Below are 72,089 nucleotides of genomic sequence, written 5' to 3' on the forward strand. Positions count from 1 at the left end.
CTCCGAGCGGCAATCGATATGTGATGCATCTGATCGATGATCACAGCAGGTTCACGGTAACGTATTTACTGAAAAGCAAATCGGAGGCTGCGGCTAATATTAAAGATTATGTGCGGTGGGTGGAAAACAATTTCGGACGAAAGCCACGAGTGATCCGTTCTGATGGTGGCGGAGAGTTCGATAACTCAGAGCTACGAACCTTCTACAAGAAGGAGGGTATAGTGCCACAATACACAACGCCGTATTCACCCCAATCAAATGGAGTTGCAGAGCGGAAAAACCGCTCCATCACAGAGATGGCAACATGCATGTTGCTAGACGCAGGTCTGGAGAAGCGTTTTTGGGGAGAGGCTGTGCTGACAGCAACCTACCTTCAGAATCGTCTGCCGTCGAGATCTATCGAACGCACTCCGTTCGAGATGTGGTGGGGACGAAAACCGGACCTGAGCCACGTGAGAATATTCGGGAGTGAGGCCTTCGTTCATATACCATCGGTTAAGCGGGTTAAAATGGAGAGTAAAGCTCGTAAGCTGACGCTGGTAGGGTACTCAATGAAGAATAAGGGGTACCGGCTCGTCGATCGTAAGACCAACCAGATTATAGTGAGCAGAGATGTGCGATTCATCGAACTTGGCAACGGATCATCGGTGGAATTCCCAGTCGTTCCTGAGGAGGAGCGACGTGCATCTGTGGAAAATGTGAAGATGATGCCGTTCATGGAGAATAATGAAGAATCCGTTAGTGTTAATACACCGCAAAGTGTGCGCGAAGATCCTCTCTGTGTACGACAACGTGAAAACGAACTAAATGCTGACGACAGTGAAATCAGTGTGTACGACTCGTTGAGCGATGATGAAGAGCCACGAGATCGTGAAGAAAGAAGATCTGCAAGGAAGAACCGCGGTGTAAAGCCTCAGTATTTAAACGATTTTGTGCTCGATATGGCAGCAGGAAGTGCGGAATGTGTGCTTGAAGAACCTAACAGTGTAGAAGAGGCAATCAAGAAGCGAGTATGGCGGGATGCAATGACGGACGAACTTGAGTCGCATCGCCGAAACGGAACCTGGGAACTGGTGCCGCATCAGAAAGGCCGCAAAGTGATCGGTTCGAAGTGGGTTTTCAAAGTGAAAAAGAACGAGTTGGGTGAGGTTGTGAAGTGCAAGGCCCGCATTGTAGCGCAAGGCTATGCGCAAAAGTACGGGGTTGATTTCGATCAAGTGTACGCTCCAGTGACGCAATTGGCCACATTTCGCACCTTCCTCGCTGTCGCCGTGAAGAATGGACTCGCCGTTAAGCATCTCGATGTCAAGACGGCTTACTTGAACGCCGAGCTTGAAGAAGAAGTGTTTATGAAGCAGCCCCCCGGATATGCAGTACCTGGTCAGGAGGAGCTGGTTTGTCGACTGAAACGCAGCATTTACGGGCTGCGACAGTCTGCGAGATGTTGGAACAAAAAGCTGCAGGAAGTCCTTGGTCGGTTCGGTTTCCAGCAATCCACCGCAGACCAGTGTCTGTTCATCAGAAAGGTAGGTGACAAGACTGTTTTGGTATTGGTATATGTCGACGATATCCTCGTTGCTTCAGCTGATGAAGAGGAGATCAAAGACACGATTGAAGCTCTTAAAAGAGAATTCGACCTGACCTGTTTGGAAGACGTAAGCCATTTCCTGGGCATAGAGGTCAAACGTGACGTAGGATGTTTCAAGCTACGCTTGCAGACATACATTACACAGCTGATCGACAAATTCGGAATGAGTCAGGCCAAGGCAGCGAAAAGTCCCATGGATCCAGACTATCTCAAAACCGTTGATACCAGTGAAGAGTTTGAGGACGCGAGGCAGTACAGAAGCTTAGTGGGAGGTTTACTATATCTTTCGGTATGTGTGCGACCAGATATCGCCGTAAGCGCAGCAGTTCTAGGACGGAAGTTTTCTAAGCCGACGCAACGCGATTGGGTAGCAGCCAAGCGAGTACTGCGCTATCTGCAAGGTACTAAGGAGTATTATCTTCACCTGAAAGCAAGCCATGATAGTGTATTGTCTGGATACAGCGATTCGGACTGGGCAGATGATGTTGAAACGCGTCGGTCAACGTCGGGTTTTGTCTTCAAATTTGGTGAAGGGGCAATAGTTTGGGCAAGCAGACGCCAAAACAGTGTTACTCTTAGCTCGATGGAAGCTGAGTATGTTGCCCTTTGCGAAGCCAGTCAAGATGCAATCTGGCTGAGGAGACTCCTGTGCGACCTGGGCGAAGAGCAGTCAAGACCAACGATCCTTAAAGAGGATAATCAGAGCTGCATAACCTTCGTGAAGACCGGAAGATCGAGTAGAAAGTCGAAGCATATCGACACAAAGGAACGTTTCTTGGAGGAGCTCTGTAACAGTGGGCAGTTAGTCCTGGAGTACTGTCCAACCGATATTATGACTGCCGATGTGCTCACGAAGCCACTAGGGCCGATAAAACTTGAGCGTTTCCGGGAAATGCTTGGAGTGTCACAATAGAATGACTGCACATTGAGGAGGAGTGTCGGAAGGCAATGTTTAGTCCCTTTTTATTTGTATGCCTACAAACTATCCGTGCACCCCTCGTCTGCCGTGCCAATTTTTATAACAACAAAGTTAAGCCTCGTGTGTAGAACCGAATATCAATCGCTCTTCAAATAAAGTTATTATTTCAAACCGTAGTTTGTTTCCTCGCGAGTTATTAGTGCCTCAATCCGATTGCCCGTTTGTCCGCCGGTGTCTGAGTGTTGTCCGCTGCGTGTGAGTTGTCTGCTGGTGGTCTAGCAGATCCGGATAAACCTTTCACTCTGCTGTCGATAGTTCCGACAAATGAGACTTGTTTATCCCAAATGCCCAGGACTTCCTGGTAGAAACAAACTTTTTGCTTCTTCCAGTTGTCGTTTTTGATCATCGTTTAGTTCACTAATCTCTTCTAATGGCAGCATCATCAATCGCATCAATGGGCTGAGATATCGTAGGGCGAATTCCGAAGGCTTGCCAGAAATCGTAGCCCAGAATGCAACGACGACTCAGACTTGGAGCTAACAGAACTGATAAGAGTTTGGTTTCTCCGTTAAAGGTTATTGGAATCTCTGTTGTCCCTATCACGTCTAAACTCTGTCCTCCGGCTGTTTTGAGATCTATTCTCGTGGGTCTTAATTGCAACTTGAGGGTACTAAACAGCTTTTTCTACCTATGCCCAATACTGTTTTAGCTGCTCCACTATCTAAAAGTCCAATAATAGAAATTCCCAGCATTTCCACTCTAACGAATGGCCTGGAATCGTCGCTGAAAGTCACGAGCATGGTTGTCAACTCTGCCTCTTCAGCTATGTCTCCACTGACCCGCGAGTAACCAAGCTGTTTGAGAGAATCTGGTACTTCTGGTTCTGTGTGAGGTCTTGTGGAGTGACTTGCAAGACTGTCTTGCCTCATTAGGCAGTCTTGTACAAGTTTTTTGATGGGCAGTATGGACAATCTTCTGTTTGAAACCAGGGAACCCACAGATTCTCTGGAGGGCGTTTGTTCCGCTAGTACTCGGAACTGGATTATTTTGCCGCTGTGCAGTTTCAGGATTTGGATTTGGTTTGCATACTTCTTTTTGAAATTTGTCGGTTTTCTGGACACTGAGCTGCTGTTGTTTCCAAGGTCGTTTTTGAAATTGTTGATTGTCTTGTCTGAACTGCTGCTTTCCATTTGAGCTTCCCCGATCCTGGTTCCTATTCGGAAACCTATCCTGGTTTGCTCGGTATGGTTGCTGAGCTCTGACCTCGTCAATCTACACTACCTCTTTTCGCGAAAACCTACTCTCTCTCTCTTTTGATACATATGCCAGTTTATCGAATCGAATCTTTTACCAAAATCTTTCATTTTAGGTATGGAATTCTCATTCGTTGCCAGCATTGCAATTCTGCAATCTTCCCTAGTATTACGGAAGAGGACGTCAAACTTTCTTTTTTCGTCCCACGGGCTCGACATGCTGCGGAAGATCCGGACCATGTCCAAGTAAAAGTCCTGGAACTTCTCTCTGGGACCCTGCTTTCGATTGTTAGCCTGCCGCTCACAGATGTAATCTATATCGACTGGTAAGAACTCTTTTTTCAGTTCAGTCACTAATTCTTTCCATGTCCCTATATCGCTACTAACCTCCATAAACCAGGATCTCGCCTTCTGAGTGAACAGATGGTGAGCTCCCTGCAACAGCTCTGCCTCAGAAAATCCTTCTGACCTGGCGTTGAAATCGACTTCTTTTAAGAATTCGTTCAACCGTCTGCCATTATCAATTCCGTCGTATTTCAGCGACCACTTATGGATCGGGAACTTACTTCCGCTATTCAATGGTCTACTGTTATCCTTCCTTACCTCCTTCTTCTCATTGCTACTGTTTTCTACCACCTTTTCTTCTTCTGAATTTTTGAGCGTGTCCAACGACTCATTTCTTTGTTTTAACCAGCCTAAGAAATCTACCGATTTCGTCTGAACCTCCTCTACTTCTTTTTCCTCCGTCAAACGCTCTTCGATCTGAGTACTGTTTGATGTGCATGTATGAAGTTCCTGTTGCTGACCTCCGGGCTGGACAGACTCGAGCACAGTGATGCGTTGTAGCAATTGAGTCATAATCGCTTTCAATTATTTTATTTCGTCTGCGAATCCTTGTCCCTAGCACACTATTCTGTCAACCGTATTGCTATCTTTAGGATCGGTTTCCTTGCTATTCACAGACCTCTAACTCGTTTATTCATTCACGTTGTTTTCTTGCTCTACCTCATCGGTTTGGTTTTCTCCCCTAAGGGTGTTCAAGCTCTCGTTTATGATTGCTAATTCTGCCTCTCGCACCTCTAACAGAAGGGATGTGGCCGAATAGCATACATTGAGTAACTTGATACACTCCCCAGCTATCACTGCAAGGCTGTTCAATTCGTCGTCCTTCTTAGTGTTAGTTCTCAAACGCTGCATTCGGAAGAGAATGTGAATTAACCAAGTCTTAAACAATTGATCTGGAGCCTTTTTCATCGCACGCTTTTCCAAATGATTTTTGATTCCATTCAACGTATCGTCGCAAACCTCTAATTCATGAACTACCGATTCACCAACAAACAATGTTCTCAAGTCTGATTTTCCTTTTTCCTCTTTCAGGCGGCTACGCAGATTTCGTTCGGCAACGCTACGTGTACCTTCTATCGGCATGCTACAGATCTTCAACTCGTACTCTAGCTCATCTATTGTCAGATGGCCAGGATTCATCGCGTGGTACCACGATACGAAATGGAACATAGCCATCTCTTCAACAGGCATTCAACTAAAAAAATCAAATATTGAATTAAAAAAGAAACTACGGAATTCTTCCAATTGAAATTGATTTTTGATGATTGAAAATTTTATAGAAAAGGAATTCTTCTGGTCAAAGATTTTTTTTTTGTCTTTGTTTAGGAGACTTGCAGCCCGAGGCTGGCTCGTCTCCGGTTCTGGTCAAAGAAGCTGTAAATTAAAAAATCCTAAAATTTGTTCAAGCTCCCTAATGAAGCAAATAATTTGAAAATCCTAGTTTTAGTTTGTCTATCTTTGATTAACTTTAGTTTTTATTTGGTGTTTTACTCAACATTCTGAAAGAATACAACACTGATCAAATACCGGAATTCTCCGACTAATTCATATGCTTTTAGTAAGTTTTGCTCAATGATGGGTAGCTATTCAGACCGTTCGCTTACTTCCAAGACCCCTCTTAATGAAAAAAAAAAATTATATTGACCCTCATTCATCAATTGGTTGCCTGTTTTGTGTGCTTTGGTCAAGTTCGTTAGCGAAGTCTGGACGTTTTCCCAGAGATTTCTGCAAAGACACGAAATTGGCATTCAAGTGTACCCGGGCACTGATAATCTACGCAAATTTCAGTTTGGCGCTAAGTGTAACTAATGGGGCGATCCCTGCCCAGCACTAATGAGACCCCCCTTATTCAATTGCCTCAGGGTCGGCGTAAGCGCTTGATTATCGCGGCCAAGAAAATACAAGAAACTTCCACTTGAACACCAAAACCGAATTCTTCAAATTACACACACAGGTACCTTTATTGCTCCTTCGTATTCCCACTTTCTTAGATTACCTCCTACCTCACTTTCTCTAACTTATCTTCGGTGGGGGCCCTTCACGTTCCGCTACTCCAACCGCTTCCTCTACCGTCGCTGGGTAGCTCCAATTATAGCCCGTATTGGACTGTCTCGTAGGGCACACTTCCTCGAGGTTTCGATGCTGGCTTGTTTCCTCGAACTTGGTTAATGGTTCCAAGAATACTCCACGGCCGAGTTCACGTTAGCTGATATGGGTGCAGTAAAGTCCAGCCAAAAAGGGGTCCTATTGGAGGGGGCGTTGGGTTAATTTGTGGCGGTTAGTGATGAGGGACAATCGATGGTCAAGTTTAAACCATACCTGGATATTTCCTCCTATGTCGCACAATTCACTTTTCCACAGATCTTCGACTTTAACTTCTTGGTTTAAATTTTCCGGATAGCTAATCGACTCACGTCTTTCTCTAGCAAAAGTTGCAAGCTAATTGCCATTTAGCGATGGTGGTCGTTCGCGCGAAAAGGCTTGGCCTTGGGCTTGGCCGTTACCCTTGTCCCTCATCACATTTTCGCCCCATTGCTGTACCCATTACACCACCCACCATGGAATCCCATGTCCTTGCGTACACCTGGTGTTGAGTAGCGAATCTATCCTATGCTGCTGATGTCGGCACAGTGAGTGTTGATTGGGTCATGTTTCAATGTATTAATAACATTCAAGGCATATATTGTATATCCAGTTGAAAACCGAACTTAGCTCTCGCGACAATCGCATTTTCTCCCATTTCCGGATGTCGCAACTACATCGCGAGTAGTGCGCATCTATGTCATAGCCGTGCGCCACCATGCGCAGCACTCACGATGCAGTTGCGACATCCGGAAATGGGACAAAATGCGATTTTTGCGAGAGCTCAGTTCGGTTTTCTACTGGACCTACAATACAACAAAAACCGAATACAAAAACCACGAAAATCTCAGCAATCAGATCAACACTCCACTGGTTACAAAGTGCAAGTCCAAGCTTGACATTCCGTTGACAGGTTGAAATCTGTTAAGATATTTGCTGTTTTAAGCAAATAAGGAAATGCTGGTACGCATTCAGGAATTGTATTTGCTGATTTTTAGTGATTAGGTGGATTGTCAAATAAATTACTGATAACCAGCATAAAATAATTTTCTGGTTAGCTTTCAGCAAACTATTATGCTGTGTTATTGTACGTTTACTTGCTAGGTGGACACGGTCGGTTGGAGTAGCCGTTCTACCAAGTGTTCGTTGAAGTAGTTGCTAGAGTATACGCTGTTGGTTTGAGCGAGACAAAGCAAACGTCAAAAAAATTCCAACCAGCAATCTGAGTGAAAGAGCGAATATTTTGTTTACCGGAAACCACGTGCTTTTTGGCATTTGCATTTTTGGCGGACAAAAGAATGAGCACGTGTCCCAGTAGGTGAGGGGTAGTTAGATGTATATGATATTTATTACCTGATCGTGAGATATAAAATGTTTAATACTTGCCCCAAAAAACCGCGAAAAAAATACCTACATTATTTCATAAAGTTCTGCGACTGTAATATTGAAGAATTGATTTCATTTGACTAAATATTTGTAATCAAGTTTTATAACACATTTACATTGCCGCTTACTCTGAGTAGCCTTAAAAGTATTGCGCATAAGCCCCAAAATTTTATTCCCACTTTTGGGTTTCCGCGCCGAGCACTCAGCGCCAGACTTGGCGACAAGGAGATAGTGGTCAAGTTGGTACTCCTGATTTTTTGACAACTGATGTCGATTGGTTGTGTGAGTGCACCGGTGTCAAAAAATAGAGCTTTTATCTGAAAATTTAGTTGTCAAATGCAAATTTTGACACAAATATAGATGTATGAGTGAATGAAATGTGCAAATGCTCTATCGCGGAAGCAGTCGCTGAAGACAAGTGTCAATGGTTTCAGTGACGAAACGAAAAGTTTCAATGCAAAAAGCAATAATCGGGAAAATCTTGATAGCGAGTAAATCCACAATACAGCAAACTTGCATGACAATATCTGTTTAACAGCAAAATAATGATACACACTTAGAAAGAGCTCAAGAGTTCGGAAATATTGGGAAAACCACAGATAAATCGGTAATTTCCCTGATGTTTATATCAGGCTACTGTTATGCTATTGTTTAGCCCATCGCCAAATCGTAGCCAGGATGTCCCGGGCACAATTTTTTTTTCATACTAATTTTCAATGATGACAGCGGTCTACGTCTATTGATGATGATGACACCGCGCTTGTCACAGGCTCGGTTGACATTGAATATTACTGAACTTCAGTGATTGGGATGAAACGTCACCATTTTTACAGAAAAAAACTGAAATTTCGGTAAAATTCTACCTCGAGTCAGACTTCAAACCTACGCGGCATCAGTTTTTGCCTTTCTCGTACAACAAAGTTGTACCAGAAGGCTATAATTTCACTCCAAAAGCCAAAATTTGATAGGAGGCTCGGAGACCCATAGTGTTATATACCAATCGACTCAGCTCGAAAAACTGAGTAAATGTCCGTCTGTGTGTGTGTGTGTGTGTGTGTGTGTGTGTGTGTGTGTGTGTGTGTGTGTGTGTGTGTGTGTGTGTGTGTGTGTGTGTGTGTGTGTGTGTGTGTGTGTGTGTGTGTGTGGATGTGTGTACCCGGATGAAAATATACAGTAACTTGTATGACATAACCCATTGAAATACAATAGATTGTGTGGCAAACAATACAAACTATTGTATGCTTATTGTAAAATGTTCACGGTTGTAAAAGATCTTTATTGTACGTACATTAAAATAACAATATATTTAAATGTTTCCTATATATTCTATTATATTTTTATTGTTCGCTTATGTTTAGTATTTCTCATCCAGAAACTACACAAATTTTAAAAGTATTCGGTTTGGATGATCTGAAAATTCGTCTAATGTTATTGAATTAATATAATTTTGGAATATTTCATGGATTTATTATATTGATGAAATAACAATTGAAAACAATAAAATTACAATAGCTTTGTTTGTTAAATAAATAAAAATGTTATACCGATTCTCAAGTATATATTTCCATATTGAAGGTCTTGTTGCAGGTCTAGAAATGTTATGCAATACAAATTTGATTTCAAAAAATTAAAGGGAACAAAAACTTTTGCCTATCATTTTACTCGGAGAATGGCTGGATTCATTTGAGCGTGTACAGTTTTGTTTATAATTAGTGAAGGGATGAAAATAATGAAACTGTATGTTGCAAAAAGTGTATTTTTCATTACAGTTTCTGCTGCTGGGCAAGCGGTAGATCACTATGGCTTCTGTACCGTGGTAAGTATCTGAAGTGTTGAAGCGCGTTAGAGCATTATTACTGGGCGCGAGTATTTTGATCACCCTCACTCACCCATTTTCGGTTATCATTTTGGTGGCTGCATTCCGTATCGACGTTCGACGTTTGATAGTTCATCAAATAGTAGCGCTGTTATTTGGTCAATTTGGTCACCTGTCAGCTGCGCTACTGTTTTAGCAGCGCGTTTAGTAGCGACCGATAAAGTGCCAAGTAATGATACTGCGCTGACAAACGGTTTATACTCACCACCGGTAATCGTAATGTTATTGTTCTACAAAAGTTCAATGAACATAATGAACGCAGTGGTTCATCCCGAACAAAAAATAAATGAAAATTTTATCATCATAATACCTGATGACATGCCTGGTAACATGTATCCTTGTTCCTTTACAGAAATGAAGCTTATGATAAATAAAATACTGCTGCTTGCTGGTCACTGATTCAAGATCGTTCAGTGGCTACCATTGGCCAATCTCACCAACGGAATATAATTAGAACTAATGCAGATATTTTTTTCTTTTCTTCTCGACGTATTTTTTCTAACTGACATTCTTTTATAATTTACATTTTTCACAGGTTTATATTGTCTATTCGGAACAAAGTTAGTACGCTTTTTAAACCGATGTTGGATTTTTCTCCAGATACAGGCAACCCACTTAATTTTGGAAGTAGTGCGCTGGATTCGTCTAAAGTTATGCTAAACAACCGAAGGAAAATAAAATAATTTGTAAAACAATTAATTGTATTGTATTTTTATTGTAATATTGGAGTAGAATGTATTCTAAATCCTGTTGGATTTCTATTGTAAAACAATAGAAACAGTAATTGTAAACATTTAAAACACAATGTTTTCTATTGTTTTGTCGCTCGAAATCATCCCATTGAAGAACCGTAAAATCAATTGTTTTGCTCCAAATTTTGTATGGAAAATTTTTGATTTTTTTATTGTAAAGATACATAACAACCCCCCTTTTTAATTGTAAAAGTCCCATTTACCATTCATTTTATCGTGGAAAAGCATTATTTCTCATGTGATTTTATTGTCAAAATTCCATTATATTCAATGGTAAAAATTATGTTTTAAATGGTGTTGTAACAACAAAATTTATGATATTTTAATGATATTTTTTATCCGGGTAGCCACGGGAATTTTTTTTTGTTAAACACGTTTCATACACAGAAAAAAATTCCGTGGTTAAAACTACTATTTTGTAGACTACGCTCTGTTTTTAAAACTACCATGAAATTTCAGTAAACTTTACCATGGTTCCAGAGAAATTCACCACTGTTTCAGTTTATGTGACAACATTCCGCATGGGCCACAGTATATTTTTACTGCGCGCATGGTAAAATCAAACGGGTTTGTTATCTGCTGAAAATCGTCGGTGCGTATTCTTAAAATAACCCTCGGAATGGTAGTTTCGACTGCAATATTTTTTTGCGTGTATAGAAGGACTTGACCGATTCGAGTGCAACTAGTTTCATTCGACGGAGAAACTTTCCTAGTTGGACACTATTGTTTTGTTTGCTAATAACGCATTCGGTTTGAATAATATTTCTATTTTCTTTTAACAAATACGCTGTTTACATGCACACTTTAAGTCATTAATCAATTTAGCCGTGACGCAATCCATTACTCTCATAGTTGAGTAATTCTTAAGTATCGTGATATAATCGCATCAAAGCTTTTAACCGCCAAAATGTAGGCAACTTACGTTGCATTTACCATACTAATTCGAATTCAACACATTGAATCGAGAAAGGCATAATCACCACTGGTGGATAAATTTGTTTTTTTTTTGTTTCGTGTCGCACTGCAGCGGCAAATTTGTGTCTAAGAGCACTCCAAAATAAGGACGCTGTTAAAATTAACAAAGGTGAGTATATAAAAAAACAATAGAATATTTTTCATACTAACAGTAATAATTTTCAGTTCTCATGAAACAAATTTTCATCGGGAAGTTTCCTAACGACGTAAGCACGCCACAACTAAATCAGACTCGGTCAACTGCGAAAAAAAATTGTGGTTGTATACAAGAATCGGCCGCTTGACATAAACTACGTAAAATCAAATATAGTAAACTGAATCAATTTTCCGCTCTATATAGAAGAGTAGGATCTATCCCGTCGACACTACTACACCAGAGTCTATTATATATAGAGTTGCGCAAAGAGTGAAGCCAAATCTACCTATTGAACTGTCAAACCGTCTACCTATCGAGCAAAGTAAACAAATGCTTGTTGGTAAGGCGGAAGTATTGTTATCGCTTAATGATTATTAGGGCGAATTAAAACGCATGAATTGAAATGTATTAGATTTGTTCTAGAAACAGCTTCAAAAAACTTCAATACACCCCCCAATAAAGTAGCAACAAGAAACTCGCGTGTTTGCACTCTGTGGGTGACTTGGTTATCGTATTAAAAAGATTTAGCAGTGAACACTCCCGTGAAGTCACTTTAAGGGTTGAACAAAATGAAAGTTGCAAACAGAATAACAAGAAGATCATTCAGAATAAGTGTAAGAAGATCCTCTTCGCGCAACTCTATATAATAGACTCTGTACTACACAGCTTTAGCAGCTTCTCCCGCTCTGTGAGGGAGTAGGGACCCCATTGTCTAGCAGCTGGACCACCCCATTCATACACTCCTGTTCAACAATTGATAATACCCTGAAAGTAGGCAATTGCCAAGGATTGGAACGCGCTTCATAGGAGATGCATGATGCATGAAAGAATTAAATTGTCAATAGCTTAGCGTTGACACTCAAAAGTTTCGATACTGGAAAATTGGTGGAGAGTTTGCGAATCGACTGATATATAAATCTTTAAAATCCATTGGAAGATAAAGGACTTATTAATGTTACAAATCTCACATGATTTCGTGACGGTCCCCAATTTTGAAATTTTCATTTTACACCCTGTATCCGAGTCTTCTCCTTAGACGTAGTTTACGTCAAAACGAGGCACTAATTCTGGAGAAAATCCGCAGTTGTAGATCTCAAACGATCAGGAGACGCCGATTTACGATAATACTATACTCGAGATGATACTTATTATTTTTCGTTTTTTTCGTGGAAAAAACTAATAAAGTTTCGTGAACAATTTCAACCTTGAAATCTGAGGTGAACCGGTCAAGGGCCGAAAACCTCATTAATAAAGACAATAAAAAAAAACCTTGAAATCAACATGATTTTGTCGTAGCCGAACAATACCATCAGCGGAATCCACTCGCGTATGACGTAGAAACCAAATCTATGTGTTTTCGATCTAAGAAACGGACAATGAATGACGATCATAAGGGTCGATTCAAATATGATGTCCATTATTTTTTGGGATTTCTAGACCCCCTCCCCCCCTCTGTCACGCTTGTATAAAATAACCCTCGGAATGGTAGTTTCGACTGCAATATTTTTTTGCGTGTATAGAAGGACTTGACCGATTCGAGTGCAACTAGTTTCATTCGACGGAGAAACTTTCCTAGTTGGACACTATTGTTTTTGTTTGCTAATAACGCATTCGGTTTGAATAATATTTCTATTTTTCTTTTAACAAATACGCTGTTTACATGCACACTTTAAGTCATTAATCAATTTAGCCGTGACGCAATCCATTACTCTCATAGTTGAGTAATTCTTAAGTATCGTGATATAATCGCATCAAAGCTTTTAACCGCCAAAATGTAGGCAACTTACGTTGCATTTACCATACTAATTCGAATTCAACACATTGAATCGAGAAAGGCATAATCACCACTGGTGGATAAATTTGTTTTTTTTTTGTTTCGTGTCGCACTGCAGCGGCAAATTTGTGTCTAAGAGCACTCCAAAATAAGGACGCTGTTAAAATTAACAAAGGTGAGTATATAAAAAAACAATAGAATATTTTTCATACTAACAGTAATAATTTTCAGTTCTCATGAAACAAATTTTCATCGGGAAGTTTCCTAACGACGTAAGCACGCCACAACTAAATCAGACTCGGTCAACTGCGAAAAAAAATTGTGGTTGTATACAAGAATCGGCCGCTTGACATAAACTACGTAAAATCAAATATAGTAAACTGAATCAATTTTCCGCTCTATATAGAAGAGTAGGATCTATCCCGTCGACACTACTACACCAGAGTCTATTATATATAGAGTTGCGCAAAGAGTGAAGCCAAATCTACCTATTGAACTGTCAAACCGTCTACCTATCGAGCAAAGTAAACAAATGCTTGTTGGTAAGGCGGAAGTATTGTTATCGCTTAATGATTATTAGGGCGAATTAAAACGCATGAATTGAAATGTATTAGATTTGTTCTAGAAACAGCTTCAAAAAACTTCAATACACCCCCCAATAAAGTAGCAACAAGAAACTCGCGTGTTTGCACTCTGTGGGTGACTTGGTTATCGTATTAAAAAGATTTAGCAGTGAACACTCCCGTGAAGTCACTTTAAGGGTTGAACAAAAATGAAAGTTGCAAACAGAATAACAAGAAGATCATTCAGAATAAGTGTAAGAAGATCCTCTTCGCGCAACTCTATATAATAGACTCTGTACTACACAGCTTTAGCAGCTTCTCCCGCTCTGTGAGGGAGTAGGGACCCCATTGTCTAGCAGCTGGACCACCCCATTCATACACTCCTGTTCAACAATTGATAATACCCTGAAAGTAGGCAATTGCCAAGGATTGGAACGCGCTTCATAGGAGATGCATGAAAGAATTAAATTGTCAATAGCTTAGCGTTGACACTCAAAAGTTTCGATACTGGAAAATTGGTGGAGAGTTTGCGAATCGACTGATATATAAATCTTTAAAATCCATTGGAAGATAAAGGACTTATTAATGTTACAAATCTCACATGATTTCGTGACGGTCCCCAATTTTGAAATTTTCATTTTACACCCTGTATCCGAGTCTTCTCCTTAGACGTAGTTTACGTCAAAACGAGGCACTAATTCTGGAGAAAATCCGCAGTTGTAGATCTCAAACGATCAGGAGACGCCGATTTACGATAATACTATACTCGAGATGATACTTATTATTTTTCGTTTTTTTCGTGGAAAAAACTAATAAAGTTTCGTGAACAATTTCAACCTTGAAATCTGAGGTGAACCGGTCAAGGGCCGAAAACCTCATTAATAAAGACAATAAAAAAAACCCTGATTAATCCACCTAGCGGTGATGGTGCCTTTCTCGTGCATTATAAAAATAGTATTTTGGCCATTACTCTTGAGCCCATAGTCCGATCTGGCCTGTTTTCAATAGGAAACAATGAGAGAGTATACTGCGTTGAATGCAACTTGTTGCGAGTAAATCGGTTAAGGATAAGTGCCTGAAAAATGAGTGACATTTTTTTACTCAATTTTTCTATAAAAAAAAGTGGTATTTTGGCCATAACTTCCGAGCCCATAGTCCGATCTGACCTATTTTCAATAGGAAACAATGGTAGAGTATCCTGCGTCGAATGCAACTTGTTGCGAGTAAATCGGTTAAGGATAAGTGCCTGAAAAATGAGTGACATTTTTTTACTCAATTTTTCTATAAACGGTGTTTTGGCCATAACTTCCAAGCCCATAGTCCGATTTGACCAATTTTCAATAGGAAACAATGGTAGAGTATCCTGCTTCGAATGCAACTTGTTGCGAGTAAATCGGTTAAGGATAAGTACCTGAAAAATGAGTGACATTTTTTTTTGGGCGGGTGCGCACAGACACACACACATACACACACACACACACACACACACACACACATACACACAGACATCACCTCAATTCGTCGAGCTGAGTCGATCGGTATATAACACTATGGGTCTCCGGGCCTTCTATAAAAAGTTTGTTTTTGAAGCGATCATATAGCCTTTACCGTATACTTAGTATACGAGAAAGGCAAAACCTTGAAATCAACATGATTTTGTCGTAGCCGAACAATACCATCAGCGGAATCCACTCGCGTATGACGTAGAAACCAAATCTATGTGTTTTCGATCTAAGAAACGGACAATGAATGACGATCATAAGGGTCGATTCAAATATGATGTCCATTATTTTTTGGGATTTCTAGACCCCCTCCCCCCCTCTGTCACGCTTTTTTGTATACCTAGCACATGTACTTGTCGTATTCCAGCCGAAAACGGCTGATTGGAATCCGCCGTTGAAGAGCGGTGCGACTGTTCGTTTTAAAATTCGACAACAAACTGCCGGTGCAATCTTCGTCGTTGCTACTCAACCCGATGGCGCTACCAACACCATCTCACACTGCGGTGGCAGCAATGCGCTAGCATTGCCACACCCCGCCGCGCAACCTCTCCCAGCCCCTCACAAGCTGCCGATTCATTGGCACACGCTTAAATGAAGCAAAGTTCGTCAGAAAATTCAATATGTTGCTCTCCATACTCTCAAATACTCAATCATGCACAGATTCTTCCACGATAGAGATCAGTATTAGCGCATATGCAAAATTGAGAATTCGAATCAAGCCTAATGTAAAACTTTCCACATTGTACTGTAAATTGGGGCACGCGAAATATGTGATTTCACGATTGGTATATTTGATTGCTGATGTTTAATGTACTATCCGCAATAGCAAAATCAATTCATAGTCTACAATCACTTAAACAAACTAAAATCATTAGCCGCTTGCTCTGAATACTACATCTTTCTCCTTCCCTACTCTTTCAACTTTGTAAGAATATGATTTCAATTTTATAAATATTTCATTATAAAGAAAAATCATGCCTAAATTGCTTCAAAATAAATTAAAACAATTCATAATATTGTAATACCATCAACATCTAATGCAAATAAGAACAAACTCGATATGTTAAGTACCGTCATATTTTTGCTAAAAACTTATAATGATTGTGGGTCACATTTTAATTTTTTTTTCGGAATTCTACTTGTGCAGGAGCAATTCGAAATACACGAAAAATGCCTCGGAGTCCTGCTCGGTACTCGCAAACAGCAATCCTCTATAGAACTTGCAAACGTAGTCCTACGTCAACATTCTTTGGAGTTCTACTCACTCTGGAATAAATAAAAAAACGCCTCGGAGTCCATTTGCAAAATGTATTCCTTCATAGAAGCCACAGACGTAATCCTACGTCAACATGTCTCGGAGTTCTACTCGCTCCGGAACGAACAAAATTGTCTCGGAGTCCTGCTCTGTATTCGTGTGGTCTTCTATAGAATACCCAGACGAACATGTCTTGGAATTGCATCGGAGTCCTGCTCTGCATTCGCAAAGTATACTCTTCTATAGAATACATAGAATACATGCTGTGGAGTCCTTCACATTCGCAAAGTGTATTCTTCCATAGAATACACAGACGTATTCCTACGTCAAAATGCCTCGGATTTTTACTCGCTCCGGAATGAACAGAAAATGGAATAAACAAAAATTTTCTCGGTGTCGTGCTCTGTATTCGCAGAGTGTGGTCCTCTATAGAATACTCAGACGTAGTCCTACGTCAACATGCCTCGGAGTTCTGCTCGCTCCAGAAAAAACAAAAAAATGCCTCGTACTCTTGTGTACTCTTGTATAGAACACACAGACGTAGTCCTACGTCAATATGTTTCGGCGTTCTACTCGCTTCAGTATAAACACGAAAATGCCTCGAAGGTCGGCTCGCATTCACAAAGTGTACTCCACATAATACACAAACGTAGTCCAGCGTCAACATGTCTCGAAGTTCTACTCGCTCCGAAAAAGAAACAAAAAATGTCTCGGGATCTTGCAATGCATTCGCAAAGTATACTCCTCTTTAGAATACACAGATGCAGTCCTACGTCAAAATGTCTCTGATGTTTACTCGCTCCAGAATGAACACAAAATGCCTTGGAGTCCTGCTTTGCATTTTCAAAGTGTACTCTTCTTTTGAATACACAGACGAAGCCCTACTCCAACATGCCTCGGATTTCTACTCGCTCCGGAATAAACACGAAAATGCCTCGGAGTCCTTTACATTCGCAAAGTGTACTCCTCTATAGAATACACAGCCGTAGTCCTACGTCTACGGAATGAACACAAAATATCAAAATGTCTCACAGACGTAGTTCGACGTCAACATGCCTCGGAGTAGAAACTCGCATTCACAAAATAAAATGCCTCGGAGACCTGCTCGCTCCGGAATAAACAAAAAAAATACCTCGGAAACCCGCTCGTTCCGGAATAAACAAAAAAATGCCTCGGAGACCTGCTCGCTCCGGAATAAACAAAAAAATGCCTCGGAGACCTGCTCGCTCCGGAATAAACAAAAAAAAAATGCCTCGGAAACCTGCTCGTTCCGGAATAAACAAAAAAATGCCTCGGAGACCTGCTCGCTCCGGAATAAACAAAAAAAATTCCTCGGAGACCTGCTCGCTCCGGAATAAACAAAAAAAAAATGCCTCGGAGACCTGCTCGCTCCGGAATAAACAAAAAAAATGCCTCGGAGACCTGCTCGCTCCGGAATAAACAAAAAAAATGCCTCGGAAACCTGCTCGTTCCGGAATAAACAAAAAAAAAATGCCTCGGAGACCTGCTCGCTCCGGTATCTTTTATTCGATCCTCGGGAGACCTGCTCGCTCCGGGATCATGTTTTAAAACACTCGAAGACCTGCTCGCTTCGGTTTTTTTCCTTTCTATAATTTCGAAGACCTGCTCGCTCCGAAATCCACAACATAAAATGAGAGCATACTTACCATTTAGTAACTAGCACATTAATGGATGTGGCAAGCACCATTTTCATGCGCTAGTTACAAATATAAAAGCAAACACTATTTCTACCGACTGCGACATGTCGTATTCCAGCCGAAAACGGCTGATTGGAATCCGCCGTTGAAGAGCGGTGCGACTGTTCGTTTTAAAATTCGACAACAAACTGCCGGTGCAATCTTCGTCGTTGCTACTCAACCCGATGGCGCTACCAACACCATCTCACACTGCGGTGGCAGCAATGCGCTAGCATTGCCACACCCCGCCGCGCAACCTTTCCCAGCCCCTCACAAGCTACCGATTCATTGGCACACGCTTAAATGAAGCAAAGTTCGTCAGAAAATTCAATATGTTGCTCTCCATACTCTCAAATACTCAATCATGCACAGATTCTTCCACGATAGAGATCAGTATTAGCGCATATGCAAAATTGAGAATTCGAATCAAGCCTAATGTAAAACTTTCCACATTGTACTGTAAATTGGGGCACGCGAAATATGTGATTTCACGATTGGTATATTTGATTGCTGATGTTTAATGTACTATCCGCAATAGCAAAATCAATTCATAGTCTACAATCACTTAAACAAACTAAAATCATTAGCCGCTTGCTCTGAATACTACAGTACTGTCACAAAATCTTAGACCCCTTCCCCCCCTAAAACCTGTGACATCATTTTTGAACGACCCCTAATGCCTTTCATCATCAACGCGCATCCATCGGATAGATGGTTTCTCTTTCTAGCATACACAATCACATCCTAATCGCACTTTTTATCTTCTTTCGTTCAGTTTTCAGGGCATCCTGCTAAGAGGAATATATTGTGCTTCCAGTTGAAAACCGAAGTGAGCTCTCGCGACGATTGAGTTTTTCCTTATTTCATGATGTCGCAACTGCATCGCGACTAGTGCGCATCTATGCCACCGCCGTGCGCCTTGATGCGCACTAGTCGCGACGTAGTTGCGACAAAAGGAAACGGGAGAAAACTCGATTGTCGCGAGAGCTCACTTCGGTTTTCAACTGGAAGTACAATACATTTGTAAAAACCAAATCAAGACAAAATTTTCAAAACGACTTATCTGCTTTTGTAAACAAAGAATCAAACGACGATTTGACGAATCTGATAGCTCTCCCATGCAAACCAGCACCATCAACAGGTAGCGGAAACCTTCACCTACCTATTGGTGGTGTTGGTTTGCATGGGAGAGCTATCAGATTCGTCAAATCGACGTTTGAATCTTTGTTTACGAAAGCAGATAAGTCGTTTTGAAAATTTTGTCTTGAAATCTACTTCCTTCACGGAACCGCGAAACAACTCACTTGACGGTTCCTTTCACTCAAATCCGACCTTGTGTGGAAGAAGCCAAAAATAAGTAAAACGCGAAAAATCTGGTGAGTACTTTGCCTTTACTCCCGTGTTGAATTTTCACCCACTATGAAGTTTCACCAACTCAAATTTATGTTATTTTCACTCACTCGAGACTATGGTGAAAACTCAAATTTGGCTTCTTCCACGGAACAGCACACGTTGGGTCGATGCAGCCACAGAGAACAGACGTTGAAGCTCATTTCGCCATGTTGTGATAACTTTTTACTGTTCATTTTGAAATTACTTTGGAATGTCGCCGTTATCTCGTGCATAATCAGCGCTAGCGTCATAAAAAAATGCCACTGTGCGCTAGTGTCGTTATGCATGCAAGAGCATGCCAGCGCCATCGTGTTGTGAAAATGAGATTGTGAGTTGCAATGTTGACGTCGATGGCGTTGAGGTTCGGTGTGTTTGTTTACACATGTTTTGCAAGAAATTTTGTTCGAGCCTCCATGTCTGTTCTCTGTGATGCAGCTCTCTTTGTTTATAATAACATTCATGAGAGGGAGTGAGAAAACTAGAAATACTACAATAAGAGATCGGCGAAGACGCCATCTTGTTTCCAATCGAACCGTCAAAAGCGGTTCCAATTCGACTTGATTACTTTTTGCATCCATAAGAAGCAAGCAAAAAGTTCAAGTGATGCCAGTATTATTTTCACGATTTCATGCATTTTCATACGTTGCCATTTCGACAGTTTTTCACTCCGCCGGTCTCTGGTTATAGGGTTGCTAGAGAAAACTACCTAATATTGAGTTAAAAATTTGAACTTCGTACTCAAAGTTGAGTTCTTTAAACTTTTTTTTAGGTTCTTTATTTTTTCTGTGTATCTTCTTGTAAAACCTCTGTGTTACACTGTTATTAAGAATAAGCAAATGTGTTCTACTAATTCAAAGCAATGATTACATCATATTATCATATCTCCCACAAATTTGTTTTCTCTTATTATTTAAAAAAGAATGATAGCATTTCAATAAGAATCAGCAGGATATTCCTATCTACCGAATATTTCGGTAAATTCAAAACATTACCGATCACCACTATTCACCTTTTATGTATCAACAAACAGATACGTATTTCGCATAATTGGAAGAATAATAGTCTTTTAACCTTGTAGCATTTCCCCTAAGACGCTCTAAAATAATTAATTATTACCGATCTGTTCGGTAAAATTTACATTTCGCGGAGAGTGTTCAGATAACCGAAGGGTCGGTAATTTATTCGTTCACCGAACTCATTACCGAGCGTTCAGCTGTTGAGAATTCGGTAAATGAATTACCGAAGTCGGTGATTTATTCTAAGTGTGTATATCTGTCGATAGTATAATTCCCGGGTACTTATTCAAAAGGACGTATGTGATTTTGTAAACAAAGATTCAAACGGCGATTTGTCCGATCTGATGGCACTCCACGCAAACCAACACCGCTAACAGGTAGCCGAAGCCTCCCCTACCTGTCTGAGGAGATGGTTTGCGTGGGAGGCAATCAGATCGGACAAATCGACGTCTGAATCTTGTTTACAAAATCACATACGTCCTTTGAATAAGTACCGAGAATTGAGATTCTCACGTCCGAATGTGTGCACTGAAAACCAAAACTACCCAAAAATGGGTTGTTTGCACTCAAAACCGTGGTTTGGGCCAATAACCCAAATTTGAGTAAAATGGCTTTTCTGGCACTAGGTAGTTTGCCTTTAATCCCATGTAAACAATTTACCCAAAGCTGAGTTTAATTTATCCAAAGCGGACCTTGATCAACCCAAAATAGAGAATATTGAATTTACTCAAATTTGGGTTATTGGGCTGAGCAACCTCGGTGAGGTGTTTGCATCTTGCTCTAGTTTTGATAGCAATCACACTGTTAGATGACTTTACCCATTAATGGGTACTGTGTTATTGTTGATATTATTCCCACCGTGAAAAATTCACCCATTTTCTTGAAAAAGTGCCACTACCCATTTTAATGAGTAGTGGCGCTTTTTGAAGAAAATGGGTGAATTTTTCACGGTGGGAATAATATCAACAATAACACAGTACTCATTAATGGGTAAAGTCATCTAACCGTGCATGGGAAAGAAAGGGAAAACTACCCAAATTTGGGTAATTTTTTTCTGCGATATTCTCAATAGTGCGTATATTGAACTCAAAGTTTGGGTTGATTTAAATATCTGTCCGTGTGAGTGGCGATAAAAGGAAAACAAACACTCCTAGATGGTGCTACTCAGCAAAGTTTGGGTAAAAATGAGTATATTTCCATATATTTTTTGACTCCTTCGCAATCATTGTGATGACTTGATCAATTTTGAGGTTATAAGCAGTAGGAAAACAAACATGTTCTTACACATGCTGAATTGCACATCAGTTCGAGCTCGTTCAGTAGCCGCTAGGTTGCGAAGGCCGACGGAGGTCCTTCGTAGCTTAGTTGGTTAAAGCACCAGTCTAGCGTACTGTAGGGTCATGGGTTCGAGTCCCATCGAAGGGAAAGTGGTTACCTCCAATACATTTTTCAAATCAATATCTTCCACATAACGTACATATTCACATATGAGTTTTCATAACATTGTAAATTAACGTCCAAGTCGGGTGGTTTAATCCCCGGAAATAGGCAATTACCTTTGATTGAACTGAACTTGAGTTGCGTGCTCTTGCCTACGCAATGCGGTCGGGTCTGAGCTTGACGACCGACTGGCAAATAGCTTACACAACCTCACTTGATCAGTACCGTTGCTGATGAAGAATGTGTATAGCCGCCAGACATTCTAAATACTCACGCTCCTCTAATGTGGACGTGTACAATACACATGTGGAAGTATTGGCTTGATAAATGGATTGCGAGTGATTTGACTATGCGTCCAATTTGGGAATCTCGAGCTCGTTCAGTAGCCGCTAGGTTGCGAAGGCCGACGGAGGTCCTTCGTAGCTTAGTTGGTTAAAGCACCAGTCTAGCGTACTGTAGGGTCATGGGTTCGAGTCCCATCGAAGGGAAAGTGGTTACCTCAATACATTTTTCAAATCAATATCTTCCACATAACGTACATATTCACATATGAGTTTTCATAACATTGTAAATTAACGTCCAAGTCGGGTGGTTTAATCCCCGGAAATAGGCAATTACCTTTGATTGAACTGAACTTGAGTTGCGTGCTCTTGCCTACGCAATGCGGTCGGGTCTGAGCTTGACGACCGACTGGCAAATAGCTTACACAACCTCACTTGATCAGTACCGTTGCTGATGAAGAATGTGTATAGCCGCCAGACATTCTAAATACTCACGCTCCTCTAATGTGGACGTGTACAATACACATGTGGAAGTATTGGCTTGATAAATGGATTGCGAGTGATTTGACTATGCGTCCAATTTGGGAATCTCGAGCTCGTTCAGTAGCCGCTAGGTTGCGAAGGCCGACGGAGGTCCTTCGTAGCTTAGTTGGTTAAAGCACCAGTCTAGCGTACTGTAGGGTCATGGGTTCGAGTCCCATCGAAGGGAAAGTGGTTACCTCCAATACATTTTCAAATCAATATCTTCCACATAACGTACATATTCACATATGAGTTTTCATAACATTGTAAATTAACGTCCAAGTCGGGTGGTTTAATCCCCGGAAATAGGCAATTACCTTTGATTGAACTGAACTTGAGTTGCGTGCTCTTGCCTACGCAATGCGGTCGGGTCTGAGCTTGACGACCGACTGGCAAATAGCTTACACAACCTCACTTGATCAGTACCGTTGCTGATGAAGAATGTGTATAGCCGCCAGACATTCTAAATACTCACGCTCCTCTAATGTGGACGTGTACAATACACATGTGGAAGTATTGGCTTGATAAATGGATTGCGAGTGATTTGACTATGCGTCCAATTTGGGAATCTCGAGCTCGTTCAGTAGCCGCTAGGTTGCGAAGGCCGACGGAGGTCCTTCGTAGCTTAGTTGGTTAAAGCACCAGTCTAGCGTACTGTAGGGTCATGGGTTCGAGTCCCATCGAAGGGAAAGTGGTTACCTCAATACATTTTTCAAATCAATATCTTCCACATAACGTACATATTCACATATGAGTTTTCATAACATTGTAAATTAACGTCCAAGTCGGGTGGTTTAATCCCCGGAAATAGGCAATTACCTTTGATTGAACTGAAAAACAATAGTGTCCAACTAGGAAAGTTTCTCCGTCGAATGAAACTAGTTGCAGTCGAATCCGTCTATATCTTTCTATATGAAACGTGTTTAACATTAAAAAATTCCCGGGGCTACACACATCCACACACACACACACACAGACGGACATTTACTCAGTTTTTCGAGCTGAGTCGATTGGTATATAACACTATGGGTCTCCGAGCCTTCTATCAAAATTTGGCTTTTGGAGTGAAATTATAGCCTTCTGGTACAACTTTGTTGTACGAGAAAGGCAAAAAAGGTATTTGTATGATGCCTATTATTTATCATATGGGGCGACATGGCCACCCCCTCGGGGCTAGACGAGCGAGAACCAAAAAATATATTAAAAGCGTGCTGAATTTATTTAGAACGGGTGACACATTCCTTGGACTTCTATGGATTATGTTCAAATGATGTTTCGCTTGAAAATGTCGTATTTCATGTTGATTTATTGACCTCTGGCTCTACGACGATATCAGAATTTGCCTAAAGCCTAAAATTTTTACGATTAAAACCATATCAGTTTTTTAAATCATCTCTGATTCAGGCAGAAACTATTTTGATGATTTTTTGAATGAATTTAAAGGTTAGGCGACTCTTAATCCTGGAGATGACCTTGTAACGATTCAATATGTACCTACCACACCTACCAATTAAATACTTTGAATGAAGCAGATCACGTTCGCCAAATTTCAACACATCAATGATCGTCGCCTATAAGGTAGATTACCCGCAACACATTTTCTTTAATCATTTATGGCAATTGGGCTACATAAATTTAGGCGCAACGTACTTCCCCTTTCACTCACTCGAATTGCAATATACTGAAGGTCGAGCGGTTTAGAATTCACGACAATGCTATTTAAATTAAAACAATTAGATCTCCAATTGCGTAGTTAGTATCAATAACGACCAATAGGAAATAATTGCGCATTATCTAAAGTGGATAGCTTCATCCGCCATGAGCTTTGATGACTAATCTCATTATTGGTGGAAGCTTCAGTCGAGTAACACGTATAATCAAACTTGAATTCAAGCAGTAGTGAAATCACGTGTCGTGTGTGCCATAAAGTCTAAAGCGAAGTGAGTCAAATGATTTAAATAAGTGTATACGCAATTTCTAAAAATTTCCCAATTTAGGTTTATCGCGTTTCGGTTCCTAAATACATTTTTACGTTTGAAAGTGCCTGTTGTGAGCCTTCGGAGATTGAATCAGGTAAGCACATGTGACTGAGTTGAAATGATGTGCGAACAGAATAATGAAAGTGCACTTTGGGTAGGTTAAACCCCATCCCAAAGTGGGTGGTTATTTGGGACCCTACGATCCGGCCAGACAATTGGATTCCGTCGGTTGGCAAGCCGCTTAGCATCCACCAGTATCGGTCCGAGGACAAATCCACCTCGTGAGTGGCTGATTCCATTGTGCGATAAGCCACGCGGTGCGGCCATTCTGACGAAGTTGGACACGTGGGTCGGATCCAGGAACCGTCGACATTCTGCCTTCGCTTCGCTCATCCTGGAGGAAGGAACCCAAAACCGTAAGCTAGTGCACGAAGAAATTGAAAGAGCTCGAAATTAAAATTGTAATCTAGCAGTAGATTTGGCGCCAAATAGATTCAGTCGACGGAAGCTCACAGTTTTGCTTCGCGTTCGTCCATTTCCTGTTGATAGGAAATAAATTATTAAATAAATTTGGAATCTTTTGGATTTGTATATACACTTAGATTAGATTGCAAAATAAATACTAATTAATTGGCGTGCTCTCCAACTGCTAGAATTTTTGAATTTAATACCGACTGCACCAAACTTTAATGAGATCGTTCGAGCAGATCCGTTTGAGATATTTAAGACGCAAGCCCGTTAGATTTTAAGTTTCTTTCTACAGCTTCAATTAAGGTAAGTTCGAGTGAGACTGGGAAATACCAAACCTGCCCTGAGGAGAAGTCTCTGGCCGGACTAAACTGTTCCTGTGGCCTCTTTCCGAAGAGTGGCGCTTAAGTCACAGGAATTGATAACCTGTCCTCTTTCGCTGCCTAACTTGTGTTGATTTGATAGAAACGACCGTTGGTTGAACCAACGGACACGGGGAAAGGTTTCATTTTGGCGCCCAACGTGGGGCCGAGAATTTAGAATTATTAATAAATTGAAGTTGTATTGGGCTAAGTTAGGAAAAATAAACAAAAATAGTAAGATAAAATAATAAATAGTTGTTGAATAATTGAATTGGATTCTTAGATAATAAGTTTGTTTTTTTTACGGTATCTATTGGATTACATATCATATAATTGATTGCATATTATTACATTTTGGTACGAGTTGCGAGTTTGATCACTATAATGTACAGTATGTTTCATGTTCTTAATATAGTTTGCAATACCGCCCAAAGATTTTAGTCCTATCGATCATAATTACTGTTAATCTTCTTAAATTATTATTGTAGATAACCTATAGTTATATAAGAGCTTTGGTAAATATTAATTTGTGCTGAAAAAATAGTAATTTTAGCTTCAAACCTTGAGTTGTGTATCTACAAAATTATAAGAAAATTCGAATTTCAACTACATCATCTTAATCAATATTTCAAGAACAAGTAAGGTTGTCAAAGTGCATTTTTCAGTTGAATAGCCCTTTTACATTATTGTTAACCATCCCTCGTAATAATAATGTGAATATATTGCTCACTTAAATCATAATCAACGTTGGCTGTCTTGCCCCATATGGCGATCTTGCCCCTCTTTCCTCTATAAATTAAATTTACACTCGTTTGCTCTCGAATTGGAATTCGAATCGCATGCCAGAATTTCTTCTTAATTCCTAGTTAGATGATACGTCGTTCAAGGATGACAAGCTTCCTGCTTTTTGAACATATTGAACGATGAGTAGCGACGATATTTATTTTGATCTGGGGAGTAGAAAGATTGTAGGTATCAATTGTTATTTATCTAATGCATTTTATTACCACTATTGCTGTCTCCGCTGTTGCTCTGCCTGGACTTTTTTTCTCTCCAAAGTCTGTTAAAAGTGGCTGTCCTGCAGTATGCTGTGCTCCGTGGGAAGAGGCATCGTGCTTTGCTGACTTTTGGGTGCAGCGGTTAAAAAGATTCGGTCCATTTACTTCCAGATATTGGACTCCATTTCACGAGGGGTAATGTTCTGATCACTTTGTACAGTTGATCGTGTTTTGCTAGAAAAGATATGAATATGTTAGTTAAAGTTAAATAGGAAGTATTTGAAAAAAAATACGAGAAAGGCAAAAACAGACTTACAATAATGGCGTTTTCCATGGAAAAACATTGGCCTGACCAGGAAGAACAGCACAATGGATCTCGTATTTCTGCAGCACAATATATAGATGGTTGATGTTCGTTCGACGTATTCTTAAAGAGAAAAACTTAATTTCAGCTACTTCCTTATTGGGCCACATGGGCAAGGATGAAGCGAGCCATTTTTTTCTGACAGATCAGCGTGAACGTTTGAATGAACAAGAATTATTCATAAGGATGCCTTATGATTATTTTACACAAGAAATTGCTATGATTTTTATAAGGTAAATTTATGGATTTCTTTGGTCCCTTGAAGTTAAAATAAAATGAATTTGTAGGGTTTCATGTGCCTTAACTTATGAAAATCAAAATGTTTTTTCTGCCAGTGTAGGGATTGAGACGGGTATTATAAAATAAATCAAGACAAAATTTTCAAAACGACTTATCTGCTTTTGCAAACAAATATTCAAACGACGATTTGACGAATCTGATAGCTCTCCCATGCAAACCAACACCATAAACAGGTAGCGGAAACATTCACCTACCTATTGGTGGTGTTGGTTTGCGTGGGAGAGCTATCAGATTCGACAAATCGTCGTTTGAGTCTTTGTTTACAAAAGCAGATAAGTCGTTTTGAAAATTTTGTCTTGAAATATAAACTTGTAACCGTTTGGTTACAAATTGTTGATTTTTGTTTTGGTATATTATTGTTTGTTTCGGAACCTTCACGTTTCTCGTGTAAAAACAACAGAGCTACCACAGAAGCGTTAGGGTTTGGTACCGCTGTAATAATATGAGGGTGCTATAAAATATCCAACATGGCATCATGCTTGGAAGAATGCAATGTTGGATGAAAGCGAATTGCAAAATTAGCGGGAAAATATGGGAAGAAATTGATATAAAAGAGTAGCCATTGCCCAATTTCGGCCTCTTAGTATATCAGGCGTCCGTGTGCTGTGAAGTGGAAGTGAAGTGCAGGAAATCAAGTGAACCCCCCCCTTTTTCTAGCAGGAGCTAGTGTGAGCTCCGGGGAAAAAGTGTTCAGGTAATTCCCAATCCTGTACTATGGAACTTGGAATTAATTCCTTGGTGTCCTTTAGGACCTCTTTTCCTACCTCTCTTTTCCTACGTCTCTTTTCAAACTGCTTTCCGTCCAGCACACGGCTCGGCCCGCGAAGCCTTCAGACTTCCGCGCCTAACCGTAAAAGACCATGGATCCTCAAAGGAGGACCTATATCTCGGGCCGTAGGTTCTAACCGCAAAGGAGATTTCCCCTCTCGGCCGTCCAAGGTGGCTAAGCCACGGCCGGCCGATCGCGCCTACGAGGGAAGACGCCTGCCCACCATCGTCCAGCAACGCCCGCTGGTCCCGTCGGACGACGATCGTCCGCATAGCCGATCGCATCACTATTCCTGCGAGATTTCTGGCCACACAGCTGGACAGGAGTCGCTGTGCCGGCTATTCCGGCCCCAACAACCGAAGCAGCAGCGGTATGTACCGGTACCATCGTTAAAACTAGGTCACACTTAACAAATTACCACAAATTTATTACACAGAACAACACGCACACGCCACAATTAGGAAAAATAAATTATATGAGTAAAGTGAAAGTTCCCGGTGTTAGTTTTTGTTTACCGCGAAAAACCCTTGATTACCCAATAGTTAGCCGACCCTGGGATTGCCGGAGAGTCTCTTGTGTCCTGGTCTGGCCTGGCTATTGATTGTTGACGATTCAGGAAATTCTAGTTTCAATTGGCTCCCAGCCAAAAGTCCGCGAATGGTAATCAAGGGTCCGTAGTAGTATACAAAAATCTAACGATTTTGCCGACGGGAGGTGGCAGGGATCCGTGCTTGCACGAATGACATCCACCTTTAATCACTGTTCATTCCTTGATGTGGAAAAAAGTGTTTTCACAAGGCTTTTGCCTTCAAAAGAGGTCCTGAGCACATCACGGACACATTTGCGATCGATTGTCGTTTTTTCCGATCAAAAATTCGTTGATGTTGGCAAATTTTGTGTTTCGTGAATCGTTTATTGACTTTTATTATACATATCATAATTATGCTTTACTGGTTATGTCCATTTATTATGACAACGAACGCGCACTATTTATTTTAATCCGTTTGTTTTGTTTCGTCACTGTGTTTTTATCATTTTATTATCACCCACTTAACCACCACTGATTCTCATACAATGACACGCAAGCGACGAGCAAAGGCTGAAACCAATTATATAGCAATAAATTGGCAGCCGCCGACATATGATGCGGACGAATCGGACTTAGAGGAATCTACTGAGATTCCCTGTCCTTTACTATCGACGCATCCTAACTACCCGCTGTAGGGAATGAAAGGATTAGAACAACAAAGCAGTATATAATTGAGTGCAAATAATAGTTTGTGAGGTCGAAATATGTGTTGGATTCCTAATCGCTTTAGTGAACCAAGAGCGTACTGATCCCCTATGCTCTAAATTGTATAGAGCATCATTGAGCGGAGAGCGAAGAGAGCAGCAGTCAGCACGCGAAAGGCATCAACACGGCGGAGGACAGTTTAGGTTTAGTTTTGTGATGATTGAAGTGGAACATGGACGTGGAAATAAATTTGAAAGCAAAATTTGAGAAAAATAAAAAAAACATTAAAAAATAAGACAATTGAAACAACTGTGTTTTGTGTTGTGTATTGTGACGAAAAAAGGAAAGAAAACCCGACAATGACGCCGTCGGTAACAACTATGCGCTCCCATGGTAAATATTCAAATTAAAAAATGACGGTGTTTATGTAGAGCGGCCGGGAAGATTCAACGTAAGTAATTATTTGTTAAACATGTCGGTGATTTATATATGGTTTAAAATGACTTCAAAAAGTCAAGTATTCTTTCTTCTGGTTCGAAAGAAAGTATTATTGCTACAAGAAATTAAAAAATGAATCTGTTTTTGTTTGAATTCGGCATTCGGCACAAAATGGACGCGTAATGCAGGGCTGTTAAAAAGTTTTAATTATTTTGCTATTTTTCGTTTGCAACACAGGGCTGTTGAAGATTTTTATATTTTGCTATGGAGTTCATTTAATATAAATACATATGTTTATCATTGTATGGCATAAGGCCGATTATTGAAAAGTAATTTTTAGAAATGGATTTTAAATCAAATTATTATTATGGGACTTGGGACTTGAATTGCTTCAGCTTTTGCTTTATGTATTCAAATATTATTTGTTGGAAGAAACTGGCTGACTATATTCCTTGGCAATAAGTACCTACGAGTAAGTCATTACATGGTTCTTATATAAGTGCATAAGCTGGTAAAAAAAATAATGTCTAGATTTTCTACACAAATGAAATACATTATCACCAAAAAGAAAAACTGTCTTTGTATATTTTTTTGAACGCCTCGCCGGACAAGTGTAATAGATAGAGGAAGAGGATTTTTTCTATCTATGAAATTTCAATTGCAGCACATGGCTGTTAAAGATTATTGTGATTTCTTATGGTTAACTATTATGCACAGGGATAGTGATTGAATGGTCCATTAGTTGAATCGGATTTTTCAAATAACTTCAAGGTTGTATTTAACTAAAAGTTTAACTATATAAGTGTTTAATATGGAGCGGCAATAATCCAAAGGAAAGTAATGTCAACTATTAAAAAAAAAGTAAGTAAATTTAAATGACGGAGCAAGAGTATACTATTATTTAATATTATTAATATTATTAATCGTAAATTAATGTTCAAAATAATAAAAAGCTGGAAATTAGTTTGTTCATTCTATCAGATCAGCTGTTGTCATATGTTTAGATTTGGAAAGTTTGAAGGAATGAACTGAGAATTTTGTTAGAGTTTTTTATTGGTTTAGATGCAAGATTGATTTTCTAGAGCTTGGTAAGCTCTACTAGTGACTACATGAACAAGATCAGCTGTTGCCTTGAAAAAATGCTAGAAAGTGTAAACTAAAGTGAGCAAAGAATATTGTTGACATTTTACCGATTGCGAACAATCGAAGTATTTGAACACGTTCAATATGAATGGATAATATGAGGAAATCCAATCTTCGAGTGGATTGGTGCGTCTCTGAATAGACGTTTGATCCGGGTGGATCACATCTATAGATCCCTGTCTATAACTGAAGGAACAAGATCAGCGTAAGCCATGAACAAGATAAGACATAAGTATAATGTTAGAAAGCGCAAACTGAGATGAACTGAGAATATTGTTGTAATTTTTCTGGTTTTGATGCAAGATTGATTTTCTAGAGCCTGGTACGTTCTACCCATGACTGCATGAACAAGATCAGCTGTTGGTTTGAGTAAAGTGTTAGAAAGTGTAAACTGAGATGAACTGAGAATATTGTTGGAATGTTTCTGATTTTGATGCAAGATTGATTTTCTAGAGCCTGGTACGTTCTACCCATGACTGCATGAACAAGATCAGCTGTTGGCTTGAGTAAAGTGTTAGAAAGTGTAAATTGAGATGAACTGAGAATATTGTTGAAATTTTTCTGGTTTTGACGCAGGATTGATTTTCTAGAGCCTGGTACGTTCTACCCATGACTGCATGAACAAGATCAGCTGTTGGCTTGAGTAAAGTGTTAGAAAGTGTAAACTGAGATGAACTGAGAATATTGTTGACATTTTTCTGGTTTTGATGCAGGATTGATTTTCTAGATCCTGGTACGTTCTACCTATGACTGCATGAACAAGATCAGCTGTTTGCTTTAGTAAAGTGTTAGAAAGTGTAAACTGAGATGAACTGAGAATATTGTTGATTTTTTTCTGGTTTTGATGCAAGATTGATTTTCTAGAGCCTGGTAAGCTCTACCCATGACTGCATGAACAAGATCAGCTGTTGCCTTATGAATAGTGTTAGAAAGTGTAAACTGAGATAAACTGAGAATATTGTTGACATTTTTCTGGTTTTGATGCAGGATTGATTTTCTAGAGCCTGGTACGTTCTACCCATGACTGCATGAACAAGATCGGCTGTTGGTTTGAGTAAAGTGTTAGAAAGTGTAAACTGAGATGAACTGAGAATATTGTTGGAATGTTTCTGATTTTGATGCAAGATTGATTTTCTAGAGCCTAATACGTTCTACCCACGACTGCATGAACAAGATCAGCTGTTGGCTTGAGTAAAGTGTTAGAAAGTGTAAACTGAGATGAACTGAGAATATTGTTGATTTTTTTCTGGTCTTGATGCAAGATTGATTTTCTAGAGCCTGGTACGTTCTACCCATGACTGCATGAACAAGATCAGCTGTTGGCTTGAGTAAAGTGTTAGAAAGTGTAAACTGAGATGAACTGAGAATATTGTTGACATTTTTCTGGTTTTGATGCAGGATTGATTTTCTAGAGCCTGGTACGTTCTACCCACGACTGCATGAACAAGATCAGCTGTTGGCTTGAGTAAAGTGTTAGAAAGTGTAAACTGAGATGAACTGAGAATATTGTTGATTTTTTTCTGGTCTTGATGCAAGATTGATTTTCTAGAGCCTGGTACGTTCTACCCATGACTGCATGAACAAGATCAGCTGTTTGCTTTAGTAAAGTGTTAGAAAGTGTAAACTGAGATGAACTGAGAATATTGTTGAAATTTTTCTGGTTTTGATGCAGGATTGATTTTCTAGAGCCTGGTACGTTCTACCCAAGACTGCATGAACAAGATCAGCTGTTTGCTTCAGTAAAGTGTTAGAAAGTGTAAACTGAGATGAACTGAGAATATTGTTGACATTTTTCTGGTTTTGATGCAAGATTGATTTTCTAGAGCCTTTTACGTTCTACCCATGACTGCATGAACAAGATCAGCGCCATGTGTATAGTGTTAGAAAGTGTAAACTAAAATGAGCAAAGAATATTGTTGACATTTTACCGATTGTGAACAATCGAAGTATTTGAACACGTTCAATATGAATGGATAATATGAGGAAATCCAATCTTCGAGTGGATTGGTGCGTCTCTGAATAGACGTTTGATCCGGGTGGATCACATGGAAGAAAGTCCAATCTCTGAGTGGGTTGGTGCGTCTCTGAGAAGGCGTTTGATCCGGGTGGATCCTACGGAAACCTCGAGTGATAATCCCTGTCTATAACTGCAGGAACAAGATCAGCGTAAGCCATGAACAAGATAAGACATAAGTATAATGTTAGAAAGTGTAAACTAAAATGAGCAAAGAATATTGTTGACATTTTACCGATTGTGAACAATCGAAGTATTTGAACACGTTCAATATGAATGGATAATATGAGGAAATCCAATCTTCGAGTGGATTGGTGCGTCTCTGAATAGACGTTTGATCCGGGTGGATCACATGGAAGAAAGTCCAATCTCTGAGTGGGTTGGTGCGTCTCTGAGAAGGCGTTTGATCCGGGTGGATCCTACGGAAACCTCGAGTGATAATCCCTGTCTATAACTGCAGGAACAAGATCAGCGTAAGCCATGAACAAGATAAGACATAAGTATAATGTTAGAAAGTGTAAACTGAGATGAACTGAGAATATTGTTGTAATTTTTCTGGTTTTGATGCAAGATTGATTTTCTAGAGCCTGGTACGTTCTACCCATGACTGCATGAACAAGATCAGCTGTTGGTTTGAGTAAAGTGTTAGAAAGTGTAAACTGAGATGAACTGAGAATATTGTTGGAATGTTTCTGATTTTGATGCAAGATTGATTTTCTAGAGCCTGGTACGTTCTACCCATGACTGCATGAACAAGATCAGCTGTTGGTTTGAGTAAAGTGTTAGAAAGTGTAAACTGAGATGAACTGAGAATATTGTTGGAATGTTTCTGATTTTGATGCAAGATTGATTTTCTAGAGCCTGGTACGTTCTACCCATGACTGCATGAACAAGATCAGCTGTTTGCTTTAGTAAAGTGTTAGAAGGTGTAAACTGAGATGAACTGAGAATATTGTTGAAATTTTTCTGGTTTTGATGCAGGATTGATTTTCTAGAGCCTGGTACGTTCTACCCACGACTGCATGAACAAGATCAGCTGTTGGCTTGAGTAAAGTGTTAGAAAGTGTAAACTGAGATGAACCGAGAATATTGTTGGAATGTTTCTGGTTTTGATGCAAGATTGATTTTCTAGAGCCTGGTACGTTCTACCCATGACTGCATGAGCAAGATCAGCTGTCGCCATGTGTATAGTGTTAGAAAGTGTAAACTAAAGTGAGCAAAGAATATTGTTGACATTTTACCGATTGCGAACAATCGAAGTATTTGAACACGTTCAATATGAATGGATAATATGAGGAAATCCAATCTTCGAGTGGATTGGTGCGTCTCTGAATAGACGTTTGATCCGGGAGGATCACATGGAAGAAAGTCCAATCTCTGAGTGGGTTGGTGCGTCTCTGAGAAGGCGTTCGATCCGGGTGGATCCTACGGAAACCTCGAGTGATAATCCCTGTCTATAACTGAAGGAACAAGATCAGCGTAAGCCATGAACAAGATAAGACATAAGTATAATGTTAGAAAGTGTAAACTGAGATGAACTGAGAATATTGGTGGAATGTTTCTGATTTTGATGCAAGATTGATTTTCTAGAGCCTGGTACGTTCTACCCATGACTGCATGAACAAGATCAGCTGTTTGCTTTAGTAAAGTGTTATAAAGTGTAAACTGAGATGAACTGAGAATATTGTTGATTTTTTTCTGGTCTTGATGCAAGATTGATTTTCTAGAGCCTGGTACGTTCTACCCATGACTGCATGAACAAGATCAGCTGTTGGTTTGAGTAAAGTGTAAGAAAGTGTAAACTGAGATGAACTGAGAATATTGTTAACATTTTTCTGGTTTTGATGCAGGATTGATTTTCTAGAGCCTGGTACGTTCTACCCATGACTGCATGAACAAGATCAGCTGTTGGCTTGAGTAAAGTGTAAGAAAGTGTAAACTGAGATGAACTGAGAATATTGTTGACATTTTTCTGGTTTTGATGCAGGATTGATTTTCTAGAGCCTGGTACGTTCTACCCATGACTGCATGAACAAGATCAGCTGTTAGTTTGAGTAAAGTGTTAGAAAGTGTAAACTGAGATGAACTGAGAATATTGTTGACATTTTTCTGGTTTTGATGCAGGATTGATTTTCTAGAGCCTGGTACGTTCTACCCATGACTGCATGAACAAGATCAGCTGTTGGTTTGAGTAAAGTGTAAGAAAGTGTAAACTGAGATGAACTGAGAATATTGTTAACATTTTTCTGGTTTTGATGCAGGATTGATTTTCTAGAGCCTGGTACGTTCTACCCATGACTGCATGAACAAGATCAGCTGTTGGCTTGAGTAAAGTGTAAGAAAGTGTAAACTGAGATGAACTGAGAATATTGTTGACATTTTTCTGGTTTTGATGCAGGATTGATTTTCTAGAGCCTGGTACGTTCTACCCATGACTGCATGAACAAGATCAGCTGTTGGTTTGAGTAAAGTGTTAGAAAGTGTAAACTGAGATGAACTGAGAATATTGTTGAATTTTTTCTGGTTTTGATGCAGGATTGATTTTCTAGAGCCTGGTACGTTCTACCCATGACTGCATGAACAAGATCAGCTGTTGGTTTGAGTAAAGTGTTAGAAAGTGTAAACTGAGATGAACTGAGATGAACTGAGAATATTGTTGGAATGTTTCTGGTTTTGATGCAAGATTGATTTTCTAGAGCCTGGTACGTTCTACCCATGACTGCATGAACAAGATCAGCTGTTGGCTTGAGTAAAGTGTTAGAAAGTGTAAACTGAGATGAACTGAGAATATTGTTGACATTTTTCTGGTTTTGATGCAGGATTGATTTTCTAGAGCCTGGTACGTTCTACCCATGACTGCATGAACAAGATCAGCTGTTGGTTTGAGTAAAGTGTTAGAAAGTGTAAACTGAGATGAACTGAGAATATTGTTGAATTTTTTCTGGTTTTGATGCAGGATTGATTTTCTAGAGCCTGGTACGTTCTACCCACGACTGCATGAACAAGATCAGCTGTTGGCTTGAGTAAAGTGTTAGAAAGTGTAAACTGAGATGAACTGAGAATATTGTTGGAATGTTTCTGGTTTTGATGCAAGATTGATTTTCTAGAGCCTGGTACGTTCTACCCATGACTGCATGAACAAGATCAGCTGTCGCCATGTGTATAGTGTTAGAAAGTGTAAACTAAAGTGAGCAAAGAATATTGTTGACATTTTACCGATTGCGAACAATCGAAGTATTTGAACACGTTCAATATGAATGGATAATATGAGGAAATCCAATCTTCGAGTGGATTGGTGCGTCTCTGAATAGACGTTTGATCCGGGTGGATCACATGGAAGAAAGTCCAATCTCTGAGTGGGTTGGTGCGTCTCTGAGAAGGCGTTTGATCCGGGTGGATCCTACGTAAACCTCGAGTGATAATCCTTGGTGCGTCTCTGAATAGACGTTTGATCCGGGTGGATCCTACAGAAACCTCGAGTGATAATCTCTGTCTATAACTGCATGAACAAGATCAGCGTAAGCCATGAACAAGATAAGTCATGAGTATAATGTTAGAAAGCGCAAACTGAGATGAACTGAGAATATTGTAGAAATGTTTCTGATTTTGATGCAAGATTGATTTTCTAGAGCCTGGTACGTTCTACCCATGACTGCATGAACAAGATCAGCTGTTGGCTTGAGTAAAGTGTTACAAAGTGTAAACTGAGATGAACTGAGAATATTGTTGACATTTTTCTGGTTTTGATGCAGGATTGATTTTCTAGAGCCTTGTACGTTCTACACATGACTGCATGAACAAGATCAGCTGTTGGCTTGAGTAAAGTGTTAGAAAGTGTAAACTGAGATGAACTGAGAATATTGTTGGAATGTTTCTGATTTTGATGCAAGATTGATTTTCTAGAGCCTGCCCAGTCAACATTTTGATACGTATAGCTTTTGATGTAAATTGTCATATACAAGCAAGAGAACTTGTATATATGTAATGCACTGAATCGCTATATACCTTCCAAAGTGGAGGCCATATACGTACTAAACAACGACTTTCTTGAGTTTTCGTAAGCTTTATTACGATCTAGTAAATATTTGAAAAAATAATTGTAAATAATCATGTCTCGAACATTTGACCTTTGAATCTAGAGGCTAATGCTCTACCAATGTGCTAAACAGCAACTCTTGAAAAGCAGCAACTTTTTGACAACCATAATCTAGATAAAACTCTAGTGTTGCGACGATATTGCAGTAAACGATGTCTAGTACATTTATACGATTCTAGAATCATGTTGTGGTTCGTACAAATGTAGCTTGAGATGTGGAAATTGTTTGTAATTGTTACGATAGTTCATACATAAAACGATTACGCAGCATTCCAAACGATTCTGCCGACATATAAACGATGATGAAATGTCAACATCAGTGATATTCTATTTCGCCGTGTTTACCTCTGAGTTGTTGAAGTTTAGTTATTTTGTTCGATGTTTGGCAGTGGTACGGAGTACAAATCGACAGGATTAAAAGAATGGAATCAAAAACAACATTTATGGAGTAGAATTAAGTCACATCGGATGGAGTGAAGTAAGTAGAAATGATATTTATTTTGTGGCTGCGATACAGTGGGTTTTGACCAGCGCGCTGGAGTAAAAACTATATACGCACAACGCAAATGCGTATACGATTTTCATGGCACTACATATGTAGATATACGATATTTGCGATTTAATATGATCAAGTGGATATTGCTTATATCGTTTTAGGACTTTTTTGAACTCAATCGTAAATATTCCATATGCTGGTATAAAATACGATAATAATCATATTTGGGCTACCCTAATAAGTAATTTTATACGAGTGCGATAAAAAACTGCAATATATGCGATCAAATATATATTTTCCTATACGATCTGTGGTTGACTGGGTGGTACGTTCTACCTATGACTGCATGAACAAGATCAGCTGTTGGCTTGAGTAAAGTGTTAGAAAGTGTAAACTGAGATGAACTGAGAATATTGTTGAAATTTTTCTGGTTTTGATGCAGGATTGATTTTCTTGAGCCTGGTACGTTCTACCCACGACTGCATGAACAAGATCAGCTGTTGGCTTGAGTAAAGTGTTAGAAAGTGTAAACTGAGAATATTGTTGGAATGTTTCTGATTTTGATGCAAGATTGATTGTCTAGAGCCTGGTACGTTCTACCCACGACTGCATGAACAAGATCAGCTGTTGGCTTGAGTAAAGTGTTAGAAAGTGTAAACTGAGATGAACTGAGAATATTGTTGAAATTTTTCTGGTTTTGATGCAGGATTGATTTTCTTGAGCCTGGTACGTTCTACCCACGACTGCATGAACAAGATCAGCTGTTGGCTTGAGTAAAGTGTTAGAAAGTGTAAACTGAGATGAACTGAGAATATTGTTGGAATGTTTCTGATTTTGATGCAAGATTGATTTTCTAGAGCCTGGTACGTTCTACCTACGACTGCATGAACAAGATCAGCTGTTGGCTTGAGTAAAGTGTTAGAAAGTGTAAACTGAGATGAACTGAGAATATTGTTGAAATTTTTCTGGTTTTGATGCAGGATTGATTTTCTTGAGCCTGGTACGTTCTACCCACGACTGCATGAACAAGATCAGCTGTTGGCTTGAGTAAAGTGTTAGAAAGTGTAAACTGAGATGAACTGAGAATATTGTTGGAATGTTTCTGATTTCGATGCAAGATTGATTGTCTAGAGCCTGGTACGTTCTACTTACGACTGCATGAACAAGATCAGCTGTTGGCTTGAGTAAAGTGTTAGAAAGTGTAAACTGAGATGAACTGAGAAGAATGTTGGAATGTTTCTGGTTTCGATGCAAGATTGATTTTCTAGAGCCTGGTACGTTCTACCCATGAACAAGATCAGCTGTTGGCTTGAGTAAAGTGTTAGAAAGTGTAAACTGAGATGAACTGAGAATATTGTTGAAATTTTTCTGGTTTTGATGCAAGATTGATTTTCTAGAGCCTTGTACGTTCTACCTATGACTGCATGAACAAGATCAGCTGTTGGCTTGAGTAAAGTGTTAGAAAGTGTAAACTGAGATGAACTGAGAATATTGTTGAAATTTTTCTGGTTTTGATGCATGATTGATTTTCTTGAGCCTGGTACGTTCTACCCACGACTGCATGAACAAGATCAGCTGTTGGCTTGAGTAAAGTGTTAGAAAGTGTAAACTGAGATGAACTGAGAATATTGTTGAAATTTTTCTGATTTTGATGCAGGATTGATTTTTTTGAGCCTGGTACGTTCTACCCATGACTGCATGAACAAGATCAGCTGTTGGTTTGAGTAAAGTGTTAGGAAGTGTAAACTGAGATGAACTGAGAATATTGTTTGAATGTTTCTGGTTTTGATGCAAGATTGATTTTCTAGAGCCTGGTAAGCTCTACCCATGAATCCATGAACAAGATCAGCTGTTAGATTGAGTAGAGTGTTAGAAAGTGTAAAAAAATGAAAACGTGTAAAAATGAAAAATGTGTCTTACAGAAATCATTGTTGAATATTTTTATTGTTTGTTTAATTGTTTCGAACCATGACAGCGTAAACACTACTTTTAGATTTATATTCTTTTTGGTAAGTATGGTTTCATGTAGTTAATGTTATTAATTTAATTTTAATTAATATTTCATTTTCAGGAATTATCTACTGCTTCTATCTTGGTATTATAATACGATATTAACGCATTTATGTTGAGCTCGACAAAAAACTACTTTTGTTTTATTCGCTATTAGTAATGTTTATCGAAAATGAGTACGATTATTAAAATAATATTCATGATATTGATATTTTTGTAGATTTAGAGTAGAGGAGGAGAAGGATGTAGGGAATGAAAGGATTAGAACAACAAAGCAGTATATAATTGAGTGCAAATAATAGTTTGTGAGGTCGAAATATGTGTTGGATTCCTAATCGCTTTAGTGAACCAAGAGCGTACTGATCCCCTATGCTCTAAATTGTATAGAGCATCATTGAGCGGAGAGCGAAGAGAGCAGCAGTCAGCACGCGAAAGGCATCAACACGGCGGAGGACAGTTTAGGTTTAGTTTTGTGATGATTGAAGTGGAACATGGACGTGGAAATAAATTTGAAAGCAAAATTTGAAAAAAATAAAAAAAAAAACATTAAAAAATAAGACAATTGAAACAACTGTGTTTTGTGTTGTGTATTGTGACGAAAAAAGGAAAGAAAACCCGACACCCGCTAGAGGAGTTAGAGCTGGACCTCGAAGAAACTCTGCATACCATTCGGGAGCAGAGGACTTCGGGGATAATGATGCCAGCAGATGTCGTAAAAATTAAACGAATCATTTACCTATTTATGCGTGACATGGACATCGTCACAAGCGATGCCAATTCTCGCTATTTACCCCCTAGCGCGACATGCGAATTCAGGGAACCGGAGTCGGAACCAGAAGAAAGCTATGAATTGATAATTCCTAGTTCCGATTCCGATGGAAACAATATGTCCTTCAGCGAGTCCGAATCCAATTCGGAAGACCATCTTCAGGTCGATAAGGGAACGATAAGAAGCCCACTGTCACGCTATTCTTCCGGTTATTTTTCTCCCGATTTCACCAGTAAGTCGATGCTTCCTTCATCCGATTTTCCCTGAGACTTACCTGGTAGTGCTTTCCATTCTTCAAATTCCCAATCTTCGAACCCCGAATCCCTAAAAAAGCAAACCCGAACTTTTAAGATCCGACGGAAAAAGGCCAACAACAATCTTCGAGCGGAACCCACGGCCAAAGAACTGTGCACGAAAATAACTTCGATTTTGGAACCTACATTTTCAACGAATATTCCTCGTTCCGGACGCACACCTGGAACCCACCAAAAAGTATTTTCTTTCAATAAAAAGAAAAACAAATCCAACTAAGAATTAAACAATTTTATTTCTCATTTATTTCAATTTCCACTCTTACCTATGGCAGATTGCCCAGTTCCGGTGCTGTGCGGGATTACTTTTTGCCCCCAGTCACTTGGTGCAATCACCGCCGAAAGGATGAACACCTGGAAAGAATTTGAGAAACCAATTTTAATCATTTTATAACACCCAAGGACAATGGAATTGTTAGTCGGTTGTGTTGGTTGTAATGAGAATCAATTAGCTGTTAGTCTAGTCCTAATGTAGTTTGACCGACGGATGAAAGACTCCGATCAGTCGTTTAAAAAGGCTAGCATGCAATAAAATGATCCCACTTACCTGATTTATTACGGGGATCCATACCAACACTGGCAGGAGCGGAGCGGGAGGCGAGGGGTTAAATCAATTTGCCCTCATCTCACTCCACCTGTGGAGCTGTTGGGAGGGGATCGCCCAATTTGTACGATGGGCCAAATCTAATAATTATATTCCAATCATTAGCAGGATGGAATTTTATTGTGTACACATTACTTACCTGATTGCATCTTGCAGAGGCAAGATGATTATCACGGTGTCCCGGAACCGTTATGGGTTCGCTATTGGCCAATCTTTCATCGGAAAGATTGTTGCCAAATAGCACAACAACCCTGGTTGAATGAAGTCATTCACCTAAAAAAAAACCCAGATTAATCCACCTAGCGGTGATGGTGCCTTTCTCGCTCGTTCAAAAGTTTTGGAAAAATCTAAAATAACACCAATATGTGGATTGGTCTTATTTTTCATTTTTGTTTATATGCATAAAAGAATTCTCGCCAAACGCAATTTGTTGCAAACAAATCGGATGAGCATAAGAGCAAAATATGGCATTTTATTTTGTAGTTTTAAAATTAGTATTTTCGCCATAACTTTTGACCGAATTGTACGATCCGGCCAAGTTTCTATAGGAAACAATGGGACAAGATTCTGCGTCGAATGCAATCTGTTGCGAGCGACCTGAGAAGCACACATATTGCACATCAATCACAGTAACCTATATATGACCGGATTCAGTCACAATATGGCTACTGCAACCAGATGTGTTGAACTTATGTTGCTTGGGGAATAGATGAAGTCTAAGTGCTAAAAAAGTGAGCTAGACTTTTTTGAACTCTTTTTCACAATAAATAGTAATTTGACCATAACATCTAAGCCCATAGTCCGATCTGGCCAATTTCCAATAAGAAAATATGAGACATTCTGCGTCGAATGCAATTTAATGCGAGCAAATCGGTTGAGGAAAAGTGCCTGAAAAATGAGTGACATTTTTTACGCGATTTTTTCGTATGAATTTATATTTTGGCCATATCTTTCGATCCCATAGTCCAACTAGGCCAATTTTCAATAGGAAACAACGGGACAGGGTTCTACGTCGAATGCAACTTGTTGTGAGCAAATCGGTTAAGGATATGTGCCCGAAAAATGAGTGACATTTTTTACGCGATTTTTTTGTATGAATTTGTATTTTGGCCATATCTTTTGATCCCATAGTTCGATCTGGCCAATTTCAAATAGGAAACAATGGGACAGGATTTTGCGTCGAATGCAACTTGTTGCGAGCAAATCGGTTGAGGATAAGTGCCCGAAAAATGAGTGACATTTTTTGAGTAGTTTTGCGCACACACACACACATACACACACACACACACACACACACACACACAGACATCACCTCAATTCGTCGAACTGAGTCGATTGGTATATAACACTATGGGTCTCCAGGCCTTCTATAAAAAGTTTGTTTTTGGAGCGATCATATAGCCTTTACCGTAAACTCAATCCCATAGTCCGATATGGCCAATTTTCAATAGGAAACAATGGGACAGGATTCTGCGTCGAATGCAACTTGTTGCGAGCAAATCGGTTGAGAATAAGCTCCCGAAAAATGAGTGACATTTTTTACGCGATTTTTTCGTATGAATTTGTATTATGGCCATAACTTCTGATCCCATAGTCCGATCTGACCAATTTCAAATAGGAAACAATGGGACAGGATTCTGCGTCGAATGCAACTTGTTGCAAGCAAATCGGTTGAGAATAAGTGCCCGAAAAATGAGTGACATTTTTTACGCGATTTTTTCGTATGAATTTGTATTTTGGCCATAACTTCTGATCCCATAGTCCGATCTGACCAATTTCAAATAGGAAACAATGGGACAGGATTTTGCATCGAATGCAACTTGTTGCGAGCTAATCGGGTGAGAATAAGTTCCCGAAAAATGAGTGACATTTTTTACGCGATTTTTTCGTATGAATTTGTATTTTGGCCATAACTTTCGATCCCATAGTCCGATCTGACCAATTTCAAATAGGAAACAATGGGACAGGATTTTGCGTCGAATGCAACTTGTTGCAAGCAAATCGGTTGAGAATAAGTGCCCGAAAAATGAGTGACATTTTTTACGCGATTTTTTCGTATGAATTTGTATTTTGGCCATAACTTCTGATCCCATAGTCCGATCTGACCAATTTCAAATAGGAAACAATGGGACAGGATTTTGTATCGAATGCAACTTGTTGCAAGCAAATCGGTTGAGAATAAGTGCCCGAAAAATGAGTGACATTTTTCACGCGATTTTTTCGTATGAATTTGTATTTTGACCATAACTTCTGATCCCATAGTCCGATCTGACCAATTTCAAATACGAAATAATGGGACAGGATTCTGCGTCGAATGCAACTTGTTGCAGACAAATCGGTTGAGAATAAGTGCCCGAAAAATGAGTGACATTTTTTACGCGATTTTTTCGTATGAATTTGTATTTTGGCCATAACTTTCGATCCCATAGTTCGATCTGGCCAATTTCAAATAGGAAACAATGGGACAGGATTCTGCGTCGAATGCAACTTGTTGCGAGCAAATCGGTTGAGGATAAGTGCCCGAAAAATGAGTGACATTTTTTGAGTTGTTTTGCGCACACACACACACACACATACACACACACACACACACACACACACAGACATCACCTCGATTCGTCGAACTGAGTCGATTGGTATATAACACTATGGGTCTCCGGGCCTTCTATAAAAAGTTTGTTTTTGGAGCGATCATATAGCCTTTACCGTATACTTAGTATACGAGAAAGGCAAAAAGATATATAGCTGGGAAAATGTAAGATTTTCAAGTTCTAACATTTTTAAATGTTAATGGACTGTCCATAAACCACGTGAACATGCTAGTGGGTTAGTGAAAAGACAAGGGAAATGTATATTTATCATCAATTATGACTGGTTGGGGTTCCTGGGAAGTGAGGAGTGCATCAATGGAACGGTCATCAATTATGTTACGCTAAAAATAACCATTTCAATCCCTTCTCCCTTCATTGTCTCACTTTTTGCATGAAATTAAAAAAAAAATATATGAGTAGTCACACTTTTAGAAAGCCTCTCCCATCCTCTAAAAGCGTGACGTAATTTATGGACGTTCCCTTAGATAAGATAGCATCCGTTGATAGCATAAAAATAAATTCGAAAATATTTGATCTCCCTAATCTTCGGGACGGATGGGTCATATATGCCCAGCGTTTTAGATTGGCTGTGAAAAATCACAGAAGAGAGCTTGGTCCCCAATTTCTTCAGCAAAAATGTTCATGAGGATGTCGGCTACACAGGAAAAATAATAAGATGTAATACAGTTGGTATCGAGATGTGGAACAGTTCTTGGAATTTTTTTCGAAAGGGCTATCTAAGTAACCGTGAAAATATTTTAGTATGGCATCGTTTATTTCAACGATTGATGAAAAAATTGATGGAAATAAATCGATAATTGCAGTATTGCAGTACATTGCAGTATGATACTAAGCGCGAGAATAAAGCCATATCCGGAATTTGGGGCAAGGGTGCCACCTTAAGCACTTTGTTCAGTAACTTTTGAAAAACTCTTTGTTAAATCTCGGATATGGTTTCAAATCAGAGCATTAGTGATTAATCATAGATTTAATCATGATTAATGAATAATGGGTTATTTAATCATTAATTATTAATCATAATCATACAAAAAAATCGATTCAATCATTAATCACTAATCGTTAGTCATAGATTTTTGCATTTAATCTTTAATCACTAATCATATTCATGAGTGTTTTGAGGTTATTCATTAATTATCAATTTTAATTATTGCATACATCACTTTTATTCAATAATCATTAATCTTAATCATACAGTTTTCATACCTTTAATAACATAATTTGGTAGAGAGGTTACTTGATTATTGATCACTATGCAAATCATTTAATATTCATAATCATTAATATTTAATCATATCGATAGTTAATCATTAATCATACACATATTTTGTCAACATTTAATCACGATCGGTAATCGTTAATCTTACTTCAAACGTTTTATTCATTAATCATAATCGTTAATCATTGTCAAAAAATAATTTAATCGTTAATCATAATCATTAATCATTGTCAAAAATTAATAAATCTTTAATCATAATCTTTAATCATAGAGTTGCATGATTTAATCAGAACAAATTTAATCATTCATTGGAATCTTTATTCATTAACGCTCTTTCAATACCAACTTACACTTATGTTTTCACTAATGATTGGATCCCAGAAACAATAAATGCAAAAAAAAAGCAATTTCTGAAGCATTTTAAAAATGGTTACAAATAACGAGTTTTTTTTGGGCTACGGGGCAAGAGTGCCACCCATACGGGGCAAGTCAGCCACCTAGATAATATTAAAAAAATTAAAGGAAAAATGAATATTTTAGCAGGTATGGCACTGGTACATGCTAGGGTTATCCAAAAGGATTCATTTTCATACATTTTTAAGTTTACCGTTATTGGGTGTGACTTTGAAAAAACGAATTTATTGTACGTACCAAATTTTCAATTAATATTTTTGACATAACTATTTTCGTTGCATTACAAAATTGTAATTCAATTATTGAGCAACATAAAAAATGGTAGTTTGGAGCGAGGGGTAGGAAGCGTGATGGTCAATACCACAGTTTTTTGAGCTCTCATACAAAAAGTGTGACATGGTGGAGAGGAGGGGTTTGAAACCCCGCGTAACATATGATAAGGGCAGATAAACTATTTGTATACGCCGGCTTTTGTGTGAATTAATTGCGTGACATAATTAATGGACGTTCCCTTCGCCCTAGACCCAAGGCTGCACCTCAGAAAGTTTCAGATTGACAATTTTCTTCATTTTTCAATGTTCAGCGATTGAATCTGTGAACCCTGGAAGTTTACGGTTCTGGTTTCTGCATGGAAAATTGTCCACCTTTCAAATGGAGAATCATTATGTAGTGAATATCGTGCCATGAGATTGAAATATAATTAATGGTTTTCATGATTTCGTCTTTTTATTCAAAAAAGCAAAACAAAACAAAAGCGACTTCAACGATAACAAAACAATCATTTCATGACAACAAAGTTCATACTAGTTTTAAAGAAAAGTCAAGCCACCTTCGGATCATTGCCGATTAGTGGGTACACGATGGACATTCATCTTTGTAACATTCGTGAAACCAAGCATGGTATGCACCACACTTGTTCCACCATTCCATACCATGCTCAGATAGGAGGAAATATTTGCCGCACAGATCACATAAGAAATCTGTCGTCATCAACTACACGTTTGCGCTTCGTAGATTGCTTCGTATTGGGTTTCTGATATATAGCTGATAACAATCACGTGGTTCCGACTTGCCTTTTCCAAAACCCAGATTAATCCACCTAGCGGTGATGGTGCCTTTCTCGCTCGTTCAAAAGTTTTGGAAAAATCTAAAATAACACCAATATGTGGATTGGTCTTATTTTTCATTTTTGTTTATATGCATAAAAGAATTCTCGCCAAACGCAATTTGTTGCAAACAAATCGGATGAGCATAAGAGCAAAATATGGCATTTTATTTTGTAGTTTTAAAATTAGTATTTTCGCCATAACTTTTGACCGAATTGTACGATCCGGCCAAGTTTCTATAGGAAACAATGGGACAAGATTCTGCGTCGAATGCAATCTGTTGCGAGCGACCTGAGAAGCACACATATTGCACATCAATCACAGTAACCTATATATGACCGGATTCAGTCACAATATGGCTACTGCAACCAGATGTGTTGAACTTATGTTGCTTGGGGAATAGATGAAGTCTAAGTGCTAAAAAAGTGAGCTAGACTTTTTTGAACTCTTTTTCACAATAAATAGTAATTTGACCATAACATCTAAGCCCATAGTCCGATCTGGCCAATTTCCAATAAGAAAATATGAGACATTCTGCGTCGAATGCAATTTAATGCGAGCAAATCGGTTGAGGAAAAGTGCCTGAAAAATGAGTGACATTTTTTACGCGATTTTTTTGTATGAATTTGTATTTTGGCCATATCTTTTGATCGCATAGTTCGATCTGGCCAATTTCGAATAGGAAACAATGGGACAGGATTCTGCATCGAATGCAACTTGTTGCGAGTAAATCGGTTGAGAATAAGTGCCCGAAAAATGAGTGACATTTTTCACGCGATTTTTTCGTATGAATTTGTATTTTGGCCATATCTTTCGATCCCATAGTCCAATATGGCCAATTTTCAATAAGAAACAACGGGACAGGGTTCTACGTCGAATGCAACTTGTTGTGAACAAATCGGTTAAGGATATGTGCCCGAAAAATGAGTGACATTTTTTACGCGATTTTTTTGTATGAATTTGTATTTTGGCCATATCTTTTGATCCCATAGTTTGATCTGGCCAATTTCAAATAGGAAACAATGGGACAGGATTTTGCGTCGAATGCAACTTGTTGCGAGCAAATCGGTTGAGGATAAGTGCCCGAAAAATGAGTGACATTTTTTGAGTAGTTTTGCGCACACACACACACATACACACACACACACACACACACACACACACACACACACACACACAGACATCACCTCAATTCGTCGAACTGAGTCGATTGGTATATAACACTATGGGTCTCCAGGCCTTCTATAAAAAGTTTGTTTTTGGAGCGATCATATAGCCTTTACCGTAAACTCAATCCCATAGTCCGATATGGCCAATTTTCAATAGGAAACAATGGGACAGGATTCTGCGTCGAATGCAACTTGTGGCGAGCAAATCGGTAGAGAATAAGCTCCCGAAAAATGAGTGACATTTTTTACGCGATTTTTTCGTATGAATTTGTATTATGGCCATAACTTCTGATCCCATAGTCCGATCTGACCAATTTCAAATAGGAAACAATGGGACAGGATTCTGCGTCGAATGCAACTTGTTGCAAGCAAATCGGTTGAGAATAAGTGCCCGAAAAATGAGTGACATTTTTTACGCGATTTTTTCGTATGAATTTGTATTTTGGCCATAACTTCTGATCCCATAGTCCGATCTGACCAATTTCGGATAGGAAACAATGGGACAGGATTTTGCATCGAATGCAACTTGTTGCAAGCAAATCGGATGAGAATAAGTTCCCGAAAAATGAGTGACATTTTTTACGCGATTTTTTCGTATGAATTTGTATTTTGGCCATAACTTTCGATCCCATAGTCCGATCTGACCAATTTCAAATAGGAAACAATGGGACAGGATTTTGCGTCGAATGCAACTTGTTGCACGCAAATCGGTTGAGAATAAGTGCCCGAAAAATGAGTGACATTTTTTACGCGATTTTTTCGTATGAATTTGTATTTTGGCCATAACTTCTGATCCCATAGTCCGATCTGACCAATTTCAAATAGGAAACAATGGGACAGGATTTTGTATCGAATGAACTTTGTTGCAAGCAAATCGGTTGAGAATAAGTGCCCGAAAAATGAGTGACATTTTTCACGCGATTTTTTCGTATGAATTTGTATTTTGACCATAACTTCTGATCCCATAGTCCGATCTGACCAATTTCAAATACGAAATAATGGGACAGGATTCTGCGTCGAATGCAACTTGTTGCAGACAAATCGGTTGAGAATAAGTGCCCGAAAAATGAGTGACATTTTTTACGCGATTTTTTCGTATGAATTTGTATTTTGGCCATAACTTTCGATCCCATAGTTTGATCTGGCCAATTTCAAATAGGAAACAATGGGACAGGATTCTGCGTCGAATGCAACTTGTTGCGAGCAAATCGGTTGAGGATAAGTGCCCGAAAAATGAGTGACATTTTTTGAGTTGTTTTGCGCACACACACACACACACACACACACACACACACACACACACACACACACACACACACACACACACACACACACAGACATCACCTCGATTCGTCGAACTGAGTCGATTGGTATATAACACTATGGGTCTCCGGGCCTTCTATAAAAAGTTTGTTTTTGGAGCGATCATATAGCCTTTACCGTATACTTAGTATACGAGAAAGGCAAAAACACAAACACATACGAAGATCAGTCTTCGATATGTTTATATAAATCGTACGTACTACTTACCGATAAATTTATTCACAAAAAGGCACTTTTAACTTCAAAAATTCTTCATCACTGCACAGCATAACGTAAACATAAATAAACAATAGAGATGCTGTGTCAGTTGACTTTGACAGATTCATGACGTTTCAGCGAGTTGTCACTCACTGACAGTTCGCTCGCTGGCGAATCAATCCCGCCAGGGGGTTCGGCCGTGCACATCGAATGTGATCGAATGTGGTGTAAATATTGTAAATAGGGTTGTAAAATTTTTTTCGATGCGCAACTTGTAAATATTATAAATAATGTTGTCTACCCATAATACGGGATATTTTAATGATTTTAATTTGTTCAATGTATATTTTGCATGTTTTAATTTATTTCATTTTTGTATTTTAATTTGTATATATTGGTGCACGTACGTTATTGTTATTTTATTATATTCATTATTTATATTTTTAATTTGTTGTAAAGCTGTATTATGATATCGCGCGATGTAAGTAGAGTAGTTTAGAATTTTAAATTGTTGTTTTGTAAATATTGTAATAGTTTTTAATTGTTTTACATCCACGAACCGATGACGGCCGAAGCTGACTTGAGAGAGTGAATTGAAAAAAAAATGCAAAATCTCTTCGTGCTTTCACATTTTTTTCATCGGGGTGGTGGATAGTGTAACCGTTTGGTTACAAACTGTTGATTTTTGTTTTGGTATATTATTGTTTGTTTCGGAACCTTCACGTTTCTCGTGTAAAAACAACAGAGCTACCACAGAAGCGTTAGGGTTTGGTACCGCTGTAATAATATGAGGGTGCTATAAAATATCCAACATGGCATCATGCTTGGAAGAATGCAATGTTGGATGAAAGCGAATTGCAAAATTAGCGGGAAAATATGGGAAGAAATTGATATAAAAGAGTAGCCATTGCCCAATTTCGGCCTCTTAGTATATCAGGCGTCCGTGTGCTGTGAAGTGGAAGTGAAGTGCAGGAAATCAAGTGAACCCCCCCCTTTTTCTAGCAGGAGCTAGTGTGAGCTCCGGGGAAAAAGTGTTCAGGTAATTCCCAATCCTGTACTATGGAACTTGGAATTAATTCCTTGGTGTCCTTTAGGACCTCTTTTCCTACCTCTCTTTTCCTACGTCTCTTTTCAAACTGCTTTCCGTCCAGCACACGGCTCGACCCGCGAAGCCTTCAGACTTCCGCGCCTAACCGTAAAGACCATGGATCCTCAAAGGAGGACCTATATCTCGGGCCGTAGGTTCTAACCGCAAAGGAGATTTTCCTCTCGGCCGTCCAAGGTGGCTAAGCCACGGCCGGCCGATCGCGCCTACGAGGGAAGACGCCTGCCCACCATCGTCCAGCAACGCCCGCTGGTCCCGTCGGACGACGATCGTCCGCATAGCCGATCGCATCACTATTCCTGCGAGATTTCTGGCCGCACAGCTGGACAGGAGTCGCTGTGCCGGCTATTCCGGCCCCAACAACCGAAGCAGCAGCGGTATGTACCGGTACTGAAACTTGCTAGCTCACGGGAGGGTATTCTACCGGGTCGTTACGCTACTTCAATCACCCCAATACTCAAGCTGAGGATGATTCGGTTCTTCGCAGGAGGGAACTATAAACAGAGCCGTCATAAAAAGCGCTAATGCGTAGGATGGGCATAGCTATTTGATGTAGAAAGGGGGGGTATCAATACACACAGTGATCCAAGAAGCTCGCCAAGAAGGACAAGGCTTGGTGGTCCCTTCGTGGACCCGGGAGGATGACGCAACGAAAATGGTGTAAGACCTTTATAATTCAGGGCTACTCTTTCTTAAAGTTAGCTACACCTGAGGTTTACAATTTTAACATTTTATTTGTGACGTCACATAAGGGGGTACTTGCGCTTTGTTGGATTCGGTGTTTTCTGGCGATGTGGTCGATCAGGGTTGATCTGGCCGGCTTGATGCTCTTTGCGGAGCCGCTTCAGTCCGGAAATCGTTCCACGGACGGGACGAGTGTTGCCGTGCGAGATTGATGACGTGGATTTTCCGTATCGGTGTTGGAAGATGGCGGCCACACTTCGGCCAGCGATGACGTTGCTTTATCCAAGCCAACGGGCACTCGCCAAATCTTCCCGGAAATCACCACTGTGGCACTGCACTCTCGAGACCTTGGAAAAAGCACAAAAGAAAAAGGTCCCTTTGTCGTGGACCTTTTTCTATTTCGTTTTTAATTCGTTTTTCACTGTCGTTATTTGTTCGTGTGGATTCGAATGGGATTTTACACACTAATCGATTTTTACCAACACAAATCCGTACTATTTAATTTATAACAATAAGTATTTTAACGACTAACATTGAACAGATCCTTTTATAACTTAAACACGCGCGCACTACTACTTCTTTCTAGGATCACTATGCAAAAGAGAGAGAACCCTTCTTTTCCGCTTCTTATATAGCACATTTTACATAAATTATGATTTATGCTTTTTAGGTTTGCCCATCCTGTTACATTGAGCTCCCTCTATGGGCAAGCTCAGCTGAAACAGGGCTGTGTATCTTTTGCCCGAACTCAAACTGCTCGAACGTCTATCGCATCTGGTCACACTTGGTATGACGTGAAAGTGGAACACGCACTCACTCGTGAGATAAATCTTCGACCAGTGAGTGTGACAGTTCCGAGGTGTAATTATTGGAAAGGTCGTAATGGGAGGGATTGGTGACGGAAATTCACTTGTGGTGGAGCCAACAAGTCCATATTGGAACCGAACGGTTACATTACCCCATCGTCCCTCCTTCAAAATGAATGAAATTCATTTGGAAGTAATTAAATTATTTACGGCAATTATCAACTTCATCCAACATCAATCATTGATTTGGTGAATCGAATTAAAAATTATGCCCATTTGAAAGAATACGCTATTAACCTTCTCACTCGCGTGAGAAGAAAGGTACTCATTATGAGTGGCAACTCTACCAACACTATTTGCTGTGTTGAAAACTGTCATCACCAACACACATGTGCTGCAATTTTGTTTACGTTTTGAATCGAGATTGTTAGTTCGCGATACTAACTTTCTCGTTATTTTCTCAACGATTTAACCGCGCGTTTCGGGTGTTCAGAACGGAAATATTGTGTCCGCGAATTGGAAGCTCTCGAAAAGGTACGTACCGAATTATTTACCGTGATTCATTTAACATTTACCGGTCGACGTTTACTCTTGTCATTTACAGAACCGAACGGAAGGAGAGATTCCACTTCTGGAGGCAATAGTATTGTCTTCCCAGGTGAGTAATGATTTTGTAAACATTGGTGATTTTTCTAAGTGTCGATGCATTTTTAGGTACGCAATGTACTCAAGTGCATCTCAAAGTGCATTCATTGAGCGGTCCGGACCTATGAATGTGTATGAATGGTAAGTACTGAATCAATCTACTGCGACTGATTTGAAGAAATTTACATCGATGATTTTGATTTTAGGGACTGGGCCCTCTGGACTGGACTTTCATCGTCCATCCATCCGTTCTGTGTGGGATAAAGTAAATCGCCAGTTCGTCGTTACGAACTGGTCCCACGGACGGAAGAATTTATGGAGCTCGCACCGGACTTCTTCGCCGGGATTCGTCGAGCATCTTCGACGGGTTTATGGTCTCCGCGGACCGTTACCTCGGGTGCTGTGGAAGACCCGAGCAAAAACAATATTTTAATCCGTACTTTAATGGTAGTACTTCGAATTACCAGAATAAAGGATACTTTTGTGGGGGGTTTGGGAATGATTTTCACGGAGGGAAGAATTCCGACGTTTGTCTTCCGCGATGTCATATCCGACGTTTTCGAATCAGTTTTACGCGCGCTTATGCTCCGGCTTTGAGCGGATTCGCGATTGTGATTTTCAGATGGTGATCGATTTTTAATTGATGATCGGATCGTGGGTAAGTATTTATCTAGGTGAGTATTTGGAATACTTTCGTGATTGATTAGTCATCCGAAGATTTCTAATCATTGTAGTGATTTCGCGACGTGTGTTGATCGGTTTCGTAATACGAATAATTGCGGTACGTCGTTGTCGTCCCGTGGGGTTCGGAGACGGAAGAACACGGATTGTTCTTCAAGTTTTTCGCGATTTATGGGAATCGTTTCCGTCGTGAGTCGGCTGCAGAAAACCGGACGGTTCGGGATTTCCGACGGCTTGCACGTCGATCGTGTGCAGATCTAAACGGTATTCGCGACATTTTGATTCTAGTTCGATCGCGTCGAAACTTTCGTTAATTAAATTTGTTATTCTAGTTTTGAGATTTCTCGGCGAGAATTTACGTTGATCGCGTCGGCATGTTTATCTGCAAATTTATTATTCTAGATTTCGGGAGTCTCGAGGTTCTGCGGTGATCGCGTCGAGTTTTAGGGATTTTAAATTTGTTATTCTAGATTTTTCCGAGCGCATTTGAATAAATTCCTAGAGTTTGATGAGCGATTCCGGATCACACTTGTGTCCGAATCGACAGTTATTTAGCTATGCTTCGTTTGGAGGACGAAAACGTTTGCAAAACAGGGCACTGTTTTTACCTCCCCCTCCGGGAAGAATGGAACCGTATGGGGTGGGAATGCAATTTTTGCTGGGCGCCAATTGAAACTTGCTAGCTCACGGGAGGGTATTCTACCGGGTCGTTACGCTACTTCAATCACCCCAATACTCAAGCTGAGGATGATTCGGTTCTTCGCAGGAGGGAACTATAAACAGAGCCATCATAAAAAGCGCTAATGCGGTAGGATGGGCAAAGCTATTTGATGTAGAAAGGGGGGGGGGTATCTATACACACAGTGATCCAAGAAGGACGAGGCTTGGTGGTCCCTTTGTGGACCCGGGAGGACGACGCAACGAAAATGGTGAAAGACCTTTATAATCAAGGGTTACTCTTTCTTAAAGTTAGCTACACCTGAGGTTTACAATTTTAACATTTTATTTGTGACGTCACATAAGGGGGTACTTGCGCTTTGTTGGATTCGGTGTTTTCTGGCGATGTGGTCGATCAGGGTTGATCTGGCCGGCTTGATGCTCTTTGCGGAGCCGCTTCAGTCCGGAAATCGTTCCACGGACGGGACGAGTGTTGCCGTGCGAGATTGATGACGTGGATTTTCCGTATCGGTGTTGGAAGATGGCGGCCACACTTCGGCCAGCGATGACGTTGCTTTATCCAAGCCAACGGGCACTCGCCAAATCTTCCCGGAAATCACCACTGTGGCACTGCACTCTCGAGACCTTGGAAAAAAGGTACAAAAGAAAAAGGTCCCTTTGTCGTGGACCTTTTTCTATTTCGTTTTTAATTCGTTTTTCACTGTCGTTATTTGTTCGTGTGGATTCGAAAGGGATTTTACACACTAATCGATTTTTACCAACACAAATCCGTACTATTTAATTTATAACAATAAGTATTTTAACGACTAACATTGAACAGATCCTTTTATAACTTAAACACGCGCGCACTACTACTTCTTTCTAGGATCACTATGCAAAAGAGGGAGAATCCTTCTTTTCCGCTTCTTATATAGCACATTTTACATAAATTATGATTTATGCTTTTTAGGTTTGCCCATCCTGTTACATTGAGCTCCCTCTATGGGCAAGCTCAGCTGAAACAGGGCTGTGTATCTTTTGCCCGAACTCAAACTGCTCGAACGTCTATCGCATCTGGTCACACTTGGTATGACGTGAAAGTGGAACACGCACTCACTCGTGAGATAAATCTTCGACCAGTGAGTGTGACAGTTCCGAGGTGTAATTATTGGAAAGGTCGTAATGGGAGGGATTGGTGACGGAAATTCACTTGTGGTGGAGCCAACAAGTCCATATTGGAACCGAACGGTTACAGTACCATCGTTAAAACTAGGTCACACTTAACAAATTAACACAAATTTATTACACAGAACAACACGCACACGCCACAATTAGGAAAAATAAATTATATGAGTAAAGTGAAAGTTCCCGGTGTTGGTTTTTGTTTACCGCGAAAAACCCTTGATTACCCAGTAGTTAGCCGACCCTGGGATTGCCGGAGAGTCTCTTGTGTCCTGGTCTGGCCTGGCTATTGATTGTTGACGATTCAGGAAATTCTAGTTTCAAACTGAACAAGAGGGCATATACATTGGTCATGAGTGCCCAATGCGAGAGTGACAGATGAGCGGAGTTAGCCTTCAGTTTTGTGATGTATTTCGCGGGAAGAAGTAATGCTTCCGAGCTGCTGCGGATCGGGCAGTAGCTGGAGATGGATGATTCGGATGAAGCCGTCTCCTCCGAACACGACATTGGCCAAGTCGGTTTGCTGTGACCGGTGTGACGCTCCCGATAGAATGAGCTCGGCCTTTCATGAAAGAGTAAGGTTAAAATCGCGTTTTTTGGTGAAAAGTGCGGTGTATTGGGATTCTCACGCCCAAACGTGATGGGAAGAAAAACTGGTGCATACAGTTGGGGCGACCTCGAGGGCGACTACTCGAAGCTAGGGTTAAAATGAGTGAAAGAAAAAATAGGTTGTGATTCGAAGGTAAACAAAAATGTGTTTACACAGGACGAAGCGTACACTGAAAACCAAAACTACCCAAAAGTGGGTTGTTTGCACTCAAAACCGTGGTTTGGGCCAATAACCCAAATTTGAGTAAAATGACTTTTCTGGCACTAGGTAGTTTGCCTTTAATCCCATGTAAACAATTTACCCAAAGCTGAGTTTAATTTATCCAAAGCGGACCTTGATCAACGCAAAATAGAGAATAATGAATTTACTCAAATTTGGGTTATTGGGCTGAGCAACCTCGGTGAGGTGTTTGCATCTTGCTCTAGTTTTGATAGCAATCATGGGAAAGAAAGGGAAAACTACCCAAATTTGGGTAAATTTTTTCTGCGATATTCTCAATAGTGCGTATATTGAACTCAAAGTTTGGGTTGATTTATCTGTCCGTGTACATCAGTGTGTATGCGCCAAATGTCGCTCATCACAATAAAGTTTGGTACACCCAGGAAAAAATATGTTTATAAAAACAAAAGTGACACGCAGGGGTATAGCAAAAGTCAAAATCACCGTAGCAAACATAAAATACATACCTAAATATGTTTACTCTTTTATTCCTTGACTTACACAGATTTATGACTTAAAAATGATATATTCCTCTGAGTCGTGTAGTGCACGCCAAAAAATACGAGTCGTTTACAGGAGTTAACCCTGTTAAAACTCATGGAGAAGGGTCAACTGAATTAAGCGTGCACAAACCGAAAATGTCAGAATGCCCAAAACTGTCAGAATTTCCAAAAATGTCAAATTCATGTTTACTACGGTGCATCTGTATGGGGTTGACAGCTGCGCTATAGACCAGTGCAAGATGACGTAGGTTGACAGTTCACAGAGCTTGTTTACAGGGACTTAGTCTCTGGAGCAGCTTCCGGAAAAACTGCTTTGCGATTAATTAAGAATATTGATGTCTTTCGTGATTGATTTATGGTAGGATTTGAAGCATATCACTAGAATATTCGGATCAAAATGATTTTGAGCGAAAATAACGGATTTTTATTTCCGGCTGATCGATTTTAATTCTAACACCCTGTAAATAAGCTCTGTGAACTGTCAAATAAGTGAGGTTAAGCCAAGATCTTGCATTGGTCTATATCCCTGGTGACACGCATTGAAAAATTAATTTGTTTGGATTCTATCACACTAAAAAAAAAGTAAAAGAAAATGCGTTTTGTGACACTGAAAATTGTGAAAAAAAAACTGAAAACAAAAATTCTATTACACTCAAAGAAATGTGAAAGTTATTATACGATGTTTGTGAAACAGAATGATGCGAATTAAGGGAATAAATTTTTCAATCAAATTATATTTAGAGGAGGTGTCTGATATGGTAAACAATCATTTCCCCGAGAGGGTATACCTGATAAGCTAATTCCCCGAGAGGGTAAACACGAATTCCCCCGAGAGGGTAAACAATAATTCCCCCGAGAGGGTAAACACTAATTCCCCCGAGAGGGTAAACAATAATTCCCCAGAGAGGGTATCCCTGATAGAGTAAACAATAATTCCCCCGAGATGGTAAACAATCATTCCCTCGAGAGGGTTTTCCTGAGATTGGTAAGCTCACTTTGGCGGCATGTTTGAGATCAGCGGCTGACTTGAATTCAATATTAAGTAATATTGTATAGTATACAGTAATATAGTAAGAACATGTAAACAAAGTGATGCGTGGAAAAAAGTGTTTGATTTAAAGGCAAGATTGATACTTTAGAACCTGGCACGCTCTATTCATGACTGCATGTTCGAGATCAGAGGTTTACTTATATTCATAGTAAACATTGAATTGCCTTGAATATTGTTCATGTTTTTTTTATCTGATTTCGATGCAAGAGAATGACGTTCTAGAACCTGTTAAGCTCTATCTATGATCGCATTTCGATACAGTGTTTATCTTAAGGTCAGTATTACAAAATGTAAACAAAGAGTAGGAAAAAGTAAGCAACGAGTTGCGTAGAATGTTGTTAATGATTGTTTTTTTGATTTTGAGGCAAGATTGATGTTCTAGAGCCTGGTAAGTTCTATTCATGACTGCATTCCGAGATCGGTGTTTGTCTTGAGTACAGTTTTAGAAAATGTAAACAAAAAGTAGGAAAAAGTAAGCAACGAGTTGCGTAGAATGTTGTTAATGATTGTTTTCTGGTTTTGATGCAAGATTGATGTTCTAGAGCCTGGTAAGTTCTATCCATGACTGCATTCCGAGATCAGTGTTGTCTTGAGTTTGGTGTTTGAAAATGTAAACAAAGAGTAGGAAAAGTAAGTGAAGAGTTGCGTAGAATGTTGTTAATGATTTTTTCTGATTTTGAGGCAAGATTGATGTTCTAGAGCCTGGTGAGTTCTATCCATGACTGCATTCCGAGATCAGTGTTTGTCTTTAGTACAGTTTTAGAAAATGTAAACAAACAGTAGGAAAAGGTAAGCAAAGAGTTGCGTAGAATGATTTTTACTGATTTTGATGCAAAATTGATGTTCTAGAGCCTGGTAAGTTCTATCCATGACTGCATTCCGAGATCAGTGTTTGTCTTGAGTACAGTTTTAGAAAATGTAAACAAAGAGTAGGAAAAAGTAAGCAAAGAGTTGCGTAGAATGTTGTTAATGATTGTTTTCTGGTTTTGATGCAAGATTGATGTTCTAGAGCCTGGTAAGTTCTATCTATGACTGCATTCCGAGATCAGTGTTTGTCTTGAGTTCGGTGTTAGAAAATGTAAACAAAGAGCAGAAAAAAGAATGCAAAGAGTTGCGTAGAATGTTGTTAATGATTGTTTTCTGGTTTTGATGCAAGATTGACGTTCTAGAGCCTGGTAAGTTCTATCCATGACTGCATTCCGAGATCAGTGTTTGTCTTGAGTTTGATGTTAGAAAATGTAAACAAAGAGTAGAAAAAAGTAAGCAAAGAGTTGCGTAGATTGTTGTTAATGATTGTTTTCTGGTTTTGATGCAAGATTGATGTTCTAGAGCCTGGTAAGTTCTATCCATGACTGCATTCCGAGATCAGTGTTTGTCTTGAGTTCGGTGTTAGAAAATGTAAACAAAGAGTAGAAAAAAAGAAAGCAAAGAGTTGCTTAGAATGTTGTTAATGATTGTTTTCTAATTTTGATGCAAGATTGATGTTCTAGAGCCTGGTAAGTTCTATCCATGACTGCATTCCGAGATCAGTGTTTGTCTTGAGTTCGGTGTTAGAAAATGTAAACAAAGAGTAGAGAAAAAATAAGCAAAGAGTTGCGTAGAATGATGTTAATGATTGTTTTCTGGTTTTGATGCAAGATTGATGTTCTAGAGCCTGGTAAGTTCTATCCATGACTGCATTCCGAGATCAGTGTTTGTCTTGAGTTCAGTGTTAGAAAATGTATACAACTAGTAGGCAAAAAGTACGCAAAGAGTTGCGTAGATTGTTGTTAATGATTGTTTTCTGGTTTTGATGCAAGATTGATGTTCTAGAGCCTGGTAAGTTCTATCCATGACTGCATTCCGAGATCAGTGTTTGTCTTGAGTTCGGTGTTAGAAAATTTAAACAAAGAGTAGAAAAAGAAAGCAAAGAGTTGCTTAGAATGTTGTTAATGATTGTTCTCTAATTTTGATGTAAGATTGATGTTCTAGAGCCTGGAAAGTTCTATCCATGACTGCTTTCTGAGATCAATGTTTGTCTTGAGTTCAGTGTAAGAAAGTGTAAACAAAGAGTAGGAAAAGTAAGTGAAGAGTTGCGTAGAATGTTGTTAATGATTGTTTTCTGGTTTTGATGCAAGATTGATGTTCTAGAGCCTGGTAAGTTCTATCCATGACTGCATTCCGAGATCAGTGTTTGTCTTGAGTTCGGTGTTAGAAAATGTAAACAAAGAGTAGGAAAAAGTAAGTGAAGAGTTGCGTAGAATGTTGTTAATGATTGTTTTCTGGTTTTGATGCAAGATTGATGTTCTAGAGCCTGGTAAGTTCTATCCATGACTGCATTCCGAGATCAGTGTTTGTCTTGAGTTCGGTGTTAGAAAATGTAAACAAAGAGTAGAAAAAAAAGCAATGGGTAATGTTTTTAACATAACCGAGAGTAGACGTAGGACTTGTATAAACGTAACGTATTTACAATTAACTTTTAACTTTTGGATCTATGGAGTTTGATGATAGGTTATGATATTGGAAACGACGACTTCCATGCTGTGTAGAATTATTAATTTCTTTATTCGAAACTTCTGGATATAAATGAGTGGAAATAAAACTAACAATAATTTCAATAATTTCTCAGAAAATGAAAACCAAAGTATAAAATAATGTTTATTTAAATATCCTTCTGGAGAATATTTTTTGCGGACTTTTTAAAAACAATTACATGTAATACGGCGAAATTTTCTAATATAAAATGAATACTAACCCTACTGCTGAAGTGCTGATTATGCATCTTTTATTGCTAATGCCTTATGCGAATGAATGAAAGTAATTATTTTAATCAAATTTTTATTTTCATCAGTGTAGTTAATTTTTTTTGCTGGGGAATCAGAACTGTTATAGTATAACCATGTTTTAATGTACGTGTTGGTACCACAACTTAACATATGGTCAGTCATATGCCATGACTCGTACCCATCCCGGTATCATGTGGATTATGAAACCAATCACTTTCCGTGGATGAGCAATCCAAATCTCTCTGGACTAATTTTATTTTTCTTCATCTACCACCGCTGCCATCGCTGCCTCAGTCATCATCGGCCTCTATCCGACCATCATCAATTACAGAATGACAAAAAAGCGCCCTCTTCCTTAATGCATATTCGCAGACCCACCGGCAGTTCTCCCGCTGGCGATTGTATGCTGTGCAGGTAAACACAGCGAACAAACGAATGAAACGAATGTGCGAGTAAAAAACACGTCAATACGCGCTGCTGTCAAGAATTGTAATGACACGCACACGGCAGGCACTGCTTCTTTTATACACAAAGAAAATCTTGCGGTGGACTCGAAGGCCCGTGGCATACTGCATTCTGAAGTCTGTATTAGGAATGCACGGGTTGGGTTATATATGAAATTTTTATTGGCTTTGACAAGAATTGAAAATTTCAATTACTTATCGTTGATAATCTTAAGTTTCAATGAAACTGACAAATTGCTGGAGAGTGTCCGAGTCGATTGATATATAAATCTTCAAAATTCATCGAAAAATAAAGGCGCTAGTAACGTTTGAAATCTTCCCTCTCAGCGTAACGCTCTCGATTTCCAAAAATCTAAATGACACCCAGTATAGTAAAGAAAGGCGTAAGTCCTACGTCAAAAGGAAGCAAAGAGTTGCGTAGAATGTTGTTAATGATTGTTTTCTGGTTTTGATGCAAGATTGATGTTCTAGAGCCTGGTAAGTTCTATCCATGACTGCATTCCGAGATCAGTGTTTGTCTTGAGTACAGTTTTAGAAAATGTAAACAAAGAGTAGGAAAAAGTAAGCAAAGAGTTGCGTAGAATGTTGTTAATGATTGTTTTCTGGTTTTGATGCAAGATTGATGTTCTAGAGCCTGGTAAGTTCTATCCATGACTGCATTCCGAGATCAGTGTTTGTCTTGAGTACAGTTTTAGAAGATGTCAACAAAGAGTAGAAAAAAGAAAGTAAAGAGTTGCGTAGAATGTTGTTAATGATTGTTTTTTGGTTTTGATGCAAGATTGATATTCTAGAGCCTGGTAAGTTCTATCCATGACTGCATTCCGAGATCAGTGTTTATCTTGAGTACAGTTTTAGAAAATGTAAACAAAGAGTAGGAAAAAGTAAGCAAAGAGTTCCGTAGAATGTTGTTAATGATTGTTTTTTGGTTTTGATGCAAGATTGATATTCTAAAGCCTAGTAAGTTCTATCCATGACTGCATTCCGAGATCAGTGTTTATCTTGAGTACAGTTTTAGAAAATGTAAACAAAGAGTAGGAAAAAGTAAGCAAAGAGTTGCGTAGAATGTTGTTAATGATTGTTTTCTGGTTTCGATGCAAGATTGATGTTCTAGAGCCTGGTAAGTTCTATCCATGACTGCATTCCGAGATCAGTGTTTGTCTTGAGTTCGGTGTAAGAAAATGTAAATAAAGAGTAGAAAAAAAGTAAGCAAAGAGTTGCGCAGAATGTTGTTAATGATTGTTTTCTGGTTTTGATGCAAGATTGATGTTCTAGAGCCTGGTAAGTTCTATCCATGACTGCATTCCGAGATCAGTGTTTGTCTCGAGTTCGGTGTTAGAAAATGTAAACAAAGAGTAGAAAAAAATAAAGCAAAGAGTTGCGTAGAATGTTGTTAATGATTGTTTTCTGATTTTGATGCAAGATTGATGTTCTAGAGCCTGGTAAGGCTGTGAACCATTCCACCGATTCGTTTAACTTTTAGTTAAAATTTGACATTCCGATGGTTATTTTTCAATCGTGGTTAAAATTTTACTCCGAAGCCGACCCATTTGAGTTTTGACAGATTGATTGTTATTTGGAACGAAATGGATTTGGCGCCAATTTTCTCGCGAACAAAGTTTAACTATCGAACTGTCAAATCTAACCATGCTCCGGAGCAGGGTTATTTTTAACCACGGCGAAATAACCATCGAACTGTCAAATTTTAACTAAAAATTAAACGAAACCGTGGAATGGTTCACAGCCTAAGTTCTATCCATGACTGCATTCCGAGATCAGTGTTTGACTTGAGTTCAGTGTTAGAAAATGTAAACAAAGAGTAGGAAAAAGTAAGTGAAGAGTTGCGTAGAATGTTGTTAATGATTGTTTTCTGGCAAGATTGATGTTCTAGAGCCTGGTAAATTCTATCCATGACTGCATTCCGAGATCAGTGTTTGTCTTGAGTACAGTTTTAGAATATGTACACAAAGAGTAGAAAAAAAGAAAGCAAGCAGTTGCGTAGAATGTTGGTATCATTTTTTTTCTGATTATGATGCAAGATTGATGTTCTAAAGCCTGGTAAGCTCTATCCATGACTACATTCGGAGATCAGTGTTTGTCTTGAGTTCAGTGTTGGAAAATGGTAACAATCAGTAAGTACAAGTAAACGAAAAGTTGCGTAGAATGTTGTTAATGGTTTGGTTGGAGATTTGATTTACGTGTTTGTGTGTGATTTGAAATTTTAAATTGCAGGTTAGTTTTGGAAGCATGATTTGAACACTTTATATGGAGATCGGTTTGAAACTATATAAAACTTATGTGGAATTAGTGAACACTCACAGTTGAACCGAAAAAAAACTGTGTGAGTTTATTTGTTAATTTTTTTTAGTTTATTGTGAATCTCATGAATGTCATAGTTCTCCGTTCGGTCGAAAGGTTAAAGCTCACACTGAAGAAAAAACTCACTATAAAACAGCAACTTGAATTAAATAGTAGAACAAAATAATGATAATAAAACTGTAATAGCCTATTCAGATTGGGCTATTTATGACTTTGTTAAGTGAGAGGGTATCCAATTATTACGAGGTGTTCAGACTGCAGCAAGATAATATATCTTGACGTTTCCATGTTTCCTCATTTGCACGCTAATACAGGGTTGAATTCAAGGAGAGTTTTAAAATTTAATTTGCGAAATCAAGCATTTGTGAGGCGACAATCGAACATTTTTTTCTGAACAAAGTTTCTACGAAAAAAAATATATGAAAAGGGATTTTCGAAGAATATTTGAAGCTCTCATTAAGGATAATGAGCGAAGCTACATTCATTAGTTGGATGCGCCGTTCTTCGGGGAATCAGACTATTCCTCAATTTATTTTTAAGTTTAAAAAGTATTTTGATTCTGTACTATGATCGAACGGAGATTTGATAGAAAAATTTAGATACTTTTGGGAATTCTCACAAATAAATAAAAAAAAGGACGATTGGACCAATTTTCAAGAATATTATCGAACTAAAATGTATTTCCACCAGTATCTCCATGTATGAAGGGCAACTCAGCCATTTTTTTTTTTTTCAAAAATGGAAACTGAACCATTGCGTTCTACTCGACAATCAATGATACAGCTCCTAACAAAATCGAATCGTGTGAATGTGATATAATTTAAACTGGATTTTGGATAAATTAATGCATTACCAATCCATGTTTTATTTAAGGTTATTCTACTTTATATATACATCCCATTCAAATCGTACAGTTGTCCCACGTGAAAAATGTTGAAATCCAAAGTATATTAAGCCATTCAAGGAGCAGAATTGAAACAATTTATGAAATCATGTTTATTCATCAAATATATTCGTTTTACAACCATTCCTACGTTTTTAATTGTCTTCCGCATTGGCCCTTGAATTTTGAAAATTTATTCGATTTTTTCTATTTAATCTAGGTTTAAGTTAAATACTTCATGTTAATTCTAGAGAGCATCTGTTTTTTAAACAATTCATGTTGAATAAGTGGAGAATAAATAATTATCATCATTATTTTTCATCATATAAAATGCTTTCCACAAAACCATCACAATCCGAGTTATTCTTCAGCGCTCAGAAGATTTCCATCTAACATGCATTCGACCCAGCTGCGACAGAAAGAGCATGACTATCAACTACGAAACGAAATGAAAACAGAGAGAATTTTCTCTCTGGCAAAGAGAGCGTGACGCTTGTCAGTTTTGTTTTGTTGAATTTCTCCCTGCATCCCAGTTAGAACGAAAACTCTCTCGTAATAATTGTTCGTAATAAATTCTTCATGACTCTTTTTAGCGGGTATCTTTTGACAGCGCAAAATGTATGGAATATTACGTAAATAATGACATCATAAAGCGATCATACCCTGAAACGCCAATTATTATGTCATTAATGGCGTAATTTGAATAGGCTATAAGAGAGTAGAACCGGCGGTAGATGTAGGGATTGAGACGGGTATTATAAAATAAATATAAACTGAACAAGAGGGCATATACATTGGACATGAGTGCCCAATGCGAGAGTGACAGATGAGCGGAGTTAGCCTTCAGTTTTGTGATGTATTTCGCGGGAAGAAGTAATGCTTTCGAGCTGCTGCGGATCGGGCAGCAGCTGGAGATGGCTGATTCGGATGAAGCCGTCTCCTCCGAACACGACAGGGAGATGCTATGGAAACATTTTTGTAGTCACTACCGACAAATTTTCCCTACACTAATAAAGCACTTTGGAGGGATAATTCACAAAAACTTTAACACACACGATGTTCAACGAACACGTAATAGCAAAAATAACTATAAATAACGAATTAAAACAAAGAGTTGAAACATAAAAACATTAAAAAATCGCATTGATATCAAACACGACGGTAAATAAGCAGTGATACCAGTTGCCTATGGCACACAGAGAAAAAAAAAGTTGGGATTCCAACAATGTTCTAATTTTATTTCAACAATATGAGAAAATTGGTATTTTGACAGCTAAACCTTTTCATTCAAATAAAAAATTTATTGATTTGAAAGTATTTGTTTCGTTCAAAATTCTTATTTTCACAGTCAAAATTTTCAGAACAATAATTTCAAAACAATCAAGCAAACCTAAACTTATCACAATTTTGGCAACACTGGCAAGTAGAAGTATAATGTAACTGGCAGTCAACGACTGTCTGTCAGTAACAATTGCGGGAAAACGGCAGTGGAAAATTTCTTGACTGGAACAGGTAATCAATTTATTTTAATAATATATGTTTAAAGCTTAATATAAGTATTATGTTTTAGTCTCTGATTCGTTGGCGAGAAGTAAAGGCACAGTTTAAAATGGCCACTAATTGGACCGTTCGTTCACTTTAACCAAATTGCCGAGCAAATTGCAATGCCGTACGGTCGGCCGAAAGGCACTGGACCACACACGGATTGATTCAGAAACGCCCATAAATTGGAACCACCTCAACGATTCCCACAACTATGACGACGCTGGTAAATATGGTGGCCACGGAATTGGCAAGGTGGCGGCTGCCACTTCTGGAATGATAGCCGGCGAAAACTCCCGTCACCGTGTACGCTTCAATGTGGCAGCAGAATTGGCAATCAGTTAAATCCTTTTCGCAGAATATCAACGTTGTTTGTTAAAATAGTGGAAATACGGGCAAAATCAGAATTTGTATATATGAAGAAATAAAGACAAAACATTCTATTTAAATACAAATCAAATTGATTTAATTATATGCATGATTTTATTTTGGCAAAATTAAATTGAAAAACCACATATGAAAATGAAAGTAAACATGACTTGTTGTTTTGAAAGTATCACTAGTTGATTTTAATGTAAAACACACATGTCGTTTTGAGAGGAAAATGTTGTTTTGAAAGATTTGACGCTTATCAATGTTCTTGCGAAATGACAAATTTTGCATTGGTAGATTTAACAATCCTATACTTTCTACTGAAAATCACTAACTAATTTTCTTAGTTTTACCAACGTTTTTTTACCTGTCATAAGACGAGTTTATACAATCCCATTGAATTCCACCACTTAATTGTATCTTGACAGATACGTATTTCGACCTCAACAGTAAGGCCGTCTTCAGTGTCTCGTACTTGACTCGAGTATACGTATGATACGACAGATACGTATTTCGACCTCAACAGTAAGGCCGTCTTCAGTGTCTCGTACTTGACTCGAGTCAAGTACGAGACACTGAAGACGGCCTTACTGTTGAGGTCGAAATACGTATCTGTCAAGATACAATTAAGTGGTGGAATTCAATGGGATTGTTTAAACTCGTCTTATGACAGGTGAAAACATTCCACTAAAAAGCTCAAAATAATTTTCTTAACGTTTTTTTACTTTTACCAACGATTTTTTTTTTGTGTGCATATACTCAATCCAGTTGAAACCCGAAATTGGGTGCTAGGGGGCGTTGGGTACGTTAAGGTGATTATAGAATGAAGTCCGTGGTGAATTTCAAATTCACCACACGTTTATCTACATACATTTCCAAAACCCCAAATCTGGCGTAATAGTTTTCGTACAGTGCCGAAACTCAAATCATGATTGTTCAGCATAACTATGCAAACGATCTACCATTATTTCAGCCCTATACGCGTTATGGTTTTTCATCTCGTGCTCTTGAAAAAATATTGGAAAAGCACGTGGTTTACAAAATGGCCGATTTCTGGCTTCATTCTATAATCACCTTAAACCAAATTCGGAAGTGGTGCGCTGAAAAGCGCTTCGCGATATGAAAACAGCGCACCACTTCCGAGTTTAGGTTTAATATACGGATTGTGAGAAAATCCAACTTCGCTATCCCCAATTCCGGATAATATAGACACTATAGGTTCCATAGACGAGCGCAGGCTCGGTTGGGTCATCTCGAATAAGTGTGTTTTCCACTTTTTTACAGTGTACCGCGTGAATTTGACGTTACACGCTCCGTTGCTTGGATTGCAATCGTGATGTCATGCTCGTTTGGCTACACTAACTGACAGTTCGTTTGGCTACACTCGCCTTCGCCTCAGCTCGTCTATGGAACCTATAGTGTCTATACTGGATAAGAGAAACGCGGATAGAAAATATCTGAGACGAGACCTGCAAAAACGCTGCTTCTTTTCTCTTGTTTTGACACTTATTCTTCTTTTCATCACAGTTGACCATCGAGTTTCAACTGTTTACTTGACTGTTTCACCTAAGCCCCAGGTGGACCCTTCTGAGCACAATAAAAGTGTATCCAATTCACGAAATAGTTAATTCATTTTCATAAGGATTTTTATACCGGGAACAAAACACAGCTTTATTACTGATTATTAACAAGCTAAACGGAAGGTTTGGAATACTCGTTAAAGTAAAAAAGTCTTGATAAAACAAAAATGATGTGGAATATTTTATTTGGGATACCAATACTTTCACTCAAAAAGTTGCTGGTTGCACCTGACAGTTCGTGACAGCAGTTGACTGGCAGCAGCTGAAGTTACATTTTTTCCTCTTTGCAGGTCTCGTCTCAGGAAAATATGACTCTGCCAACACTGCAGTCAATCTTCTTTATCAAAGACCAAAAGATGAAAGAAAGAAATGGTTTATGTAGATAAAATCTCACAATCCGCTGTTTAATGTGTCCACGTCACATAACAATAGAATCCAATAAACAATGCAATTTTATTTCATATTTTATTGCAACCTAATGTAAAATTCATTAAAATTTGTTTATTCAAAAATGGTATAAAATCGAATTTAGCCGTTTACAGTATTTGAGCCAACATATTGGCTGCTAGACAGGTCTCCCGCTCGATTGACTGCTGTTTTTTGACGGTTCGATTGGCGGCACATACCTATCCGCGTTTCTCTTAAGCGGGGGCCACAATGCTGCGTCAGCGTTGACTTCAGCGTCAGCGTTAACTGACAGTTCAGTTTGAACTAATGCAATTAAATGCAGCAACCCACAATGGTGCGTTGCGTTAAACGCACCCATGTACTAATAACGCTGACGCTGTGCTAAACTTTGAAAATATTCAAAGTTGACGCAGCGCCAAATGCGAAGATCGGTGTCAGTTTCCGAAATTTATAAATTAAAAACAAAAAAATGGCTTCTTATGAAGAAAAATTAATTCAGCTGGTCAAGCAAGAGCCATGCTTGTATGCCAAATCTACCAAAGCATATAGAAATAACAACCTAAAAGAGAAAGCATGGGCATCTATTGCTTCAGCTTGTGAAAAATCAGGTAGGTGAAAATTTAAAAATATATGAACTATGTCTTCCTAACATCATGCTTCTTCGCCAGTCGATCAAGTGAAAAGTCGCTGGAGGAGCTTGCGGGACCGCTTCGGGGGCCTGAAACGCAAACTGACCAATGAGTCGCGATCAGGGGCGGCTGCCTCATGTAGTCCAGGATGGCCACTCTACAATGAATTAATGTTTCTGGATTCTCATATGGTGGCACGACCGTGAGTATCTACGTTTACTATTTCTTTCGTGAGGTCATAGTTTCGAATCCCTAATCCTATATTCTTTCTATGAGATTGAAATCGTGATCCAAAAAAAATAAACGAAATTGATTTTTTTTATTTGCAGAACTTCATCGAACTACTCTTCCCCGAGCATTTCCCAGCAGATATCGCCATCGATTGATGAAGAGGAGACGGAATATGTGGAAGATGATACTGATGTCAGCATGCGAGCCAATAACAACCAAGATGCCGAAATAGCCAACGAAGCTACACCGCACAATAAAGAGGCGCATCAAAAACGAAAGCGCGTTCCGGATGCAGTGGACGCCCAGATGAACAACGTCTTGAAGACTGTCCAAGAACGCGTAGAGAGCTGGGGAAGAAAACGTGGACGACACGAACGCTTTGCACTTTATCTTGGCGAACAGATGGAGCAGCTGCCGGTGCAAATTGCTCGTTCGTTGGAAGTAGAATTTATTGCCAAAGTTAATCACATGATTGACGAGTACGAGAATTTGCAGTTCGATTCAATTGAAACAACAACCTAAATTGAAATACTAATCACTAATCTTATCATCAATAAACTATAGCATATTTTTTCGAAAAAAACAATGCTAAAATCTTATTAATGTAGCCTTGAATCATGCTTGCTTGAATCATCGAAAACAATATAATCATATGGTACTTTCTTAAATATTATTTCTTCCGGAAAAGGTAATAGGAATGTGTTCTGAGAGCATTGGGTCCCCCTGGTCACATTCCTAAACATTCTGGGTTGCTGGTTCCGCTTGGGGAAGTGGCCACTTTTTGATCAGGCTTGCGACGTGTCTAACCTCATGATTTTGTGAGAGAAATTCATTGGAATGTATTCTGAGGGCATTTGAATCATCTGGAAGTTCATAAGAAAGTGTTCTGTGGACATTTGGTCAATCTGGCCACATTCCGGGATACCCTGAGTTGCTGTTTCCTTCCGAAAGTTCCTTCCGGAATTCTTCCTGCAGTTTTTTAAGGAATTCCTCGAGAAATTCCTTCTCGAGGAATTCCTTAAAGAAACTGCTGGAGAAATTCCTGAAGGAACTTTAGGAGGAGTTCTTGGAGGAACTTCTGTAGGAATTCCTGACGGAACTTCCGGAGGAATTCCTGAAGGATCTTTCAAAGGAATTTCTGAAGGAATTTCTCGAGGAATTCCTTAAAGAAACTGCCGGAGGAATTCCTAAAGGAAATTCCGAAGGAATTCCTGAAGGATCTTCTGGAGGAATTCCTGAAGGAATTTCCGGAGGAATTCCTGAAGGAATTTCCGGAGGAATTCCTTAAAGAAACAGCCGGAGGAATTACTGAAGGAACTTGCAAAGAAATCCCTGAAGGAATTTCTCGAAGAATTCTTCAAAGAAACTGTCGGAGGAATTCTTGAAGGAACTTCCGGAGGATGTCCTGAAGGAACTTCCGGGAGAATTCCTGAAGGAATTTCCGGTTTTTTCTTAAATATTATTTCTTTCGGAAAAGTTAATAGGAATGTGTTCTGAGAGCATTGGGTCCCCTTGGTCACATTCCGGAACATTCTGGGTTGCTGGTTCCGCTTGGGGAAGTGGCTACTTTTTTATCAGTTCTGAATTAGTGATCAGTGTCTAACTTCATGATTTTGTAAAAAAAAAGTTCATTGGAATGTGTTCTGAGGGCATTTGAATCATCTGGTCACATTCCGAAAAAACCCTGGATTGCTGGTACTTTGAGGGGAGTGGCCACTTTTTGATCAGTTCCGAAACCTGATTTGCGACATGTCAAACTTCACAATTTTGTGGGAGAAGTTCATAGGAATATGTTCTGAGGGCATTTGTTCCATCTGGCCACATTAAGGGGCACCCTAGGCTGCTGTTTCCTTCCGAAAGTTCCTTCAGGAGTTCCTCCGGCAGTTTTTTTTTAAAGGAATTCCTCGAGAAATTCCTTCAGGAATTCCCGAGAATTCCTTTGAAAGTTCCTTCAGGAATACCTCAAGCAGTTTCTTTAAGGAATTCCTGAAGAAATTTCTGGAGGCATTCCTGACAGAACTTCCGGAGAAATTCCTGACAGAACTTCCGAAGAAATTTCTTGCGAAACTTCTAGAGAAATTCTCGACGGAACTTCCGGAAGAATTCCTGACGGAACTTCCGGAAGAATTCCTGATAGAACTTCCGGAAGAATTCCTGATGGAACTTCCGGAGGAATTCCTGACGGAACTTCCGGAGGAATTCGTGGCGGAACTTCCGGAGGAATTCCTGACGGAACTTCTGGAGGAATTCCTGACGGAACTTCCGGAGGAATTCCTGACCGAACTTCTGGAGAAATTCCTGACGGAACTTCTGGAGAAATTCCTGACGGAACTTCCGGAGAAATTCCTGACGGAACTTCCGGAGGAATTCCTGACGGAACTTCCGGAGGAATTCCTGACCGAACTTCCGGAGAAATTCCTGACGGAACTTCTGGAGAAATTCCTGACGGAACTTCCGGAGAAATTCCTGACGGAACTTCCGGAGGAATTCCTGACGGAACTTCCGGAGGAATTCCTGACGGAACTTCCGGAGGAATTCCTGACGGAACTTCCGGAGAAATTCCTGACGGAACTTCTGGAGAAATTCCTGACGGAACTTCCGGAGAAATTCCTGACGGAACTTCCGGAGGAATTCCTGACGGAACTTCCGGAGGAATTCCTGACGGAACTTCCGGAGGAATTCCTGACGGAACTTCCGGAGGAATTCCTGAAGGAACTTTCGGAGGAATTCCTGACGGAACTTCCGGAGGAATTTCTGACGGAGCTTCCGGAGAAATTCTTGAAGAAACTGCCGGAGAAATTCCTGACGAAACTTTTGGAAGAATTCCTGAAGGAATTTTCAAAGGAATTCCTGAAGGCATTCCTGAAGAAATTCCTTATATCCTTAAAGAAACTGCCGGAGGGATTCTTGAAGGAACTTCCAGAGAAATTCTTGATGGAACTTCCGGAGAAATTCCTGACGGAACTTCTGGAGGAATTCCTGGCGAAACTTCTGGAGGAATTCTTGACGGAACTTCCGGAAGAATTCCTGACGGAACTTCCGGAAGAATTCCTGATAGAACTTCCGGAAGAATTCCTTTTTTTTTTTTTTTTTTTTTTAAAATCTTTATTAACGTGATTTTACGGGAAGAATTCCTGATGGAACTTCCGGAGGAATTCGTGGCGGAACTTCCGGAGGAATTACTGACGGAACTTCCGGAGGAATTCCTTGAAGAAACTGCCGGAGGAATTCTTGAAGGAACTTCCGGAGGAATTCCTGACGGAACTTCTGGAAGAATTCCTGAAGGAATTTTCAAAGGAATTCCTGAAGGCATTCCCTAAGGAACTTCCGGAGGAATTCCTAAAATCCTTAAAGAAACTGCCGGAGAACTCTCGAATAAACAAAGGAATTCCTGAAGGCATTCCTTAAGAAACTTCCGGAGGAATTCCTTAAATCTTTAAAGAAACTGCCGGAGGGATTCTTGAAGGAACTTCCGGAGGAATTCCTGGCGAAACTTCTGGAGGAATTCCTGAAGGAACTTCTGGAGGAATTTCTCGAGGAATTCCTTAAAGAAACTGCCGGAGGAATTCTTGAAAGAACTTCCGGAGAAATTCCTGAAGGAACTTCTGA

General features: G+C 39.3%; 2 long non-coding RNA genes and 1 pseudogene across 3 annotated transcripts; 1 reads left to right on the forward strand and 2 right to left on the reverse strand.

The window, feature by feature from the left end:
• Positions 1-24,698: 24,698 nt before the first annotated feature.
• LOC134218381 (uncharacterized) lies at positions 24,699-29,050 on the reverse strand. Of its 2 annotated transcripts, XR_009981339.1 has the most exons (4): positions 28,946-29,050; positions 26,878-26,988; positions 26,571-26,795; positions 24,699-26,513 (listed from the first exon to the last, which is right to left on the reverse strand). It is a non-coding gene; the product is annotated as an uncharacterized LOC134218381 (long non-coding RNA). The 2 variants fall into 2 exon arrangements; XR_009981338.1 differs by lacking the exon at positions 28,946-29,050 and having other exon boundaries at positions 26,878-27,229.
• An 18-nt stretch (positions 29,051-29,068) lies between these two features.
• On the forward strand, positions 29,069-40,725 carry LOC134218379 (uncharacterized; annotated as a pseudogene).
• A 5-nt stretch (positions 40,726-40,730) lies between these two features.
• Positions 40,731-49,227, reverse strand: LOC134218380 (uncharacterized). Its single transcript, XR_009981337.1, has 4 exons — positions 49,157-49,227; positions 41,249-41,382; positions 41,053-41,189; positions 40,731-40,859 (listed from the first exon to the last, which is right to left on the reverse strand). It is a non-coding gene; the product is annotated as an uncharacterized LOC134218380 (long non-coding RNA).
• Between the last annotated feature and the right edge of the window lie 22,862 nt (positions 49,228-72,089).

Source organism: Armigeres subalbatus, chromosome 2 (assembly GCF_024139115.2).
Source record: "Armigeres subalbatus isolate Guangzhou_Male chromosome 2, GZ_Asu_2, whole genome shotgun sequence".
Lineage (NCBI taxonomy): Eukaryota > Metazoa > Arthropoda > Insecta > Diptera > Culicidae > Armigeres > Armigeres subalbatus.